The sequence below is a fragment of the Pan troglodytes genome, chromosome 9 (genome assembly GCF_028858775.2).
Source record: "Pan troglodytes isolate AG18354 chromosome 9, NHGRI_mPanTro3-v2.0_pri, whole genome shotgun sequence".
NCBI lineage: Eukaryota > Metazoa > Chordata > Mammalia > Primates > Hominidae > Pan > Pan troglodytes.
The window spans coordinates 58,443,654-58,515,742 of NC_072407.2; the positions used below are offsets into that span (position 1 = coordinate 58,443,654).

The 72,089-nt window shown below is 34.9% G+C and overlaps 4 protein-coding genes and 1 pseudogene across 4 annotated transcripts in view; 1 reads left to right on the forward strand and 4 right to left on the reverse strand.

Annotated features, from left to right (window-relative positions):
• Nucleotides 1-7,463: 7,463 nt before the first annotated feature.
• LOC466551 (olfactory receptor 8K3-like) lies at nucleotides 7,464-8,423 on the reverse strand. The gene has a single exon (XM_521950.1). It carries the CDS (start codon nucleotides 8,421-8,423, stop codon nucleotides 7,464-7,466), a length of 960 nt encoding a protein of 319 aa, XP_521950.1.
• Nucleotides 8,424-24,282: 15,859 nt separating this feature from the next.
• LOC100609566 (N-alpha-acetyltransferase 50-like) lies at nucleotides 24,283-24,786 on the reverse strand (annotated as a pseudogene).
• A 3,361-nt stretch (nucleotides 24,787-28,147) lies between these two features.
• On the reverse strand, nucleotides 28,148-34,384 carry LOC466552 (olfactory receptor 8J2). The gene is made up of 2 exons (XM_063783560.1): nucleotides 34,363-34,384; nucleotides 28,148-31,010 (listed from the first exon to the last, which is right to left on the reverse strand). Exon 2 carries the CDS (start codon nucleotides 31,001-31,003, stop codon nucleotides 30,038-30,040), a length of 966 nt encoding a protein of 321 aa, XP_063639630.1. The 5' UTR covers nucleotides 31,004-31,010; nucleotides 34,363-34,384; the 3' UTR covers nucleotides 28,148-30,037.
• A 16,055-nt stretch (nucleotides 34,385-50,439) lies between these two features.
• Nucleotides 50,440-53,403, reverse strand: OR5T2 (olfactory receptor family 5 subfamily T member 2). The gene is made up of 2 exons (XM_003317971.6): nucleotides 53,325-53,403; nucleotides 50,440-52,407 (listed from the first exon to the last, which is right to left on the reverse strand). Exon 2 carries the CDS (start codon nucleotides 52,326-52,328, stop codon nucleotides 51,249-51,251), a length of 1,080 nt encoding a protein of 359 aa, XP_003318019.5. The 5' UTR covers nucleotides 52,329-52,407; nucleotides 53,325-53,403; the 3' UTR covers nucleotides 50,440-51,248.
• Nucleotides 53,404-71,359: 17,956 nt separating this feature from the next.
• LOC740517 (olfactory receptor 5T3) overlaps nucleotides 71,360-72,089 on the forward strand; it is a 1,023-nt gene continuing 293 nt past the window's right edge. The window contains exon 1 of the mRNA XM_024347512.2: nucleotides 71,360-72,089. This exon is cut by the window's right edge and continues 293 nt beyond it. Coding sequence (XP_024203280.2) covers nucleotides 71,414-72,089 — 676 coding nt within the window. The 5' untranslated portion in view covers nucleotides 71,360-71,413.

Genomic DNA, 72,089 nt, shown 5'->3' on the forward strand with positions numbered 1-72,089 from the left:
GTGAAATATTGGAAGCTCAGGTCTGTCCAGCTGTATGTGGGCTACCTCCCCCAATATCAATGAAGATCAGATGGAGAATCTTTTCTTCTACTTTCACCTGGTAGTAATGAGGCCGTTTCCACCTTCGTGTGTCAGATTGTTCTCAGAGAGACAGTTAAAACAGAATAAAATAAGAAAATCTGGTGCCTCATAACATAGTACAAAAATGTCCAGGTTTCTGGTAAGTGAAAGAATTCAGACACATAGGTCCAGCATTTTACAATTACATTTATTTTAAAATGTCCATAATAAAATAATTCATAGAGACAGAATTGGTGGTTTCCTAGGTATGTGATGGGGGTTGTTGAGGGGAAGTTAGGACTAACTGGTAATGAGCACGAAGTTTCATTCTGGTTTATTGATATTGATCTAAAATTGATTGTTCTGATGGTTTCAAAGTGCGAAATATTAAAACCATTGACTTGTGCACTTTAAATGAGTAAATTATATGGCCTATAATTACATCTCAATAAACGGATAAAATAAAATTAGCAACATAAAAATAATCAATTTATCTATTATTAGATATGAAATCAAGAGACTAATTTATGTATAACCCACTCAGCAAGAGGCAGAACGCATTTTTTGTTCAATATGTAATAAATTTATTCATGGCTAGAAAATATCTAGAAATTAAATAACTTAAAAAATAAAACCTTGAAAGAATCTCTGTATGTTATTATTTGTAGGCAGATTACTTTGAAAATAAGTTCCTTGAATATATGTCAGCTGTGATGGATAAAGAGTAATTCCATGAAAAGGTGACCTTCTAAGTGCCAATATTTTCTGTGGCAGAAGAACAACAATATACATTTTGTCTACTCTGGGACTGGTTGATTTATATTGATGAGTGGTAATCTGATATTTTGAGCCACAAATTATATAAATAGATGGATAGATTTGTTTTTATATTTTGCTATTATTTTATGTATTATGCCATGTTTATTTGTTAGAATTTAAAAATAGCATACCAAATGTTTTAATTCTTATCATTAAGGCTCTTATAAAAATAACACTAACTTTAAACGCAGTGTAAACTTCTGCTCAAATATAACACAGTGGGGAATGAGAGAAATACTACATACCCTTGTGAGGGGTTTTCTTTTCCTTGCTCTAAAGTGTACCACTCACATGTACTGGAAATTTGCATGTAGCTCTTCCTGTTTCTTGATTTTTGAAAACTCCCTACCTCGTAGGATTCCAGTGGTTTACTCTTTGCCCAGGGAATCTAAGGATTTGTCAATTTGTCATTCCACCCACCCTTTCTACTCTGGTGGTACTTTTCTATAATTAAAAAAAATCATATGCAGATACAATTGGACAATTGGGAATATAAAGACTGTGGCAAATCATTAAGTATTTTAATGAATCACAAATCATTTCTTATTCTAAAGATAATAAAACTTAATTTTCATACCCAACTCCTCAATTAATTCTTTATTGTTTACACGAACTCTTTCAATGAGAAACTACATAGATTGATTAGTAACACTATTTTCTTCAGGTTGATAAATATTTCTGAGTTGTATGTTTTTCCTCTTGATCTCTCTAATCACTGTGGTGAGTAACTTTTGTATGTTTACATTAATCATAACAAAATCCAATATACTGTACATCTGTGAGGAAGGAGGTGTTCTTCCCGTCTTATTCTATGCGTATGTCACACCTTAGAATAAAACGGTGCCCATCCTTCAAAATTGCATGGAGTGTTTCTACTATTCTCCATTGTATCATTTAGAAATGCTTCTCCTATGCATTTAACAGATTGCTCAACAAATGATGGCTCAAGGCAGATGGTTTAAATTTTTTAAGTGACGTGAGGTTGGAGACTGATGACTGTCATTTTTTTTATTAGTTAAGTAGCTCAACAATTTCAGAGGCAGTATGTTTTTCATTGTCTTGTCCTTAAATTAACTTTCCGAAATTGATGAAACTCACATAAAATTGCTCAGGTCCACGAAGCAGAAGTTGATGTCGAATAAATACTTCCTCCACAGACTTCTCTTTTTCATGGAAGGGACATCTGTTTTTTACATTATTCTGAGCTGACTTCCTCCTGCATTAGCAATAGTCAATTGTTTTTGTTTTAATTTCTAAATTCTGATGTTCCTAAATCATCTTTTTTCAAATGTGGATGAACTTCCTAGGACAGAAATCATTGATTAAAATTGATACACCTTTGTTTATTTCTTTTTCAGCCTGTTCTTGATTACTTAATGCTAATTATTGCTCCTATCCCCTCCAAAATTTATTACTAATCCACACAAATTATACTCTGCAACCATTTCATGATGGTTTCTATTTGACAAAGTCAAGCATTGATAATCCACTGATTAGCTTATATTTCTGTGTGTTGATGTAGTGATTGATTATTGAATTAATATTCTATGCTTGAAGTGGTTATGATCTTTATTCATTTATCATATTTAAATATTTCATTGTCAAGTAAAATTACATAAAATCAAGATGTACAATGTGATGATTTGCTATACATATATATTGTGCACTGATTACACAGTCAAATTAATTAACATATCCATCACCACTCTTAGTTTCCTCTTTTCTTTTTTTAGTGTTTATGTGTATGTAGCAAAGATACTTAAAATGTGCTTTCTTATCAAATTCAAGTAAACAATACAGTATTATTAATTATAGAAATCATAGAGCCCCAGAACATGTACATCTTATAACTGATCTCTCTGCTATTTCTCTTCTTTCAATCTGACACCTGCCAAAGTGGAGCTTTGCTCTATGTTGTCTCAGGATGACAGCAACAAAGTCAAAAATGACATTAAGGGACAATATAGGGTGGTTGTTGAGAGCATGAAATCTGGATTTGATTACCTGGCTTTGAAACCTATTTCTACTACCTAATACATTGGTGAATTCTGACAATTTATTTACCCTTTCTAAACCTTTATTTTTATCATCTGAAAAATGGAACTTTTAGTAAAACTTAGCTCACAGAACTATTGTGATGGCTAAATTAAGACATAGAGAATGCCATTTGTTGTTGGTGTTCTATTTTCCCTTTTTTCTGTTCTTTTTATTGTGGACTTAAAAACTTTCTTTGTTTATTAGAGTTGCTATAACAAATTACCATAAAATGGGTGGTTCCTAAACAATAGAAATTTACTTAATGCAATTCTAGAGGCTGGGAAGTCCAAGATCAAGGTGCCAGTAGATTTGGTGTCTAGTAAGGTCTTCCTCTCTGGATCATAGATGGTGTCTTCTCCCTGTGTCTTCATATAGTGGAAGGAGGTAAGAAGTTCCCTGAGTCCTCTCTCACAAGGACACTAATCTCATTCATGAGAATCTACTCTCATGATCTCGTTTCTCCCAAAGGTCCTACCTTCTAATATCATCACCTTGGGGGTTAGGATTTCAACATATACATTTGGGAAGAATACAACATTCAGAACAACTCTTTTTGTTGTGGTGGTGGTGGTTGTTATTTTAGCATTTGTTTTAGGGCATAGATATTTTACTTGTAATAGTTTACTTTCAAGTGTAATTATACCCCTTCACATATAAAATAAGAACTTTACAGTATTTAACCACTCCTGCCATCTCCTTTGTAACAGCTTTGTTGTATATTTTTATTACTCTTAAACAAATAATTATCTTTCACATAGATTTAAATTATTGAAATCACTATGTAGTCACTTCTGGTGCTGTTCATTCTTTTGTCTAGAATCACATTTCAATCTGGTATTTTTTTCCCTTCTGATTGATGGGCTTCATTTATCATTTCTTTTAGTGCAAGTTTAATCATGAATGGTTCTTTCAGTGTTGATATGTCTGAAATAACTTTATTTCACATTCCTTTTCAAAATATGTATTCCCTGGGTAAAGAATCCTAGGTGACAGTTATTCTGTTTCAGTGTTTTGATGCTGTTGCTCTGCTGTATCTTGACTTGCAATGTTTTTGAGGAGAAGCTAAATGAACAATGATGTTACATGAAATAAAATGTTATTATTTTTCTTATTCCTCTGTATACAAAGTGTTTGTGTTTTGACTGCTTAAGGTTTTTATTTATCACTTGCTTTGTGAAATTGTGTTTGTTTTTATTTTGTTTTGTTTTGTTTTCTCTCCACTTTTGTTTGGGGTTCAGGGCTACATGTGCCGGTTTGTTACATGGGTAATTTGAGTATCACTGAAGTTTGGTATACAAGTGATCCCATCACCCAGGTAGTGAACATAGCACCCAATATGTAGCTTTTCAACCCTTGCACCTTGCTCTCTCTTCTCCTCTAGTGTACCCCAGTGCCCAGTGTCTATCATTCCCACCCATCTTTATGTCTATTTGAACACAATCTTTAGTTCTCACTTATAAGTGACAACATGTATTATTTGATTTCCTGTTCCTGTGTTAATATGCTTAGGATAATGGCCTTCAGCTGCATCCACATTACTGCAAAAGACATGATTTTCTTCTTTTTATGGCTATACAATATTCCACATATATATAGAATATTTCATATAGTATTCCCTATATATTGTATTAGCCATGTAGTATTCCACATTGTAATTCAAAGTGCTATATATATTTGTACATTCCATATATAGTCTGTATATATATATAGATATATATTTGTACATATATATAGCACATTGGATTACAATGTGTCTTCAGTTAGTTTTCTACATATTGTTTGTACCGGGGATTGTTTAATCTTCTTGAATCTGAGGGTTTTTAATTTTTAACAATTGGAAAACTTTCACCTATAATTTATTTAAATAATTTTAATGGCCCTCTTCTTTGAGGAGTTTAATTACATGTATATTTGGCTTCTTGAAGTTGTTCAGCTTATTGTTCTCTGTTTTTAAAAAAATATTTTGATTCTCTGTGTTTCATTTGGGATATTTTCTATTGGTATGTCTACAGGTTCACTTGTTTTTTTTCTTCTATGATGTCTAATCTGCTATGAATACAATCCCACGTAATTTTCATCTTTTACATTGTACATCTCTCTGTGGAAATTCAATATTTTGTAGTGTCCTCTGTTCCTACTTACCTTTTTGAAAATAAGACATGCACTTATAAAACTTGTAATGCCCTTGTTTGATAATTCTAACACCCATGTCAGTTCTTGGTTAGTTTCAATTGATTGGTTATTCTGTTCATTAAGGATCATGATTTCCTGATTCTTTGTATGCCTGACAATTATTCAATGTATCCCACATATTACCAATTGTGCCTTGGTGTTTGCTGGATAATTTTGTATTTTATGAATACTATTAAGCTTTGTTGTGGGATACAATTAGTTGAAAACAATTTAATCCTTTTAGATACTACTTTTATTATTTATCAGGTGAGTCCAGGTCAGTAATTGGTCTAAGGCTGGTTATTTTCTTATACTGGAATAAGATCTTGAATACTGTACATATAGCCTCAGGAATTATGAGTTTTTCTAGTCTGTATGTAATAAATTGTTACAATCCCTGCCTTTATTTGAGTGCTGGACACTCCTCTTTATTTTTAGGATGATTGTTTCTTCAATTATGTGTGGTTTCATTTTGCATATTCTCATCAGTCACCTCTTGAATAATTAAGAATTATTATTTGCAAAGATACAATGTCCATTGTGCAGATCTCTTATCTTTGGTACTCTGTCCTGCAAACCCTGGCTACCAGCAGACTCTCAACTGTCTTTTAAACTCAGGAATTCTGAGCTTCACTTGGGTTTGCCCTTCATGCAGTCCGGTCTGGTTAGTCTCATAAGACAGAAAAGGGAAGATACCACAGGATTCAACTGCTTTGTTTTCTGTCTCTCAGGGGGAACTCTCCTTAGTTGTCTGACATCTGTGTCATGAAAGCTACTGTTTCATGTATTTTGTCTTTCATTTTCTTTTTCTTATTTAAATGGGAAGTTAAAATCTCATCTCAATTACTCCATATTATTTGGTAGCAGAAGAGAATATTCAGGATATATTTAGGTGAGCTCTGTAAATATTTTTTCATTCTTTTCCTTTATCATTAATCTTCATCTTTAAGTCTCTTACCTCTAGATTGATACAAAGATTTTTTTTTAATTCAAAGTTCTGAACACTTCATATCCCCTAAATCTTCCCACCCCAGTCAATGCCTCTGTTCACTTCTGAGTGTATCATAATTAACCCTCCACAGGACTTTCAACTTTCCATTCGTAGTATTCTGCAACCTCTAACTTGTGCAGCAGTCATAGCTATCCATTACCCAAAGATAGATCAGAACACTTGTTAGCTAAAAATCCCACAGTGGCTTATTTATCAAGATAAAATGCAAGATTTATAAAAGCCTGTATAGTTTTACTTGGTTGAGTTCTACATTACAAATCTTCAACGTATCTTCTATTTCTTAATTTTATTTTATGGTCCAATCACGTTTTGACTGTTGCTTTTCAAAATAAAAGTCATATTATTTTTTAAAAACTGCTATGCTAATAGTTCTCTCACCCTGGAATAGCCTTCCCATAAATATTCACACAGTCTACTTACTCAGTTGTTCAGGTGTTTGTTTAAATATTATCTCGTCAGAGGAATCCCATGAAAGTCTCAATTAAAAAATTAATTACTGTCCTGGCTACTTGCTTTATTTAAAGTAATGGCAAAAACCACAGTTACTTTTGCACCAACCTAATATATTCATTTTACTCAATACTGTCAATCATACAAAATAACTCACTTGTCATTCCACTCATTTTCTATTGGCTTCATAAAGAGAGAAATGTTGGGCCAGGTGCAGTGGCTCACTCCTGTAATCCCAGCACTTTGGGAGGCCGAAGCGGGCAGATCACGAAGTCAGGAGATGGAGACCATCCTGGCCAACATGGTGAAACCCCGTCTCTACTAAAAATACAAAAATTAGCTGGGAGTGGTGGCACGTGCCTGTAATCTCAGCTACTTGGGAGGCTGAGGCAGGAGAATCGCTTGAACCCGGGAGGTGGAGGTTGCAGTGAGCCGAGATCGTGCCACTGCACTCCAGCCTGGCGATATAGCGAGACTCCGTCTCAAAAAATAAAAATAAAAAAATAAAAATAAACAAAGAGAAATGTTGGTTAACTTGACAATATATGTTTACTGATCATACGAATCTATTTATACATCTGCCTTTCAGTGTACTAGGCACTCCAAATAAAATACTGATAAAATATACAGTCCCTAGCTTTAATTTTAAAAAGTTAATGGGAAACAATTTCTATGTGAGAACACATAGGAAAGGCACCTAAGCTGAACTTAAAACTGAATATTGATTAATAGTTAAAGTATGAGTAAGAATTAGACATCTGTTAGTGATAGATTTTTATTTAAAGGTAATTAATAAAATCATCTATTTCTGTGCTTATCACACACTGATTCTTGCTCATCACATGGAGGCAACAATACAAATGTAAAGCAATATAGTTTGAGTATCTATTTGTTATTGCATAATTTATTGTTATCATAACCTACAATGAATTTTAAATAGATGATTTGCACATATTTTCCAGGTTCTACGTAGAGCATTTTTTATCTCTTTATTCCTCAAACTGTAGATCATTGGATTCAACGTAGGTATTATCAAAGTATAAAATAAAGAGGCCATTTTGTCAATATCAAGTGAATGACTGGAGTTGGGGTGAACATTCATAAAGAAGAGGGTGCCATAAAATACAGTTATCACTGTCAGGTGAGATCCACAGGTGGAGAAGGCCTTGTACCTGCCTTCTGCAGAATTCATCCTGAGGACGGCGACAAGGATCAGAATGTAAGACACAAGGACTATCAGAAGAGATGAAATCAAATTAAAAGCTGAAAAGATTAAAATTATCAATTTAATGTCTTCTGTGTCTGAACAGAGCAAAGATATCAATGGCAGACTATCACAGTAGAAATGCTTGATGATGTTATAGCCACAAAATGATGAGGTAAACATTTTTGTGACTGTCAGCAAAGTCAAAAAGACACTGTAGAGATAAGGTATTGCCACTAGAATTTGACATGCCCTTTGTGACATGATGATCATATAGAGCAGAGGGTTACAAATGGCCACATAGCAGTCATAGGCCATTGCTGACAGAATGAAAATTTCACTACTGATAAATATACTGAAGAAAGTGAGTTGGGTAGCACACCAATTATAAGAGATTATATGTTGATCTACAACAAAGTTTACTAGCATTTTGGGTCCCACTGCTGTTGAATAACCAAGATCAGTGAAAGCCAGATGCCTTAGGAAAAAGTACATGGGTGTTTGAAGCCTAGAATCTATCTTTGTGAGGATGATCAAGCCTAAGTTACCCACCACTGACAACATGTATACAATGAGGGAGAACCCAAATAATGGAGCCTGCAGCTCAGAGATGTCCGTGATTCCCATTAGAATGAATTCATTCACTACTGTCAGATTGTGTTTGTCCATTCAAGTCATTTAGGGAACCTATACTGGGAATAAATATAAAAATAATTATTAACTTCTAAGAAATATGACAAAAATATGTATATGTATATATACATGTGTATATATACAAGTGTATATGTGTGTGTATATATATACAGAAGTATATATATGTGTATATATGTATATATGTGTATAAACATACATATACATAAACATAAATATGGAGAAAATTATATGTACATAATTATTTTATATGTATATATAAAAACATAATTTCATATCTCCAACTTTAGTATTTTTCCATAAATCTTGAAGGTTGAGCAAATGAAACTTTCTTTTCTGTAAATTGATAATATCATCACACACAGTATACAATTATTTAATTGTCCCTTAAGAATATTTTAACACAGTGCATTAAAATAATGGGATATAAGCTAAGATCAAAAAAGTAACTGAAAAAAACAGTGTAAACACCACCAAATATGTTTACTTTCAATGGGGGGAAATTTGTTCAGAACGTGGTATTCATACCGTGCCAACAATTTGTCTCACATACTTGTTAGCTGCAAAACAAATGCCATAACTTTAAAACATTCTAACTACTAGAATCATAACCCAAGATTTAACTTAGCATCAGTAATAATGAACCAACTTGATAAGACAAACTATGGGTTGCACAGAATCTTAAGTATTTGTAACAAAGGTTTTTATCCTGAATATAAACAATACTTTAGATATTACTTCCTGCTTGTGGGTAACACAAGCAATAGAGAAACATGGCAATGACAGTGGAAATAATGTCAAGATATTTAAAGAAATAAAGGCTTGATATTAAAGAGAAATTAATGTCATTAAGAGAGACATTAACATTATTAATATGATTAACATTATGAAAACCTACTGAAGAAATCCTATGTGGATGCATAGACCCAGAAAGAGAGAGAGAAGGTAAGAAAGGATAAGAGAGAGAAAAAGAGAAAAACAGAATAAGAGAGAGAAAGAGAGGGAGAGATCACATTTTTTATTTGTTTTACCTGAATGGCCCAGGCAACAGATATTCACTATTCAGATTAAGTTAAATGTAGACCACTTAGAAAATTTGTAGAATCCATTTATTGTAATTATTATGTAAAAAATACACTTATTTTTATTTCTTCAATTATATATATATATATATCACTCCTTGTAATAAATACATTTGAGTTGACAATGTTGTATGACATAGATATTATTATTTATATAATACCTATCATAGATAGATATCACTTTTTGGTAGAGTAGGAAACTCTAAAACCGTATATCTCTATTAAAGCAACAAAATTAAGATAACAAAACTATCGGAATCTACATTTTTAAGATTATTAAAATCTAGATTTTGGTTGATATTGTTGTCATGTTTCAACTCGTCTGCCTACCAGGCCCATTCCTCAGCACTGTGGCAGCCATGAAGATGGTGACCCACATCATGGTGTGGCTGCCTGGTGACCGAGGGAGCAAAATAAGCCTTGCTCTGCAGGAATTGTAGTTGTGTTTTAACCCATCCAGTGGTTCCATGAAGGATCCACTCAGGGATTGGAGCTGGAGTAGTCTCCTGATAGGACTTTGTTGAAACTATTTAAAGGCAAATATCCTAACTGCAGTTGCATGGGGAAAGGAAATAACAGACAAGTCAAACAGCATATAGATCAAAAAGCCCAAAAAACAAGAGGCTAAGCAAGGAGATAAATGGGTGAATAAAAGCTTTGAAAAGCTTCAGAGAATTTGAGAGCTAAACATGTCTAGGTCTACAAAATTGCTCAGAAAAAATCTGATAAGACCCTAAGACTTCAACTCTGGCTGAACTTTAGGCTCCACTCATGTTTCAACTTCAAAAGCAGGAAGTGAAGGCTAAGGCAAGTTTTTAAATGGTTGGCTAAGAGTTTAAGGACTATCCCAAACAGAGTCAGTGTTAAAAAATATGAGAAATTTTTTTCTTTCTCTTTTTAAAAATTTTTGCTCTAGAAATTTAGTGATACCTCTGGAAAATCACTGGCAGGCAAATTGACAGAATAGACTTTACTAAACATACATAACAAAGAATTTTCTTTAAGAAAAAAATTAGAAAAGTAAATTTAGGAAAAAATAATTTCTAAAAACAATTTAGAAAAAAAAATCAAAACTATGGTCCACAACAACAAGGCAAACCCTGTAGAGGAAATAATACATGATTTCTGAAGAAACCTCATTAAAATACTCAAAAAGTTAAACTTTAAATGAAAAATAAATAGGTAAGCCAAGACACAAGAAAATATGTTTTATTCAGAAAAGGATTTAAAAAAATGGATAGAAACTATCTTGAGGAAGCCCAGAAACTGGAGTTACTAGACAAGGACTTTAACTGACTTATCAGCATAAGAATAATGAGAGTTCTGGAAGGAAAGAAGGGAAAGAGAAAGAAAGAACACTTGGAGAAATCATGACAAAAAATTCACAAATTTGATGAAAGATATGAATATATACATCCAAAGAAGCTTAATAAACCCAACAGAGGATAGATTCAAAGGGACTGACAGTGCAACATATTTCAATCAAAGGGTTGAAAGCACTTTGAATCTTAATGGTAGCAAGAAAGAGGTGGCTTATCATGTAAAAGGTATTCTTAATAATATTAATAGGTAACTGTTCATAAGAAACTATGAAAGCCTGAAGGTAGTGGGATATATACTAAAGTGCTAAGAAAAATAAATCTACTAACGATTGTATATCTGGCAAAACAATTCTTCAAAATTGAAGCTGAAATAAAGACACAAACAAAAGTTGAAGGAGTTTGTCACTAGCAAACATGCCCTGCAATCAACAATATAAAAAGTGTTTTAGGATGAAATAAAAGGACAAACCAGACACCAACTAGAAGCCATACAGAGAAATTAAAAAAAAAAAAAAACAGTAAAAGTAACTAAACAGATAAATAAACAGGTGGTATAAAATCTAGTGTTACTGATTTGGGAGTTCCTAACTCCTCATTATTTTGCCCTTTTATATGATTTAAATATAAATTCATAAGATAACAATTACAAATTTTTATTAATTTGTGCACAATTTATAAATATGCAATGTGTGAAATAGATAATTTGATAGTAGAGCTGCCTAAAAATTTTTAGGTACTATTGATCTTCAGTAGGCATTATTCAAATTAGGTTATTATAAATTTAGGAGTTCAAAAATTCAGAAGATAATATGAGAACAGAATCAAATAGTACAGTTTTGTGAGGTTGTATGTTTCCAGGGGGTTCGTTGCACAGTAGGGTGACTACAGTTAACAGTAAGATTTCACAAGGGATTTCAAAAGAAAGCATTGTTATCACAGAAGATGACAGCTCCATGTATGTTATTGCCCCTCCAGATGTTCTAGTGGGAAAAGACATGGTTGAAGACAGTGATATTGATGATCCTGACCTTGTGTGGGTCTAGGCTAATGTGTGTGTGTGTCTTCATTTTCGCATGAAAAGTAAAAAAAAAAAAATCAAACATGTTAAAAATAGGAAAAAAAGCATATAGACTCAGGATATTAAAAAAATTTTGTACAGCTATACAATGTGTGTTTAAAGCTAAGTTATTATAAAAGAGTCAAGAAGTTTAAAACATTTAAAAGGTTATAAAGTTAAAAACTTACAGTAAGCTAAGGTAATTATTAAGGAAATAAAAATAATTTTTACAAATTTAGTGTGGTCTAAGAATATAGTGTTTATAAAGTTTGCACTATTCTACAGTAATGTACTAGGCCTTCACATTCACTCACCTCTCACTCACTGACTCACCCAGAGCTACTTCCACTCCTGCAAGCTCCATTTTTTAGTAAGTGTACTGTACAGATATACTATTTTTAATATTTTATACCATATGTTTACTGTACCTTTTCTCTGTTTAGATACATTGAGATACAGAAATAATTACCATTGTGTTACAGTTGCCTACAGAATTCAGTACAGTTACATGGTGTACAGGTTTGTAGGAGCAAGAGGCTATACCACATAGCCTGTGTGTATTGTAGGCTATACAACCTGGGTTTATGTGAGTACAGTGTATGATATCTTGCAAAAAACAAATCATATAACGACACATTTCTCAGAATATATTACTATCATTAAGCCACCCATGACTGTATTTCAATTTCTAACCTGGCACCTTTATTCCTATGACTCTGTCTTAGAGCAGAGGTTTTCTCCAGGTGCCTATGCCGAGACCCTCTATGAGAAGAGGAAGGGGAAGTTTTAAGGATAATTTTCTCCACTATTCATTATTTTCCAGACCTCATCGTCACTCTTTTAATTTCCCCTCCCTGTATACACACACCTCAATGTCCATAAAACTGCCAGTGCCTATTTTTCTGGGACTCCCTCAGAAGTGAGACAATCTCCATGTCTTTACTGATCCACTGGATGCTAGACCAATGTGCCAATTCCATGAAAGAAAAGAATCAGGAGGAGTTGGTGCTTTCTCAGGTCTTAAAATCTTGCTTATGTCATTGCAGTAACTGATTAACTCTTTCATTTATGGCTTATTGCCTTAATTAGCTGCGCCAACACCTAGCAGTACAGTTCTCTTTCTCCAAACTCAGCTGAGTTCCTGACAGTTTTCTTAGTTATGACACCAGAAGCACAAGCAACAAAAGTAGAAAACATTGATAAATTGGACTTTATCAAAATTGTAAAAAGAAACAAGATTGTGTATATCAAAGGGCATTATCAAAGAATAAAAATACAACCTCTATAACTTTAAAAAATTATAATCATATATCTAGTAAGAGTATAGTATCTAGAATGGATTCTTACAATTCAACAACAAAAGATAAGCAAGTCAATTCAAAAATGCACAAAGGAAAAATATTCTGTATTCATGAACTGGAAGAATCAATATTGTTAAAGTGTTAATACTACCCAAAGTGATCTACAGAGTTAATATGATTTTTATCAAAATTGTGGTGTCACTTTTTATAGAAATAACCAAAAAATCCCAAAATTTATATGGAACTACATATAAAAAATCCTGCATAGCTCAGGCAATGTTGAGCAAAAGAATAAAGCTGAGAGCAACACACTGCTAAATTCTAAACTGTATTACAAAGCTTTGGTGATGAAAACAGCATGGTACTAACAAATAGACCAAATCAACCAATGGAACAGAGATTCTAGAGTTGAGTACCCAGTGGAAAAAAACAGTCTCTTCAACAAAGTGTGTTAGGAAAACTTAACATTCATATGCAGATGAATAAAATTGGACCCTTGTTTCACACTATATGCAAAATCCAGCTCAAAATGGATTAAAACTTAACTGTAAGACCCGAAACTATAAGAATCCTAGAAGAAAACATAGAGGAAATCTCTATGATATTGCTTTGTGCAGTGATTGCTTGGATAAGACCCTGGAAGCTCAGGCAATAAAAGCAAAAATATACAAGTGGGAATGCATGAAAATAAAAAGCTTCTGTATGTGAAAGGAAACAATTACCAGAGTCAAGAGACAAGCTACAGATGAAGAGAGAATATTTGTATCCATGCATCTGATAATGGGTTAATATCTAAAATAGATAAGAAACTCAAACTCAATAGCTATATATATATATATATATGTAGGCAAAGGATCTGAACAGACATTTCTCAAAAAAAGAAGAAAGAGTTACAAATGATCTGGAGGTATGTGAAAAAAGAATGTTCTAAATCATTAATTATTATGGAAATGCAAGTTAAAAATGAGATATCAGTCCACACCTGTCAGACTATTGTAAAAATGATGAAAGATAATAAGTGTTGGCAAAGATGTGGAGAAAAGAAAACCCTGTCACACTGTTGGTGGAAATGTACATTTGTACAGCCATTATAAAAAAACTGTAGGAAGGTTCCTCAAAAATAAATATAGAAGAGATAGAATTACCATATGACCTGGCAATCCCACTTCTGGATATATAGCCAAAGGATTTAAAATCTGGGTATATATCCAAAGGATTTGAAATCTCATGTTTATTGCAGCACAATTCACAATAGCCAAGATATGGAAACAACCTGTTTCCATCAACAGGTGAAAGGATAAAGAGAATGTGGTATGTATAAACAATGGGATCCTATGCAACCTTTAAAAAGAAGGAAATTCTGTCATTTCCAACAACATGAATGAATCTGGAGGATGTTATGCTAAGTAAATAAGCTAGACAAAGGAAGACAAAAACTGTTTGATGTATTTATATATGGAATCTAAAACAATAGAACTCAGAAGCAGAGAGTAGAATGGCAGTTACCAACCTGGGGAAGGAAAAAATGGGGAGATACTGGTGAAAGTGTACAAAGTTTCAATTAGAGAGGAGAAGTAAGTTTTGCTGAGATCTGGTGAATAGCATGGTGACTGTTGATAATACTGCATTGCATATTTCAAAATTGCTAAAACACTACATTTCAAATATTCTCACCACACAAAATAAAAAACATTTGAAGTGATGGGTACGTTAATTAGCTTGATTTAATTATTCAGCATTGGATACATAAATAATAATAAACTAACTTTGTACCCAATGAATATATACAACTTTAATATGTCAATTTATAATAAAATATATGAAACTGGGCAAAGAAATTGAACAGACATTTCTCATTGAAGATCTGAAGATATACAAATGGCCACCAAGCACATGAAAAGATGTTCAATACCATTTCTCATTAAGGAAATACAATCAAAATCTCCGTAAGGAGATACTCCTTGGTAACCACTAGGATGGCTGTAATAAAAAATAAATAAAAAGGAAAATTAAAAATACTGGCAAGAATGTGGAGAGATTTGTACTTTCATACATTGCCTTTGGGAATGTAAAATGACACACCTATTAAGAAAAGAGTTTGACAATCACTCATTAAGTTACACATAGAATTATCATTATGAAACATATGTAAGTTCACAGCAGCATTCACAATAGCCAAAGATTGAAATAACCCAACTGTCCATCTACTGATAAATAAACAATTGTGGTATATCCATTCAATGGAGTATTAATCAGTCATAAAAAGAATGAAGTATTGATACATTCTAAATATAGATAAGCCTTGAAACCATTATGATAAATAAAAACTGTCAGGAGTATTGTATAATTAAATTTACATAAAATTTCCAGAATATTAAAGCTCATCCACATAGGTAAAAAGCAGATTGTTTCCAGGGCTAGAAGGTAGGGCAGAAGGTATAGCAATTGCTTAATGGGTACAAGAGTTTCCTTTCAGAGTAACAAAAATATTTTTTAACTAGATAGTGGTAATGGTTATACAATATTTTGAATGCATTAAATGGCACTAACTTGTAAACTTTTAAATGTTGAATTTATATTATGTAAATTTATGTGACATTTATTTTACTCCAATAAAAAATGATTTCACATTAGGACTATTTTGCTTTCATTTACCTTTATGTTACTCATCTTGATAACAAACATGTTATTATTTAATTATAACTAAATTTTGATACATGCTGTTTTATGTAAATTGGATTTCAATTTATAAAAGATAATTGAGTAATGTTTATTGTGACTACATACTACTGTTCACTACTTCCTTGAGTAACGCATTTTTGAACAGCGAATTCATGTTTTTCATTTAATAAAAGAAAATTGCTTGGCCATTGTGAAATTACAGCAGCATCAGCATTCTTTGAATCACACTTACCCTGCAAATAAAAACATATATTTCTATGGGAACTTTACAATAGTAATAAGCAATCTAAAATTATCTCACATTAATGATGACTTATAAAACAATGGTTTTTTAAATATAATTTCCTACCCACTATAGACTAACATTCTTGGCTTATTCAGGAAAACTGAATTAATTTTCTGGAGGCAATGCTTTTTATGTATATACTAATGGATATGAAAAGTAGTAGTATGACCCATGTTTGGCTGCATAAGTGAGAGGTTGCAAATGTGTTCTTTTCTACATCTATGCTAGTAAATACTAGTTTCCCTATGTATGAGAAAACACATGAGCTATTTCTTTAACTTATCTTTAGAGTTCCATGTAAAGCACTAAACTCGTTTTACTTGATTTTATTTACATTTTCATGAGTTTATGTGACTATTGAAAATGACCTAGTTCTGGATATTTAAACATTTTTTTTCAAGAAAATTTCATTTTGTTAGACTCTCTAAACATATAAAAAATCACACTGGACATATCTTAGCCTTGGAGCTTCACTATGAAACTAGACCGGGTATAGAGATTAGAGAAGCTAGCTCATTCCCTGGCCCTGCCACCCTCCCCACTCCACAAATAACGACCTTCAACACTAAAATAGTTAACAGTAAATGTATTACGCAACGACAGACCAAGAAAATATGCATTTGTATACATTTGTTTAAACATCAAAGTGAATTTCGAGTGGGAAAAAATAGTTTTAGAAATAGCCAATAAATAAATAAGGAATGGAAAAGACACCTTAATTTTAAGCAAAATATATATTCCTGCTTTGTAATTTTTAAAGGACTATTCTTTGCTTGTACCTGTATTTGTGCAGGTTTTAATTTTAGTTCTTATCTCCACTAGATGTGCATTTGATCACGCAAGGGACAATTTTATGGCATTTCAAAGACTCTTCTAACCCTTATAGGTACAGGGGATGATCTGTTCTCTTGCAAATCGGATATTGTAATGTGATGGAGGCACTACGTAGTGAAATAGATGCTTTAGTATTTTGCTTCGGTCTTATCTCCAACTAAAATTAATGTTTTGCAAATGACATTGACTCCTTCAATAATACTGGTAAATTTGGGAAACACATGAACTATGCATGATGCCTCTGAAAGAGAAAATGCAAGAATCATAAAAATACTGACATAATTTCTTTAATTAAGAGGTAACTGGAAATCATCATGCAAATCTGTTACTTGAGGTTAAAGTTCTGAAACAAATCCAATTAACTACAAATCACAAGATCATATTTGACATCTTGGTTGGAAATCATCATAAAAATCTTAGGAACCAAAATGGGAGCTTGCTAACAACACTAACTTCTTTTTCAGAACTTGAGTTCTTGCTTTTTGTTTTTACTATTCAAAGAAATATCAGCTAACTACAGAGAAGTCATTATCTAGCTTTCACCAAAGATTATACTGAAGATGGCTGCAACATTGCACTAGCTCAGAAACTTCACTTAGGAGCAGATTGTTAAGGCTGTGGCTAAATCACCTAGATCAGTTGTTAGAAATTAAAGATAAAGGAATACAGGACCATGAAGAGTAACTGGAACTCTGAGGTGTAGTCACAGAAACAGGTGTAGTCTACTAACCTCTAATGAGGAATCTTTCTGTGCTTTCCATGTGTCCCTAAAGTAACCCAGTAAGAAAAATTTATGGGTTTCTTTCCTCCTTTGAGACTCTCCCTGAGGAGATGGAACACAATTTGTTAATTATGCCTAAAGCATTTGGAAGCTTCAAACAAAGCCAATGGGATATCTGCTAATAATAGAATATGCTTATATTTCCAAACAAGTAGAGTTATGTTAGTTACCTTTCCACCACTATTCTTGGTTATATTTTCTCTACTGCAACACAGAGATCTGGAATCAAAACTTGTATCTGTAGGACATAACTTTTTTTCTTGTAACTCTTAATATCTCTTTCCCAATATAGTGGATTTTTATGGCTTTGTAGCTAAGGATACAATAAAGTGCTTAAACACTGCCGATTGCATTACTTCAAAAATTTACATGAGAAAGTAATAAGTGTGTAGCTGTTTTTTCTGTATTTTGTGGTGTTTTAGATTTATTATTGAAGTAGAAAACACATATAAGCACATAAGCAAATGTACAAATCATAAATAAATTTTTACAAACTTAATTTCTAACTCAAGTTTTACAAACTTAACCTAAGTAACCAGAATCCAGATTAAACAGAAACAACAATAACAACAAAATAAAACATTGTCAGGACCCCATAAGAATCCTTCATTCTCTTTTCCTCCATGAACTTCCCCCAACACACTCAAAGAATGAACAGCTAGTATTCTGACTTCTAACAACATAACGTACAGCTATTTTTGTTACATTATATGAATAAAATCCTATGCATGTTATGTTTCCATTCCTGGGTTCTTTCATTCAATATATTGTGACGAGTAGTTCTACATTGCTCATTCTCATTTCCGTGCACAATTGAACATTTTATATATATATATATATATATATATATATATCTCACAAATTAGTTATTCATTATTCTAGAGGTTTTATGAATAGTGATGATATGAACATTCTATTGCATGTTTCAGTTAACATAAACATGTATTTCCATTTGGGTATATTTCTTAGACTGGAATTGCTATGTCATAATATACACATGTTTAGCATTAGTAAATACTTCCAAATGAGTTTACAGAGTAGTTATAGCAACGTGCACTCCAATGAGAAAGACATAATAGTCATGATTGTTCACTATCCTTGTCGAGACTTAGCCATTCTGTATGGTGTGGGTATCATTGTTGTTTCGAGTTTCATTATCCTATTCATGAATTCATTGAGAAGCTTTTCATATGTGCAATGGTCATTTACATATTTTCTTTTGAAAAGTGTTCATTCATGTCTTTTCTCCACTTTTACATTGATTTTCATATCAATTATGTATTGATTTGTAAGAATTATTTTCACATTTTGCATATGAGTCCTCTGTCAGATACACATGTATATTTGATAAAGCATGTGTAATAAAATGTTCTCTCCTATTATAAGGATTGCCCTTTTGACACTGTTAATTTTGATGAAAAGGACTTCTTAAAATTGATTAATCTTTAATTTTATATGATTATTGCTTTGTTTATTCTGTTTAAAATTTTGTACATACTCCAATATCACAAAGATGTCCCTCATGCTTTCTTCTAAAAGCTTTATTATTTGTATTTTATATTTAGATCTTTAAACCATTTGAAATTCATTTCAAATAAGGAATGAGGTAGATGCTCAGATTTTTTAATTCAAAATAGATATATAAATTGTCTAATGCCATTTATCAAAAAGATCATTCTTTTTTAGAAAACACTGATGCCTCTATCATGTCAGTTGATACTATATGTGTGAATAAGTTGATAGCATAGGTTTCTATAAGGCAGCCTTAAAACAAGGATGCCTCTTGGGATATTCAATACTTTTTGTCTTTTCTGTTAAGTTATGTTTTTTTGTATAAACACAAGTGTCTTTCTGGGTTGAGTACTCTGGTTTCTACAGTATTTACATTCTGTCTCTGAGGCATGTCTTTACAGGTGAATTTATTTTGGGTTCTCTCTACATGTCTAATTTAACATTTTGTTTGATCCGCACATATGGGCTAAAAATTTTGACAACACCCTTATCTTGGTTTCTTTTGAATTTATTATTTTATATATGTAAATGATTTGACTCATTTGTTTTGCTTGTTTCTGAAAGTTTTCTGAGAGTAAAAATATACACCCTAAATGCTGGACACGAGATGGCTCATTAAAAGTCACTAAGGCAACACCACCAACTAAAACACTGATCTAAACTCCTGACATTTTCTTTATTAAATTATTATTATTATTATTATTATTTAAGTTCTAGGGTACATGTGCACAACATGCAGGTTTGTTACATATGTATACATGTGCCATGTTCATGTGCTGCGCCCATTAACTCGTCATTTACATTAGGTATATCTCCTAATGCTATCCCTGCCCTCTCCCCCAACCCCACGAATGGCCCCACTGTGTGATGTTCCCCTTCCTGTGTCCAGGTGTTCTCACTGTTCAGTTCCCACCTATGAGTGAGAACATGCAGTGTTTGGTTTTCTCTCCTTGCGACGGTTTGCTCAGAATGATGGTTTCCAGCTTCATCCATGTCCCTATAAAGGACATGAACTCATCCTTTTTTATGGCTGCATAGAATTCCAAGGTGTATACGTGCCAAATTTTCTTCATCCAGTCTATCACTGATGGACATTTGGGCTGGTTCCAAGTCTTTGCTATTGTTAATAGTGCCGCAATAAACATACGTCTGCATGTGTCTGTATAGCAGCATGATTTATAATCCTTTCGGTATATACAGGATGGCTGGGTCAAACGGTATTTCTAGTTCTAGATCCTTGAGGGATCGCCACACTGTCTTCCACAATGGTTGAACTAGTTTACAGTCCCACCAACAGCATAAAAGTGTTCCTATTTGTCCACATCCTCTCCAGCACCTGTTGTTTCCTGACTTTTTAATGATCGCCATTCTAACTGGCATGAGATGGTATCTCATTGTGGTTTTGATTTGCATTTCTCTGATGATCAGTGATGATGAGCATTTTTTCATGCATCTGTTGGCTGCATAAATGTCTTCTTTTGAGAAGTGTCTGTTCATATCCTTCGCCCACTTTTTGATGGGGTTGTTTGATTTTTTTCTTCTAAATTTGTTTAAGTTCTTTGTAGATTCTGGATATTAGCCCTTTGTCAGATGAGTAGATTGTAAAAATTTTCTCCCATTCTGTAGGTTGCCAGTTCACTCTGATGGTAGTTTCTTTTGCTGTGCGGAAGCTCTTTAGTTTAATTAGATCCCATTTGTCTATTTTGGCTTTCGTTGTCATTGCTTTTGGTATTTTAGTCATGAAGTCCTTGCCCATGCCTATGTCCTGAAAACTCCTGACATTTTCTAACAGGATTTATAAGCTTCTCTTTTCTCTCAAGAGATTAATAAAAAAAAGTTATTTTCAAATATTGAGGCATGCCAGGTTTTCTAGGATTACAGCCAGCAATATAATATGGTCCATTCTTATATACATTGTTTAATTGATGGGAAAATTACATTGAGAAAAATTAAAAGTTCAAATGGTCATTAGTCAAACCCTTTTAAAAAAATATAGCCCTGAAACTAGAGAATTAACATGTAAATTTGTCAAGGTTCCCTATTTCTCTATTTTTCTTTTCTGCCTATTTTAAATCTGCTGACTTTTGTATTAGTGTTAAGCCAAAACTCAATTATTATGGCATTCCAGCCAAGACTATTTTTAAAAAAATAGATTTTAAAGAATTTTCAAATTAATGGCTTTACAAGCTACAACAGCTTCATGGTAACTTGGAAATATAAATGTAACTGTGTTTGACTAACAATTAGGGTAGTAGAATAGTTAGTTAAAGGATTAATGGTGTAAAAGAAAAAACTAAATAAAAGTTTATAAAAGTTTGGCTAACAGATCAAACAGGTCAAACTGTTAAGATCAGGGAAATAATATAAGATGTCTTTGTTAAATAAGATAAAAGTTCACATTGTCTGCAATCAGGGGCCAAAAGGAAAAAGAAAAACAAAAAAAGGAAAAAAATCCAGACTTACTAAAATGGTTTCCTGCTAATATTTGTCTAGTCAAGAAACACAAGACAGATTCAAGGCTACTCTTAAATTTGTTTTTCTTATACAACTTAGCCAGTCCTAGCAAAAATGTAAGTTTTAAATATTTAATCCTAAATTTACTTAAAATTAAAAAGAAAGAGAAAAAAGGAAAAAATAGTGTAAAAAAATTCCAATTGCTATGGAAAGTGCTGCTTTATACAAAAGTTTGGTCCACAGCCTTCATTAGATTGCCTATCAGGCAAATAAAATTTAGTTATGCGAGGAGGTGCCGATTTTATAAAAAATATAATTTGAATCCAACTGTTTTTTTATAAACCAGTGAGTTTCTATAGTTTACTGTCTCATGACCAAATACTAAAATAAAGACTATAAAATCACTGTGTATATATATGTGTTTAGGTACACTTATTGATATGTAAATATATTGTTGTATGTTGTACCTATATGGTAAAACCTAGTGCAGTTGGCCAGACATTCATTATGAAATTTTATTTAAATTGGCTTAAATAAATGAGCACTCATATAAAATTATACGACATAGTAATTAACCAAATGCCTTTTAGTTCATGTGACATAGGTATATCTTTAATAAATTAGCTGATTTTAAAATTATTGGTAAAGTAAGAAAAAAAATCTTCAGGATTGGCAACATACATTTCTGCCTGAATTTACTGGTCAGACACTTTTATACTTGTCTGGGCTAGATGGTTTAAAGTGTCAAGATTTGACACACAGGTTGTAAAACTATAAACCTAGCCTAAACCAGAATAATCTTTCTGTAACTCTTTGATACATAAGGGTAATTTTATATTGTCAGTTTAATGAAAACCACTGTATTTTTTGAATTATTGATAAAATACTCACATAATTAAAGTTCTTAAGTGAACACCTGAGAGTCACAGGCTATAATAATAATTGATAGGAAAATAATTTAAAAATATTCTAGTTTTGTTTAATATGTCAATTCTCATAGATAACACAGGTAAACTGTTGAAGTTAAATAAAATTTAAGTAAATGAGATAAATGCTTATAAATAAACTTTTCATGTAATTTAAAATTGTAAAGTTATGTTATGTTAAATTAAGTAATAAATATTCACTAAATAACTGGGTCATTTGCAAATTTTAGAAAATCAAACTGATTGTTAAACAAAATACTTTTATTCATGGTTTCTTAAATTATATAGAAATAGTAAATATACTAGAGTCTATCAGTACATACAAAAATTATGCTATAGGAAAACTTGTTTCAAAATATATAAAATGGCTTCCTTTCCATAAAATACTGATAAATGACAGATGGTTTAACACTGCTTGGTAGAAATTAGGTTGCTAAGAGTTAAAATTCTAATTAATATGTATATAATTCTGGGACAGAAACAGTGACTGATGCCTGTAATCCCAACACTTTGGGAGGCCACCTCCTGAGGTCAGGAATTAAAGACCAGCCTAGCCAACATGGAAAAACCCTGTCTTTACTAAAAATACAAAAATTAGCTGGGCGTGGTGGCACATGCCTGTGATCCCAGCTACTCAGGCGGCTGAGACAGGAGAATCACTTGAACCTGGTAGGCAGAGGCTGCTAAGAGCCGAGATTGCATCTCCGCCCTCCAGTCTGGGCAACAGAGCGAGACTCTGTCTCAAAAAATAAAAATAAAAATAAATAAAACAACAACAGTCAAAATCAATATAATTCTGTATAGAAAATGTATTAAAAACAAGATTTTTTGACAAAAAAATATTTACAAACCTAAAATATGTTCTTTTAAAAATAATATTGCATAACTCAGAGCTTTTTTAAAGATTATTTCAACAAATAGATTTAGGAAGAAAATTAAAACAAGACAAAAACTAGTAAATAGTTGAGAGAGATGTGACAAAAGTTATGGGTAAGAAAATGTATTTTTGGCAAAGAAGGTTAAAAAATTTTGTAGAAAAAAAATCTTGTGTGATAATTTTTGTACTAAAGTAAAATGCTTATTTTAAAAGGAGCAAGCATAGGACAAAATTAAAATTCCAAACATGTCAACAATGGTCTGAATAAATCATGAAAATAATTTTAAAGAGGAATTTATAAAATAAATTTTGTTTGTAATCAAGTTCTCTATAACTAAATGTATAAATATATTTATAAGTTATTCAGTATTAAATAAACTAATATAAAACTAAATCTTTGTCCCTTATGGTAAAACAATATGGTTTTATTGAAATGTTGGTTTGCTTTTAATAAAATTGCAAAAAGTTTTGATTTTTAATTTTGAAATCTGTTTCTGTAACAGTCATTTTCTAAACTGCAAACAGTATCTATTTCTGCCAAATTTCTTTCTGAGATCCAATTAATTTTCCTAATTTCTGGTTGGAAATGCTGTATTTTTTTATTTAAAATGAGAATGTTACTTCTATAGGTAGATTTCTCCTCTTAAAGTATTTTAGATTCATATTTTGGAAGTTCAATTTTTGCTATATCTCACTGCACGTGATTTTCAGGTTATGATTGCCTTCAGTTTTCCTTCTTTCTCCTTTTGAGAAGGTAATTTGTTCAGTTGTCTGTCTTTTCCACATCTGCATTCTGACCAGAAGGTAATTTGAGGTTTTTCTGCAGGACATGATCATCTGCAGGCTTTACGGTTTTATAGTAGTTCTTCTTGGGCTCCATAATCTCAAAGCCAAACTTTCTGTAGAAGTCAATTGCCGACTCATTGCTGATCTGGACATGCAGATAGATGTCAAAAGTGCCATCTTTTTCACATGTTTAAGACATGATTTAACATTGTAGTTCCTATTCCTAGCCTTTGGTAAGGTGCCAGATATCCAAGTGTCATGATGTAAAGTCTTTTCTGATTCTGTGAATGAGCCACACTAGAGTACAATGCACCTACAGGAACATCACTGAAATAGGCAAGTTTTGATCGTTCACCACCTCCATCACATCCTTGTGGAACTTACCATTGTAGCTGACTGAAAAGATAACCCGATTCCTTCTCTTCTACTGTTTAATATTGTGTGGTGTCCCATCTCCCAGCTCCATCCAGCTACCTTTCATCTTCCCCACCTGCTGAGGCTTTTGTTATCACCAATAGCAACTCAGTCATAGTTGCTGCCCTCAGCTCAAGACACTCAACCACACAAGATGGCCTCCTCACCCGGGCAGGGAGCTGAGCAGGTGACAGAGGCAGTGCGTCCCTAAGTCTCCTGAGGGAGATGAGAGTGTCTCGCACCACTGCGCTGGTGCCACTGCTTCTCCACACATGCAAATGGGGCTCTTGGCTCTAAAATGAAGAGTTTCTGATCTATAATTAACTTTGAAATTTTCCACTTGGGACCATATGTCAAGAACATATGTCTTGCTAAATGATTAGTTTTATTTAGTAAAGTATAAGGGGAAAACATTGTCAAATACTAAGTGATGCTAAATCTTCTTTCAGTTACATTCAGGGGCATGTTATCTATACTTGTTTCAAAATCTACATAAACTTATGAAAATCTAATATGTTATCAGTCATAATTTTGGTTGATAAGCTTAATCTTCTTTAAAGTTATATTTGTATGGATGTATTATTGATGTGAGCATTTTATGATTTTCAGTTGTGTCACTTTTTTTTTTTTTTTTTTTGAGACGGAGTCTCGCTCTGTCTCCCAGGCTGGAGTGCAATGGCACCATCTGGGCTCACTGCAAGCTCCGCCTCCCGGGTTCACGCAGTTCTCCTGCCTCAGCCTCCCGATTAGCTGGGACTACAGGCACCCGCCACCACGCCTGGCTAATTTTTTGTATTTTTAGTAGAGACGGGGTTTTACTGTGTTAGCCAGGATGGTCCTGATCTCCTGACCTCGTGATCCACCTGCCTCGGCCTTCCAAAGTGCTGGGATTACAGGCGTGAGCCACCGCGCCCGGCCAGTTGTGTCACATTTATAAAAGTCTGATAGCCCTGATGTGATTCAGCCAGTCATAATTCTGATTGATATTTTAAAATGTAATAGGTAATAATAATAAATAAATTTCCTTCTCAATTGAAAACTTTCATCAGATTTTTATCCATGACTATTCTAACTTTTTGTCATTCACAATTATTGCTTTAAATTCTTCTCTAAAAGTATTTACAATTAACTATAATCCAAAATTGCCTTTCATGGAAAAGACTTTAACAAGTATTCTTGAGCAGATTTATGACAACCTTAAAGGCAATGAAATAAATAAAAATGTCTAGAACTCTGGTTAAAAAAACTTATAGGTTCATAAAACTTATGGGTTCATAAAACTGCTAATCAAGATCAAGCAATATAAAAATAACTGATGAAAATAGTGTTTTTATTATTTTATTTAAAACGTTGTTTAAAACATTGATTCTTTACTTAAATGGTTTGTTTTCAAGATTTAAGAAAAATTTCTCTCATAAGCTATAATTTACACAAATTTGGTAAAGGATAATTTTGTGAAAAAATTGAAAGCATTTGATTTCTCTCCCAATTTAATTCCTTGAAAATTCAAAAACTATTCATAAGTATTCTAACTTTTTAATGACAATCTATATAATAACATAATTTCAATAAAAATCTGATTTATCTTTGCAGGAGGACACAATTAGAAATATTGGTCATATTACCATGGATTTGACTGAAAATATGTCATATTTGAAAATTTGCATAAAATACCAGATTTCAACAGCTCCCTGCCTTACAGGGAATTAAGTAAAAATTATCATTTCTTGACAGGCCTAGGAACCTTAAGATTGTAAGTATGTAAACAAAATCCAAGGTCTGCCTTGGTTTGGCTTTCTAGCTTAAGAAGTTTTTAAATCTGAGATTTTTAGGTGATCAAGGCAGAGAAAAAGTCATGTTTCTAAAGCAAAGGTATAATATATCCATTATTCGGTTATAGCACTTTGCATTGTTTTTAAGTTCTTGTTATTTACCTGTAGACTACACTAAATTTTCAAGTCTTCTAGATTCTCCCAATACAACTTTCTTCTATAGAATTACTGAAAACAAAAACTTTTTTGTTCCAAAAGCCCTATAAGCTGAAACTAGATAAATTTTAAGGAACAAGCCTCCTGCCTCATATACGGGCCACAGAAAATGTTTACCAAACCACCTGATATTGTAATCAGTTATAGTCAAACTACAAACCACGACAAAAAGTTGATGTCTTAATGCCGTAGGCAGCTTTTCCCACAATGTCAGAATAAAACTCTATAATGGGGCTCACTATTCTCAGGCCTACCTTTTTCATTCGGCAGCATAAATGGCATTTGATTTATTCAATTGGTTGTCTTTAAACCTAGGGTCAAAACTATTATACAAATTGGGACTTTCATACTACTGTTAATTTCACTTTGTGTTTTCCACTTTTAAACTTTGTGTGTTACTTGTTAAATTTTTCCAGAAATACAATTTCTAACAAAACAATGCTTACTCAGCACTTTGAGATGATGGCAAAAAGATTATGAAACAGACAGAACTGAACTTAATAATGAATTCCAGGTAGACTTAGCTTGTGAGTCTCTTCCTTCAAACCTCTCATGTTGCTCAAATATGGCTAATGGGGTTTTGTCATTAACTCACAGTCAGTAAGCACTCTCTCCAATTGAGATGGGATCAGGAAAGCAGAACAAGTCTATTTTTATTTTGGCACCAAGAAACATCAAAACTTAATGACAGTATGACTTACTAGTGGTGCTTTTGGAAGAATATTTTGATCAAAAGGGGGAAATGTGAAAGCTGTCAGAATCAAAATGGAGTTACTTCTGTTTAAAAAATTAAAAAACAACAAACACACATACACACAAACTGACAAAGCCTTAGAAGGCATGGAGAGAAGGTTCTCAGGCTTGTATGCCTGATAACAAAAATATCACAAATGACGGCAAAAATCACAACCTTGCACAAAGGCCATCACAACTTTAAAAATATATATACTTCTCCAAGGACATCTCTCCAGCAACTGCCTGTCCAACCTCAGACTAGTATCACTCTTATTACTGATTTTTGAAGCCAAAGATAATATTCCTCATTTTTTTCTCTATAAAACCCTTTGTCTTCCTTTTTCTCTCTGAATATGCACATAATTTACTATGGCACTTGCCTTCTCATTGCAATGCTGTAATCCTGAATAAATATTATTCTCTTTTAGAGAGCCTCTCTCTGTTATTTAGGTTGACATGCCCCATGGGGTGATTAACATATAGACCAGAGCTGACAATTTACTTGTTCTATCTTGCTTCTTTGAAAACTTGTCTGCTAGGTTGATTGAGTTAATTCATCACATATGAATAAAAGTGCCACAAGTGGTATATGAGTGTGTATGTTTATATGTGTATATACTTTTGCAACCTTAAAACCAACTGATTTTTATTTTTTATTCAAAGAAGGCCATGTGTATACTTTGTTTACATAAATTTTATAGTAAATAATGTAGAAAGGATATATAGCATGTCAACTTTTGTAAGACTATACCATTGAGCACTAATGAATAAGACAGGTACAGGAATCTATCTGAACATGTCACATTCCATGGAAAAGGGAATTTGCTGATGTGATTAAGAATCATGAGATGAGGAGGCTTTTATGGATTATCTGTGTGAGTCCAAGACAATCACAGGGGAGAGAGGGAAGAAGAGGGTGAAAGGCAGAGGAGACACAGCAGTGGAAGCAGAGGTCAGAGTGATGAGATTGCTGACTGGAAGGAGAACATAAGCCAAGTGCTGTAGGCAACCTCTAGAACCTGGAAAAAGCAAGAAAATAGATTGTCCCGGAGATTCCTGTAGGAATACAGACTGCCAACACCTTGGTTTTAACCTCATGAGATCCACTTTGACCTTCTGACCCCTAGAAATGTGGGATAATACATTTGGGTTGTTCCAAGCTACTATGTTTGTAGTGATTTCTTACAGTAGCAATAGAAAACGAATATAAGAGACAACATCATTATTTTTACAAAATACACATGTGTAAGCCAAACTAAAAGGTAGAAAACACTGGAGTACTTCTTATTGACCTTAACTAATTTAGTAATATGCATAACATTGGTATAAATGCAAGTGTGAGTTTAGCCCTGTTACTCCAATGCTATTCATCTAGCCAGACCCAAAAGAATTGTTTCTAATGGGAAGTATAGTTCTCTGGTTACAATTATATCAGTTGATGAAGCCAAATACACACATCATAAAGTAGAAAAAGATACACAAATAAACAGATAAGTAACATAAAGGCAAATGCCATAGAACTATTATTAATGTTGCCCTTGAGACCAGAAATATCCCTCATATAGTGTGATTTTTCCTGCCTTCAGTGATTCTGCTCCTTTAAGGCTAAAGTTAGAAGTTGAAATATTGATTTGAGTCACACAGTCCCCAGATTGAGTATGCTTCTAACCTTCCTGAAAATATTATAACTGTACTTTATTTCCAGACACTACCTTTATTTCACATATAAGTGCCACTCTCCCTCACTCCATCATGCATTAGTAGCCTTTTACATGCAAAGAGATGTAGTTCATAGTAACTATCAACTTAAAAAAAAACAGGAGGACATCTTTAAGAAAATATTATTTTTAAAAAATTTTGTCTGATAAAATTTCATTTCAAATTACACTGAATGAAAATGCTAAAAGTAGTTGTGTTTGGTATTATAGTTTCATAACAAAGGCAATTAACTTTACACAAATGTTTTATGATGAGATGGAAAAAAGTTGTGTGTCTTATTTGAGAGAACATCAACATTTAGCTTTGGGTGCACACACCAACTGAGAACAATGAAAAAAGAAAATCCCCTTTAAAAATTTGTTAGCCTGTTTTCCCTTAAGTCTTATTTCCATGTGTAGTTTTTCTGTGATAAAAAAATTTATTTTTAAATACAAGATAAAAATGGTTCCACAAAAGTTGAACTTGATGGATAAAATGCTACAAAACTAAAAATATAATTTTTAGTAGCTGAACAAAAGACATCTCTTGCAAGGAGGATGATCTGAGTTTTGACCACCTTCCAAGAAATGATGCCACATACCTCCACACGCACTATCAGGCATTCTTTTCCTTGTTTGGAAATTATTTTAAAAACCCTTTAGTGGCTTACATTTTATCTATAAGTTATCTATAAACTGTTATTATTTTCAAATTATTTTTATTAATTATAGATATTGTTTTCTTATTTGGGTATGTGAGGTTGACATAAGAACAATTAAACATTTCCCACTGAAATGAATGGAATTTCTAAAAATTTCTTGACACTTTTTTTTTAAAACACAGCAGTTTTCAGGAAAAAACAAAAAGCACTAAAGGAAGATAGTTTTAGCTTTACATTTACATTAGTTTGAGTGATCGGCATGGGTTATCTAGGAACCTCTTTAGTGCATCCTTCACGTTCTTGTTCCTGAGGCTGTAGATTAGAGGGCTCAGCACTGGTATCACCAGGGTGTAGAAGACCGAAGCCATTTTGTCAGTATCTAATGAATGATTACTCCTGGGTTGCAAATACATGAAAAGGAGAGTCCCATAGAACACAACCACAGCTGTCATGTGAGAAGCACAGGTGGAAAAGGCTTTTTGTCGTCCTTCTGAGGAACGTATCCTCAAAATGGTAATAACAATGTTGAAGTAGGATATCAGAACAACGATCATGGAGAAAAACAAGTTAATCCCTGAAAAGATAAAGACTGCTGTTTCTGGAATGTAGGTATCAGAACAGGACAATGCTAGCAAAGGGACATCATCACAGTAAAAATGGTTGATAATGTTGGAAGAACAGTATGACACAGAGAACACACAGGAAGAGACAGTCAGTGCTGTGATAAGACTCTGAAGGTATGTGAGGGACACCAGCAGACGACACACCTTTGGAGACACCACTACGGCGTAGAGCAGAGGGTTCCAAATAGCCACATAGCGGTCATAGGCCATTGCAGCCAGCATGAAAATCTCAGCCACAATGAAAACCAAGAATCCACCCAGTTGGGCTGCACATCCATAGTATGAAATGGTTTTCTTGGTAACCAGGAAGTTAACCAGCATTTTAGGGGCAACGACAGTAGAATTGCAAAGATTAATAATAGCCAAGTGTCGGAGGAAAAAGTACATGGGGGTTTGAAGTTGAGGGTCAACACTGGTGAGGGTGATGATGCCCAGGTTCCCCGCCACGGTCAGCAAATAGAGCACCAGGAAGACCAGGAAGAGGGGAATCTGGAGCTCCGGATCATCTGAGACTCCCACAAGAATGAACTCCGTCACCCATGTGAGATTTCCTGAAGCCATTTGTATTGTTGGCTTCATCTTTTACCTGAAAAAGTTGAAAGAAATCAATTGATGAAAACATTGATGTTTCTGTTAGATGCTAGGTTGTTAAATATTTCATTTGAAATCAGTTTATTTTGTTTTACAAACTCTTACAAGTTTCAGAACCTAATTGTTTTTCTCCCCATGTTTTCATAAACTTCAGAAATAAAAACTCACCAGACAATTAAGAGTCTTAAAACTGGCCGGGTGTGGTGGCTCACGCCTGTAATCCCAGCACTTTGGGAGGCCGAGGCGGGCGGATCACGAGGTCAGGAGATCGAGACCATCCTGGCTAACACGGTGAAACCCCGTCTCTACTAAAAAACACGAAAAATCAGCCGGGTGTGGTGGTGTGCGCCTGTAGTCCTAGCTACTTGGGAGGCTGAGGCAGGAGGATGCTGCGAACCTGGGAGGTGGAGCTTGCAGTGGTGCCACTGCACTCCAGCCTGGGCGACAGAGCGAGACTCCGTCTCAAAAAAAAAAAAAAAAAAAGAGTCTTAAAACTGTTTGGACAAGCAATTTATGTATTCACTATTGGATATAGTTTATATTGAGTGAATACATATTTATTTGTTTTGTAATATGTCTTAATATTATGCATTTATCAACTATATTAGCACATAATATTGGATGAATAGATATGCATTTGATATTAATGTATATTCACATGTATTATATGCATAGATTAGCATATGATATTGATTAATATATATACACTTACATGCACATGTAATTTATTACTTACAATTTTTATTTGTGTGTTTCTGTCTGTGTTTCCAGTGATAAGAGCGAGCAGCCTTAAGAAGTTGATGAGATGGGGTGACCACCAGTTATCTTTTTCCTAGCTTCCACTGGTGACTTATCCAGCCCCTAACTTGTCATTAATAATTCTTGGGAATTTCAACATTTCTATGGGAAACACTTTCAGTATTCTGGATTTTGCTTTATCAATTTCTACCGCATAATGTTGCTTCAGCTGTGCAGAAGTAGGCCTACACTTCAATATTTTTCCCTCTGAGTGTAATTCTGAAAGTCAGAATCCTTTTTACTCAATCACATTTCGTTACTTCTGCTAGATAAGCCAGTCCTGTCCTATCATTGTGACTTCTCTTACTCAGACTCTTCTCTACTATTTTGTTCCAGAAGCCCTACTCTCCCTTCCCTTTCTAGCTTATACTTTTTCATTTTAAATTGTTATTGTTTTATTTTTTAATGCTTGTTACTTACAACTTTTATTTGTTAAAGTTAGATTACTTTGATTTATTATACTTGTATAGAAAGACGAGTGGGGAAGGCTGTTAATATTTATTTAAAAAGTAACATGTATTGAAAGTTATCCTAGGAATTTTGAAATAGTTATCTCATTCTGCAGGAGCACCCTAAAATATAGGTAGATGGTAATTATTTTCATGTCTAATAAGAAAATTGAGTCTCATTGAAGTAAAATTACTCAAAAAGACTGTGTAAGACATTGTTCCAAACTGCATGGTTTTATGATTTTGTTTCTGTGATTGATTGTGTTAGCCTACCAATTAATACTCAAAATTACTTGAAAATACTATGTAGACATTGATCTAAACTTCATGGTTTTATTTTGTTTTTGTGATTTTGTTTATGTAATTGGTTTGTTTTAGTCTACCAATTAATACCTAGGTGATTTCTACCAAGCATTATATTCTTGTATTATCCACATTAAATGAGATAATGCACATAAATGATTTGTTTTTATAGAGCCTGGTACCAAGTGAATGCAAAATGGATGTTACCTTCAGTTTTTGTTATTAGCATGCTTTGAATGATTTTCAATGTGAGTTCTTAATTCCAGTAATTCATTCCACCTTACTGAGTGCTTTTACAGTTAATACAGAAATAGCAAATGAATTATACTACTGCATATTTTTTAAAAAACTGGGACACACAATATCTAGCTCCTTTTTTAACAAACAAAACATGCTGTCTTGCAATCAGATTACCTCTTAAATCTTCAATGTTTCTTTGTTATGATACATTATTAAATACATCAAATATGAGTCTGAGAAACTGATCTGATTGTGTGTAGCGCCTATCCTCTATCTTTTGTTTCTTGCCGCTGCGCTAAAAAGAACTTCATGTCTTATAAGCAGGCAAGCTTATGATTTAAAACATTGTGCTAAAAATTACTTTGATCAAAATATTTCCTGTTTGGCTGCCACACACAAAGCAACTCAGTGCATTGTTCATTCTGACATTTATATTCCATAGACACCCTTAATTTAACAACAAAAAAGAACATCATGAGCAATAGCAATTATTTACTGACTACTCTTGAATTTGTGCAATTAGCTCGGGGAAGGAAGAGAATTTGCAAATATTTAATATCTTTACCCATTATTAATTTCTCCTCCTCTGAAGCATGGCTGAGGGCAGAGCTGGAGTTGATTATTATTTCAGCAAGTATATGCCATTGACATAAAGTTTCCTTAGAACAGACCCAGTTTTCTCCTGTTGAGTTTTCTTTTTTTTTAGAATATTTTTTGTTAGAATTTTCCTGTTAAGAGCTATTATAATTTTTCACAAAAGTTTTTTTAAAATTAGTTTTTGAAAAGAAATATTTTATAGGTCTACCAATACCATGAATCTCAATATAAAATAAATAAAAATATACCTGATGTTAATAATTTTAATGTCAATTTCACTGTAAAAATTGTCACCCTTTGGATGAGGTGTTATGTTGCAAATTAACTCTTAAATAGCTTCTGAGAAGAATTCAAGACTATATTTCATTAATGTCTAATTGTGGAATTTGTGTTAATCTTGTTGAGACATGGGTCTGGTTTGAGACAAGAACTGAATCTCAACCTGAGTATTTGGCATCCATCAGGGAGATTGACTATTAGTACCAGGGAATCTTTTCATCCTAGGATTTTTCACCCCAGGGAATGCAAGAATAAAAGCTCATTTTCATCAGTGTCAAGTATTTTTGAAAGCCCTTTTTTGAAACATCAAATCATATGCATCGGAGACACATAAGATACTTCCCTTTTGGTGTAGAATTCTCTCTAGACATCTCAGTTATAAGGCAGAAAAAAAATCAGTGTTCACATTAAGGTGGAATATACTAACTGTAATGACTATTCATTATTTGGTATAAATGTTCAAGCTGTCTAGTCTATCAATAGAGATGCTGGATACTATTGTTATGTTGTATCACTGTCACTTCCAATAAGCAATCAGTGGGCAGATACTTGAGTTATTTGGAAAAGAAGACAAATTAGATATCATTTCAATCCTGAGTCTGATTTAAATTGGTAAATCCTCAAAGATACTTGATTTTTACATGAAACTTAGAAAGAAGTAAAATATTTGGTGTAACCTACCTGTGTAGAGAGATCTGGCCAGGCCCAGACCCAAAGTTCCTGCCCGAAGCATGCTAGAGTTTTTCAAGGGTCTGAAGTCTCTGAAGACCTGCACACTGAATGTTTGTTTCTAGGTCCCAGTCCCCAAGCTTGACAACAAGATTTTCCAAATAAAAATCAGATTCCCTGGGGAAAGAAAGACAAACAGCATTCATTAGCCAAGATTCCACTCAAAATTTTACCCAAAGAGTGAAAATGTGGAGATTGCCTAGGGACTCACTTAGATAATACTATTAAATAAAAAAAGAATGCAATTACTCCTATATAAAATGAGAATTGATACTGCTGGCCCTGGGTTGAAAAAATCAATAGATAGCAAGCACAGGATTCTGGCTCCAGTGGTCAATTTTAATGTGAATATTGTGAAGAGAACTAAATGTAACCCCCATATTCTGCATCAAGAGCAACTCCTGATACATAAGTCATAAAAACCAGGTGATGTAAAACATAAATTCAACATGTGAGTGGTTATAAAAAGTGAATATCAACTTTTAATTAACTTCTTAATGTGACCAGAAGGGGTATTAATTAAAATTATTGTTGTACTTATCATATATATGGTCTTATTTCTAAGGATTACTTAAAATTATTTGGTTGGAAAATATGTTTTTTATATGATGAGCCTGTGATATTCCCTCAAAGCATATAGAAACATCATAAGTAAATACTGATAGCATTTCTTTTTTTTTAACTTACGTGGAATTTTCTAGTCTGTAAGCATTGTAGATGCAAAAGGTATGTCTGCTGTTACATTCTAGACACTGTATTTCCATCACTCAAATTAAACAATACTTTTATATTATATGCTTTATTATTTAAAATAATGGATCATTAGATACAACCTAAATTTTCACTTAACCAGCTTCTCCCATTTCCATTTCCTCCATTCTATTCAGAATTAACCACTTTTGATTATCACAACCTTTTTTTATTATTATACTTTAACTTCTGGGGTATGTGTGCAGAATGTGTAGGTTTGTTACATAGGTATACATGTGCCATGGTGGTTTGCTGCACCCATGAACCTGTCATCTACATTAGGTATTTCTCTTAATGCTATCCCTCCCCTAGACCCCCAGACCCTGAAAGATCCTGGTGTGTGATGCCATCCCCCCACCGCCCAACAACGTGTCCATGTGTCTTTATTGTTCAACTCCCACTTATGAGTGAGAACAGGTAGTGTTTGGTTTTCTGTTCTTGTGTTAGTTTGCTGAGAATCATGGTTTCCAATTTCATTCATGTCCCTGCAAAGGACATGAACTCATTCTTTTTTATAGCTGTATAGTATTCCATGGTGTATATGTACCACATTTTCTTTATCCAGTCTATTATTGATGGCCATTTCAGTTGGTTGCAAATTTTTGCTATTGTAAATAGTGCTGCAATAAACACACATGGGCATGTCTCTTTATAGTAGAATGATTTTTAATTCTTAGGGTATATACCCAGTAATGGGATTGCTGGGTCAAATGGTATTTCTAGTTCTAGATGCTTGAGCAATCACCACACTGTCTTCCACAATGGTTGAGCTAATTTACACTTCCACCAATAGTGTAAAAGCATTCCTATTTCTCCACATCCTCTCCAACATGTTGTTTCCTGACTTTTTAATGATCGCCATTCTAACCAGCATGAGATGGCTATCTCATTGTGGTTTGGATTTGCATTTCCCTAATGAGCAGTGATGATGAGCATTTTTTCATGTTCATTGGCTGCATAAATGTCTTCTTTAGCGAAGTGTCTGTTCATATCCTTTGCTGATTTTTGATGTTTTTTTTCTTGTAAATTTGTTTAGGTTCTTTGCAAATTCTGGATATTAGCCCTTTGTCAAAGATCAGATGGTTGTAGATGTGTGGAGTTATTTCTGAGGCCTCTGTTCTGTTTCACTGGTCTATATATCTGTTTTTGTGCCAGTACCATGCTGTTTTGGTTACCGTAGCTTTGTAGTATAGTTTGAAGTCAGGTAGCATGATGCCTCCAGCTTTGTTCATTTTGCTTAGGATTGTCTTGGCTATGCGGGCTCTTCTTTGGTTCCGTATGAAATTTAAAGTAGTCTTTTCCAACTCTGTGAAGAAAGTCAATGGTACCTTGATGGGAACAGCACTGATTCTATAAATTATTTTGGGTAGTATGACCATTTAAATGATACTGATTCTTCCTATCCATTAGCATGGAATGTTTTTCCATTTGTTTGTGTTGTATCATATTTCCTTGAGCAGTGGTTTGTAGTTCTCTTTGAAGAGGTCCTTCACCTTGCTTGTATGTTGTATTCCAAGGTATTTTATTCCCTTAATAGCAATTGTGAATGGGAGTTCACTCATGATTTGGCTCTCTGTTTGTCTGTTTTTGGTGTATAGAAATACTTGTGATTTTTGCACATCAATTTTATGTCCTCAGACTTTGCTGAAGTTGCTTATCAGCTTAAGGAGATTTTGGGCTGAGATGATGGGGTTTTCTAAAAATATACAATCATGTAATCTGCCAACAGAGATAATTTGACCTCCTCTCTTCCTATGTGAATACAATTTATTTCTTTCTCTTGCCTGATTGCCCTGGCCAGAATTTCCAATACTTTGTTGAATAGGGTTGGTGAGAGAGGGAATCCTTGTCTTCTGCCAGTTTTCAAAGGGAATGCTTCCAGGTTCTGCCAATTCAGTATGATATTGGCTGTGGGTTTGTCATAAATAGCTCTTATTATTTTGAGATACATTCCATCAATAACTAGTTTATTGAGAGTCTTTAGCATGAAGGACTGTTGAATTTTGTTGAAGGCCTTTTCTGCATCTATTGAGATAATCATGTGGTTTTTGTCATTGGTTCTGTTTATATGATGGATAATGTTTATTGATTTGTGTATGTTGAGCCAGCCTTGCATCCCAGGGATGAAGCCTACTTGATTGTGGTGTATATGCTTTTTGATGTGCTGCTGGATTCAGTTTGCCAATATTTATTGAGGATTTTCACATTGATGTTCATCAGGGATATTGGCCTAAAATTTTCTTTTGTGTTGTGTCTCTGCCAGGTTTATCAGGATTATGTTGGCCTCGTAAAATGAGTTAGGGAGAATTCCCTCTTTTTCTATTGATTGGAATAGTTTCAGAAGGAATGGTACCAGCTCCTTTTTGTACCTCTGGTAGAATTTGTCTGTGAATCCGTCTGGTCCTGGATTTATTTTGGGGGTTGGTAGACTATTAATTACTGCCTTAATTTCAGAACTTGTTATTGTTCTATTCAGGGATTCAACTTCTTCCTGATTTAGTCTTGGGAGGGTGTATGTGTCCAGGAATTTGTCCGTTTCTTCTAGATTTTCTAGTTTATTTGCATAGAGGTGTTTATAGTATTCTCTGATGGTAGTTTGTATTTCTGTGGGATCAGTGGTGATATCCCCTTTATCATTTTTTATTGCATCTATTTGATTCTTCTCTCATTTCTTCTTTATTAGTCTGGCTAGTGAGCTATCTATTTTGTTGATCTTTTCAAAAAACAAGCTCCTGGATTCATTGATTTTTTGAAGGGTTTTTCATGTCTCTATCTCCTTCAGTTCTGCTCTGATCTTAGTTATTTCTTGTCTTCTGCTAGCTTTTGAATGTGTTTGCTCTTGCTTCTCTAATTATTTTAATTGTGATGTTAGGGTGTTGATTTTAGATCTTTCCTGCTTTCTCTTGTGGGCATTTAGTGCTACAAATTTCCCTCTACACACTGCTTTAAATGTGCCCCAGAGATTCTGGTATGTTGTGTCTTTGTCCTAATTGGTTTCAAAGAACATCTTAGATTCCCACACAATAATAGTGGGAGACTTTAACACCTCACTGTCAATATTAGACAGATCAAGGAGACAGAAAATTAACAAGGATTTCCGGGACTTGAACTCAGCTCTGGACCAAGATGACCTAATAGACATCTACAGAACTCTCCACCCCAAATCAACAGAATATACATTCTTCTCAGCACCACATCACACTTATTCTAAAATTAACCACATAATTGTAAGTAAAACAAATTCTAAAGAATGGAAATCATAACAAACAGTCTCTCAGACCACAGTGCAATCAAATTAGAACTCAGGATTAACATATTCATTCAAAACCACACAACTACATGGAAACTGAACAACCTGCTCCTGAGAAACTACTGGGTAAATAACGAAATTAAGGCAGAAATAAAGACTATCACAACCTTTTATTCTCTTTTCAAGAGAGATTTATCATCTTAAAAATTGTAAGTGTGTGGGTGGAGCCAAGATGGCCGAATAAGAACAGCTCCAGTCTACAGCTCCCAGCACCAGCAACGCAGAAAATGGGTGATTTCTGCATTTCCAACTGAGGTACCGGGTTCATCTCACTGGAGAGTGTGGGAAAGTGGGTGCAGGATAGTGGGTGCAGCACATCGAGCGTGAGCTGAAGCAGGGCGAGGCATCACCTCACCTGGGAAGCACAAGGGATCAGGGAATTCCCTTTCCTAGTCAAAGAAAAGGGTGACAGATGGCACCTGGAAAATCGGGTCACTCCCACCCTAATACTGCACTTTTCTAACAGTCTTAGCAAATGGCACACCAGGAGATTATATCTTGTGCCTGGCTCGGAGGGTCCTGTGCCCAAGGACCCTTGCTCATTGCTAGCACAGCAGTCTGAGGTCAAACTGCAAGGCAGCAGCGAGGCTGGGGGAGGGGCACCCAATATTGCCGAGGCTTGAGTAGGTAAACAAAACAGCCGGGAAGCTTGAATTGGGTAGAGCCCGCTGCAGCTCAGGGAGGCCTGCCTGCCTCTGTAGACTCCACCTCTGGGGGCAGGGCATAGACAAACAAAAGGCAGCAGAATCCTCTGCAGACTTAAATTTCCCTGTCTGACAGCTTTGAAGAGAGTAGTGCTTCTCCCAGCACGCAGCTGGAGATCTGAAAACGGACAGACTGCCTCGTCAAGTGGGTCCCTGACCCCCGAGTAGACTAACTGGGAGGCACCCCCCAGTAGGGGCAGACTAACACCTCCCACGACTGGGTACTCCTCTGAGACAAAACTTCCAGAGGAACGATAAGGCAGCAACATTTGCTGTTCACCAATATCCACTGTTCTGCAGCCTCCAGTGCTGATACCCAGGCAAACAGGGTCTGGAGTAGACCTCCAGCAAACTCCAACAGATCTGCATCTGAGGGTCCTGATGGTTAGAAGGAAAACTAACAAACAGAAAGGACATCCACACCAAAACCCCATCTGTACATCACCATCACCAAAGACCAAAGGTAGATAAAACCACAAAGATGGGGGTAACAACAGAGGAGAAAAACGAAACTGTAAAAATCAGAGTGCCTCTCCTACTCCAAAGGAACGCAACTCCTCACCAGCAACGGAACAAAGATGGACAGAGAATGACTTTGATGAGTTGAGAGAAGAAGGCTTCAGACGATCAAACTACTCTGAGCTAAAGGAGGAAGTTTGAACCCTTGGCAAAAAAGTTAAAAACCTTGAAAAAAAGTTAGATGAATGGCTAACTAGAATAACTAATGCAGAGAAGTCCTTAAAGGACCTGATGGAGCTGCAAACCAAGGCATGAGAACTACATGCTGAATGCACAAGCCTCAGTAGCGGATTCAATCAACTGGAAGGAAGGGTATCAGTGATGGAAGACGAAATGAATGAAATGAAGTGAGAAGAGAAGTTTAGAGAAAAAAGAATGAAAAGAAATGAACAAAGCCTCTAAGAAATATGGGACTATGTGAAAAGACCAAAGCTCCGTCTGGTGTACCTGAAAGTGACGGGGGGAATGGAACCAAGTTGGAAAACTCTCTGCAGGATATTATCCAGGAGAACTTCCCCAACCTAGCAAGGCAGGCAAACATTCAAATTCAGGAAATACAGAGAATGCCACAAAGATACTCCTCGAGAAGAGCAACTCCAAGACACATAATTGTCACATTCACCAAAGTTGAAATGAAGGAAAAAATGTTAAAGGCAGCCAGAGAGAAAGGTTCGGCTACCCACAAAGGGAAGCCCATCAGACTAACAACTGATCTCTCAGCAGAAACTCTAGAAGCCAGAAGAGAGTGGGGGCCAATATTCAACATTCTTAAAGAAAAGAATTTTCAACTCAGAATTTCATATCCAACCAAACTAAGTTTCATAAGTGAAGAAGAAATTAAAATCCTTTACAGACAAGCAAATGCTGAGAGATTTTGTCACCATCAGGCCTGCCCTAAAAGAGCTCCTGAAGGAAGCACTAAACATGGAAAGGAACAACCAGTACCAGCCACTGCAAAAACATGCCAAATTGGAAAGACCATCAAGGCTAGGAAGAAACTGCATCAACTAACGAGCAAAATAACTAGCTAACATCATAATGACAGGGTCAAATTCACACATAACAATATTAACCTTAAATGTAAATGGGCTAAATGCTCCAATTAAAAGACACAGACTGGCAAATTGGATAAAGAGTCAAGACCAATCACTGTGCTGTATTTAGGAAACCCATCTCAAGTGCAGAGACACACATAGGCTCAAAATAAAGGGATGGAGGAAGATCTACCAAGCAAATAGAAAACAAAAAGAGGTAGGGGCTGCAATCCTAGTCTCTGATAAAACAGACTTTAAACCAACAAAGATCAAAAGAGACAAAGAAGGCCATTACATAATGGTAAAGGGATCAATTCAACAAGAAGAGCTAACTATCCTAAATATATATGCACCCAATACAGGAGCACCCAGATTCATAAAGCAAGTCCTTAGAGACCTAGAAAGAGACTTAGACTCCCACACAATAATAATGGGAGACTTTAACACCCCACTGTCAACATTAGACAGATCAACGAGACGGAAAGTTAACAAGGATATCCAGGAATTGAACTCAGCTCTGCACCAAGCAGACCTAATAGACATCTACAGAACTCTCCACCCCAAATCAACAGAATAGACATTCTTCTCAGCACCATACCACACCTATTCCAAAATTGACCACATAGTTGGAAGTAAAGCACTCCTCAGCAAATGTAAAAGAACAGAAATTATAACAAACTTTCTCTCAGACCACAGTGCAATCAAACTAGAACTCGGGATTAAGAAACTCACTCAAAACTTCCCAACTACATGGAAACTGAACAACCTGCTCCTGAATGACTACTGGGTACATAACGAAATGAAGGCAGAAATAAAGATGTTCTTTGAAACCAACGGGAACAAAGACACAACATGCCAGAATCTCTGGGACACATTGAAAGCAGTGTGTAGAGAGAAATTTATAGCACTAAATTCCCACAAGAGAAAGCAGAAAAGATCTAAAATTGACACCCTAACATCACAATTAAAAGAACTAGAGAAGCAAGAGCAAACACATTCAAAAGCTAGCAGAAGGCAAGAAATAACTAAGATCAGAGCAGAACTGAAGGAAATAAACCCTTTAAAAAACTCTTCAAAAAATCAATGAATCCAGGAGCTTGTTTTTTGAAAAGATCAACAAAATTGATAGACCGCTAGCAAGACTAATAAAGAAGAGAGAAGAAGCAAATAGATGCAATAAAAAATGATAAAGGGGATATCACCACTGATCCCACAGAAATACAAACTACCATCAGAGAATACTATAAACACCTCTATGCAAATAAACTAGAAAATCTAGAAGAAATGGATAACTTCCTCAACACATACAACCTCCCAAGACTAAACCAGGAAGAAGCTGAATCTCTGAATAGACCAATAACAGGACCTGAAATTGTGGCAATAATCAATAGCTTACCCACCAAAAAAAGTCCAGGACCAGATGGATTCACAGCCGAATTCTACCAGAGGTACAAGGAGGAGCTGGTACCATTCCTCCTGAAACTATTCCAATCAATAGAAAAAGAGGGAATCCTCCCTAACTCATTTTATGAGGCCAGCATCATCCTGATACCAAAGCCTGGCAGAGACACAACAAAAACAGAGAATTTTAGACCTATATCCCTGATGAACATCAATGCAAAAATCCTCAAAAAAATACTGGCAAACCGAATCCAGCAGCACATCAAAAAGCTTATCCACCATGATCAAGTGGGCTTCATCCCTGGGATGCAAGGCTGGTTCAACATACACAAATCAATAAATGTGATCCAGCATGTAAACAGAACGAATGACAAAAACCATATGATTATCTCAATAGATGCAGAAAAGGCCTTTGACAAAACTCAACAACACTTCATGCTAAAAACTCTCAATAAATTAGGTAATGATGGGACATATCTCAAAATAATAAGAGCTATCTATGACAAACCCATAGCCAATATCATACTGAATGGGCAAAAACTGGAAGCATTCCCTTTGAAAACAGGCACAAGACAGGGATGTCCTCTCTCACCACTCCTATTCAACATAGTGTTGCAAGTTCTGGCCAGGGAAATCAGGCAGGAGAAGGAAATAAAGGGTATTCAATTAGGAAAAGAGGAAGTCAAATTGTCCCTGTTTGCAGATGACATGATTGTATATCTAGAAAACCCCATCATCTCAGCCCAAAATCTCCTTAAGCTGATAGGCAACTTCAGCAAAGTCTCAGGATACAAAATCAATGTGCAAAAATCACAAGCATTCTTGCACATCAAAAACAGACAAACAGAGAGCCAAATCATGAGTGAACTCCCATTCGCAATTGCTTCAAGAGAATAAAATACCTAGGAATCCAACTTACAAGGGATGTGAAGGACCTCTTCAAGGAAAACTACAAACAACTGCTCAATGAAATAAAAGAGGATACAAACAAATGGAAAAACATTCCATGCTCATGGGTAAGAAGAATCAATATCGTGAAAATGGCCATACTGCCCAAGGTAATTTATAGATTCAATGCCATCCCCATCAAGCTACCAATGACTTTCTTCAAAGAATTGGAAAAAACTACTTTAAAGTTCATATGGAACCAAAAAAAGAGCCCGCGTTGCCAAGTCAATCCGAAGCCAAAAGAACAAAGCTGGAGGCATCATGCTACCTGACTTCAAACTATACTACAAGGCTACAGTAACCAAAACAGCATGGTATTGCTACCAAAACAGCATGGTACTGGTAACACAACAGATATATAGACCAATGGAACAGAACAGAGCCCTCAGAAATAATGCCGCATATCTACAACCGTCTGATCTTTGAGAAACCTGACAAAAACAAGTAATGGGGAAAGGATTCCCTATTTAATAAATGGTGCTGGGAAAACTGGCTAGCTATATGTAGAAAGCTGAAACTGGGGATCCCTTCCTTACACCTTATACAAAAATTAATTCAAGATGGATTAAAGACTTAAAACTTAGACCTAAAACCATAAAAACCCTAGAAGAAAACCTAGGCAATACCATTCAGGACATAGGCATGGGCAAGAACTTCATGTCTAAAACACCAAAAGCAATGGCAACAAAAGCCAAAATTGACAAATGGGATCTAATTAAACTAAAGAGCTTCTGCACAGGAAAAGAAACTACCATCAGAGTGAACAGGCACCCTACAGAATGGGAGAAAATTTTGCAATCTACTCATCTGACAAAGGGCTAGTATCCAGAATCTACAATGAACTCAAACAAATTTACAAGAAAAAAACAAACAACCCCATCAAAAAGTGGGCAAAGGATACAAATAGACACTTCTCAAAAGAAGACATTTATGCAGCCAAAAGACACATGAAAAAAGGCTCATCATCACTGGCTATCAGAGAAATGCAAATCAAAACCACAATGAGATACCATCTCACACCAGTTAGAATGGCGATCATTAAAAAGTCAGGAAACAACAGGTGCTAGAGAGGATGTGGAGAAATAGGAACACTTTTACACTGTTGGTGGGACTGTAAACTAGTTCAACCATTATGGAAGTCAGTGTGGCAATTCCTCAGGGATCTAGAACTAGAAATACCATTTGACCCAGCCATCCCATTACTGGGCATATACCCAAAGGATTATAAATCATGTTGCTATAAAGATACATGCACACATATGTTTATTGCGGCACTATTCACAATAGCAAAGACTTGGAACCAACCCAAATGTCCAACAATGATAGACTGGATTAAGAAAATGTGGCACATATACACCATGGAATACTATGCAGCCATAAAAAATGATGAGTTCCTGTCCTTTGTAGGGTCATGGATGAAGCTGGAAACCATCATTCTCAGCAAACTATCACAAGGACAAAAAACCAAACACCGCATGTTCTCACTCATAGGTGGGAATTGAACAATGAGAACACATGGACACAGGAAGGGGAACATCACACACCGGGGCCTGTTGTGGGGTGGGGGGAGGGGGGAGGGATAGCATTAGGAGATATACCTAATGTTAAATGACGAGTTAATGGGTGCAGCACACCAACATGGCTCGTGTATACATATGTAACTAACCTGTACATTGTGCACATGTACCCTAAAACTTAAAGTATAATAATAAAAAAATGGTAAGTGTATATGGCAGTAGTCTTACCTATACGGGCAACAACAACAAAAAATAGATAAATACAGAACCTCTCTAGAACTTAATCCACTGGCATGACTGAAATGCTATACCTGTTTTATAGTAACTCTCCATTTATTCCTGCTTCCTAGCCCCAGCACCTGGAAACCCCCATTCTCCTCTGTGTGTTTATGCATCTGATTATTTTGCATACCTTATATAAGTGACATCACAGAGTATCGGTCCTTCTGTGATGGACTTATTTTACTTAACACAATGTCTTCAAGGTTGATAAATTCTGTCTAGTTTTTAAAATAAATCAATTTACTATTATATTTTTGGTAAATAAACGTTATGTATCATTTCTACTTATGTAGTTTTAAATTTATGTGAGGGAATTTATGATGTCTACATCATTTTTGATTGACTTATTTTTTCTTCAAAGAATATGATTTTGTTATTTACATATCTTGATTGTTATAGATTTGTTAATGCATTTAAACTAGATTAAAAAATTGGTTGTGTTGAGTCTTCTATATTACATGAAATAATGTAATTCACATCTTTTTAGTCCTCATTTTTCTCTCATACAATATTCTATCAAGTCTGTACACTTGGATGACGCTTGGAAATTGTTAGGCCACATAGTGTCAATATTTTCAAAACTGTTAGATACAACAAAAATTTTTTGGTATTTCTATTTTTAATATATGTTAGTACTTACATTTGCAAATATTTAATGTTCATACAGCCAGGACAAATTTGGGGATATTTTTCCACTCACGCCTCTAGCAGTTTTAATAATTCCAGGAAGCTCCTATTTTGGTAAATAAAGGAAGCAATAAAATATCATTAAAATTTTACTTTGAACAATAATTAAAAATACATTTAGTCTACCAGACAACTGAATAGCCAAACAAAAAGTAATAAAGAAGAACCACTACATCTAATTATACACAAAAATTAACTTCAAATCAACACCCTAAACATAAAAGTAAAATGATAAAACTCTTAGAAGACAACATAGGTGTAAATCTTCACCACCTTCTTTGTGTTTGGCAATAGATTCCTAAACATGCTACCCCAGCTACAAGCAACAACAGCAGAAAATTTATAAATCAAACTTCATCAAAATTAAGAATATTTCTTCATCAAAGGACATTATCAAGGCAGTGAAAAGAAAACCTAAAAAATGGAAGAAAAAATTTCCAAATAATACATTTGATAGGTATTAGATAACTAGAATACTTAAAAAACTCCCACAACTCAACAATAAGGAGTCAAATAACCTTAGGAGTCTACTTAAAAATGACAAAAATACTTGAATAAAATTTTCTCCAGAGAGATAAACAAATGACCAATAAAAACATGAAAGTTACTCAACATTAGTTATTAGAGAATTGTAGATGAGAATCACAATGAAATACCACTTCATATCAATCAGAATGGAAGACAAAATAGCAAACGTTGGTGAGGATGTGGATAAACTTATACCCTCATGCTTTGCTGTTGGGAATGTAAATGTAAAATCATTCAGGTACTAAGCTACTATGCAAAGCAGTTTGGCAGTTCCTCAAAAAGTTAAACATAGAATTACCATATGACTACAATTCCACTACAAGTTATATACCCAAGTAATCAAACAAAGTCATGTAGAGGCAGCTCTACTCACAATAGCCAAGTGGTTAAGAAAAAAAAGTCAAAATTTCCATCAACAGATAAATGGATACACAGATTGTGATATATGCATACAGTGGGATATTATCCACCTCCATAAAATAAATATAGCTTTTGAATAAAATAGAATAAACTTAACTAAGGAGGCGGAAGGTGTGTAGACTGAAAACTACAAAACATTTGTGAAATAAATTCAAGAAGATAACAAATGGTAAGTCATCCTAGGTTCACGAATTGGAGAACTTAATATTGTTAAAATGCCTATTCTATCCAAAGTGCTTTGCAGGTTCAATGAAATCCCCAAAACCCCAAAGACATGGTTTACAGTAACAGAAAAAAGAAAGCCCTAAATTTTATATGGAACCACAAAACACCCTGAGTAGTCAAAATAATCTAGAAGACGAAGAACGAAACTGGAGGTTCCATATTTTCTAATTTCAAAATATATTACAAATCTGCAGTAATTAAAACTGCACAGGACAAAACATAGTGTTTCACACCTATAGTGCCAGCAATTTGGAAGGCTGAGGAAAGTGGATTGCTTGAGGCCAGAAGTTCAAAACCAGTCTTGGCAACATAATTAGATCTCATCTTTACAAAAAATAAAATAACATAAAAATTACCTGGGCATGGTGATATGCACCTCTAGTCCCAGCTTTTTGGGAGGCTGAGGCAGGAGGATCTCTTAAATCCAGAACGTTGAGTCTGCAGTGAACCACAATCAGGCCACTGCACCAGTGCACTCCAGCCTGGGTGACACATTGAGACTCTGCCTCAAAAAAATAACAAAACAAAACTGTATGGTACTTACATATAGACTGACATATAGACCACTGGAAGATAGAGAGAGATCAAAAGAACAAATCCACATATATATGGTCCACATCTTCGACAGGGCTCCTAACACAGAGTAAAGGAGAGTCTCTTCAACAAACGGTTCTGGGAAAACTGGATATCCACATGCAAAAGAATAAAATTGGGACCTTATCTTAAATTATACTCAAAAGTCAGCTCAAAATGGATTAAACATAAGACCTGAAACTTCAAAACTCCTAGGAGAGAAGATAGAGAAAATTTTTATTACATTAGCCTTGGGAATGATTGCTTGAAGATGATACCAAAAGTACAGACAGCAAAATAAAAACAAAATTGACAAGTTGGAATTTATCAAACTAAAAAACTTCTGCATAGTTAAGGAAACAATCAACACAGTGTATATACAGTATACAAAATGGGAGAAAATATTTGCAAACCATATATCTGATAAGGGTTTAACTTCTAAAATATATTAGTAACTCCTACAACTCTATATCGACAAACAAACAAACAAAAAATCCTAATGACCCAATTGAAAACAGGCTAAAGACATGAATTGGCATTCCTTCAAAGAAGAGATACAAATGACCAACAGATATATGAAAAGATATTCAAGATCACCACTCAGGAGGAAAATGCAAATCAACACAACAATGAAATATCACCTTATATCTGTGAGGATGTGTGAGGATGATAATTATTAAAAAGAAAATAAAAGACAGCAATTACTGAAAAAAATATGAAGAAGTTAGGATCCTTGAAATTTTTCAATGAAAAGCAAAATGGTGCAGACACTATGGAAACTGCTCAGAAAATATAGAACTACCATATCATCCAATAATCTCTCCAAATTTGGGGTATTTATCCAAAAGAGTTTATATTACGATGTCAAAAAGATATTAGAACACCCATGTTCATGCAGCATTATTCAAAATAGCCAAGAGGTGGAAACAATCTCAGAGTCCATTGATGGATGAATGGGTAAAGGAAATGTGGCATATACATGCAATGGCATATTATTCAGCCTTAAAATATGGGCATCTTGCAATATAGGAGAACATGGATTAACCTGGAGGACATTATACTAAATGAAACAAACCAGTTACAAAATAATAAATACTGCATGATTCCATTTATAGGAAGAATCTATAAAATACTCAAACTTATAGAACCAGAAAGTAGAATGGCAGTTTCAAGGGACTAGGAGCTGGGAGAAATGGGGAGTTTTTAATCAACAGGTATAAAGTCTCAATATGCAAGATAAATAAGTTCTAAGGATCTACTTCCAACATTGTGCCTATAATTAAAAGTAATGTAAACTTACAAATGTTAGAGGGTATATTTCATGTAAAGCACAATAAAACACAATTTAAAAAATAAAAGAGGCCGGGTGCGGTGGCTCAAGCCTGTAAACCCAGCACTTCGGGGAGCCGAGGCGGGCAGATCACAAGGTCAGGAGATCGAGACTATCCTGGCTAACACGGTGAAACTCCGTCTCTACTAAAAATACAAAAAATTAGCCGGGCATGGTGGTGGTGGGCGCCTGTACTCCCAGCTACTCGGGAGGCTGAGGCAGGAGAATGGCGTGAACTCGGGAGACGGAGCTTGCAGTGAGCCGAGATCGTGCCACTGCACTCCAGCCTGGGCGACAGAGCAAGACTCCGTCTCAAAAAATAAATAAATAAATAAATAAAATAAAAAAATAGAAAAAAAATAAAATAAAATAAAATAAATGAAAAAACAACCCATGCTACAACAGACATGGAATGTTTTCAAATAATGTTTGAAAACATTATGCTAAGTGAAAGCAGAACAGGAAGCAAAGGTCACTTTTCTATGGTTCCTTTATAAGAAATATCCAGAATAGGAAAATACAGACATGGAGCACAGATTTTGGGGGGATGGAGTAAGTGAGAACTGGGGAGAAACTACTTATTGTGTACTTCTTACTGATGGACGTGTTCTGGAGCTAGACAGAGGTGGTGATTGAACAATATTGTGAATGTAGTAATTGCCACTGAATTATTCCCATAAATAGTTAATTTTATCACATGGGAATTTTACCTTAATATATTATTTTTAAATGAGTTTAGATATAATTTTACATGTTGTGTGCCTTTTTAAATTAAGTCCCAACTTTTATTTTGCCCATGTAACTGATGTGTATTCTTGATAACAAATTGTGTCTGATACATGAAAAGAAATTGCTTATTTTATGAAAGCTTTTAGTTTATAAAGTTTCAAATTTAGTGTACTCACCTTAGTTTGTATTTGCTAGCAAATTACCCAAAAGTGTTTGAGTGTTTTCTATCATTTCACATTTACATTTTCTAGATTATTATTAAAGTATATCCATTGTCCATAAGAGGTTTCACCTTTTATGAATTTTATCCATGTATATTTTATGCATTGTGCTATAAATTTTATTATGAATTAACTCAACAAATGAATGATTGTATCTATTTTCCCAAGTCTGTAGTTCGGTTTTTTATTATATTTTTGGTACTTTTTGTCATGCAGACTTTACAATTTTTAAAGAATGAAAACAATCTTTCTGATTTTAAGTGGTGTTTAAATATCTCTTCTATTCTAAATCATACATACACACAAGCACACACACGCCACACATATGCACACAGGGGCTGTCCTCATTTGCATGATTTTGCACACACATATGATGAATATCAATGACCATAACTTAATTTTGACTTTTGAAGTAAGGAATCACATAGTATCAGAGGACAGAGCCTCCAAACAGGAGAAAATAAATGCAGATGTATTATGTAGAAATATTCTGTGGGAGGAGATGCTCTATATTTATACTTTTGAAGTGTGATTTAGATGTATTAATCATATTTTAGCAAAATATTCATTATATGGAGATGAAAGAAAACAATACACATTTTTAAGTAAAGGTTACAAACATAAATGCCTGTGAATGTGCATTTTTGTGTATATCAATGACTATCAGCATGTATGTACATGTATACGTGAACATATGTATATGTATACATACATAAAGAAAATAGATGACACAGATTTTTCTACATGTAAGAACAGCATAGGTACAGGGTCACTTACGATCTTTATTTTAAAACGTCCAAGAAAAAAAACAGGATTACACTAATAAATTAAACATTCTTATTATCGTCTAGGGAAAACTCTTGCTAACCAGGTTTTTCCTCTACTGTCATACCACAACAATCATCAACACAGAAGACTTCTGTGATCAAATGGGTAGGGATTTCTTCCTCCCACACCACGTGGTAATCACCAACTGGGTATCCTCTAATTCAGTTGCAACACTATCTACCCAGAGATAGTGTCAGATCCCATAGGTTGAGGGTTCAGTCCCCAAAACTGCCCCCTGACAACACCAGTCACAAATTCGGGTCTCTGAAACTTTGACCAACCTGCTTCAAGTTGGATCTCCCATGACCCCCTCTTTGGGTTTCATTAAATTACTGAAGCAGCTCACAAAACTCAGGGAAACATATTACTGGCTTATTGAAAAGGATATTGCAAAGGACACTGGTGAAGATATGTGTAGGGCAAAGTATAAGGAAAGGGGTGCAGAGCTTCCATGCCCTCCTTGACCATGCCACCCTCTAGGAACTTCCATTTGTTCTGCTCCCCAGAAGCTCACTGAACCCTATCTTCCTAGGTTCTATGGAAGCTTCAAGGCATCAGCATTCCCTCCCCGAAGGTATATGGGAGAGTCTTAAGATTCACAATCAGTAAGGCAAACATTGGAACCCAGCCTTGGTGCAAGTGAAAGGAGGGCAGGAGAAGGTAAAAGGCCTGCCCCTGAGGCATAACACCCAACATTATAACAAAAGACTGTAACAAAGGCTATGGGAATTATGAGCCAGGAACCCTGGATGAAAACCAACATATATCATAACACCACAATGACACATTCTTGGTATTGAGGTGCAGAGTATCACCCTCACCTTTTTTAAATTTATTTTTTAGTATGAAAATATACTTTATTGATAACCTGATTTTTCCCAAACATTTTTTTCATTGAGTCTTTTACATCTTTGTTCCTCAAACTGTAGATGACGGGATTCAGCAAGGGAATCACAATGGTGTAAAATATTGACACTATCATGTCATGGTCCGAAGCATAGCTGGAACTTGGTCTCACATACATGAAGAGGATTGTCCCATAATAAATTGACACTCCAGTTAGGTGAGCTCCACATGTGGAGAAGACTTTTCTCCTCCCTTCAGCAGAATACATCTTCAGAATGGCCAACAGAATCAAACCACAGGAGATCAGAACAATCAGGATAGTGACCAGCTCAATAGAGCCCACAAAGTAGAAGAGTAGAAGCTGGTTTGTGTGAGTGTCAGAACAAGAAATAGCAAGGAGAGGAGGGATATCACAAAAGACACGCCTAATTTCATTGGATCCACAGAAGGATAGGCTAAATGTAGCCACTGTATGTATAGTAGCATGTAAAATGCCAGCAACATAGGAAGCATTGATGAGTGGCAGGTAGACTCTGGGTGACATGCTCACTGAATACAGGAGAGGGTTGTAGATGGCTACATAGCGATCATAAGCCATTGCAGCCAAGAGAAAGCATTCTGTGGTTCCAAAACTACAAGCAAGAAACACCTGTGCTACACATCCAAGGAATGAAAAGACTTTATTCTTTGACGTAAAATCTACTAACATATTTGGGGTAATAACTGAGGAATAGCAGGCATCCACAGAAGACAACATACTCAGAAAATAGTACATGGGTTTGTGGAGCTGGGAATCCCTAATGACCAGTAAAATCAGTCCCAAATTTCCCATGAGAGTGAAGAGGTTGATTGCTAGAAACAGGAAGAAGAAGATGATCTGCAGTTCAAGATTGTCTGTGAAGCCCTTCAGTACAAATAAGGTAACTTCAGTGACATTCTTCATGTTGAAATCTAGAACAAACTTGAAGATATGCATAAAGTTACAGTTCATATTATGACAAAAAGAATGAACAATACCATGACTCAAGGGGATGTTAACTGTGCTCTTGTATATACTGTACGACATATATTCAGCAGTGCGTAATTCTCTAGTAGTGAATCAGAAGACAGTGACAAACTGGTCAGCCGTGTGTTCATGCCACTCACTGCAGAATCAAATGGAAGAAATGGACGTTCATTAGTTGGCTGGACTTATTCTGTTTCTAAAATCATCAGGTCTACTGGTTAATTTACCACTGAATTGTATTAAGCTGTTTATATATTAAATAATATTAAAACACACAAAAATGAGTGGCTTAAACAATCTTTTGGCATCCAAATACACAAGAGACTGTATCAGGGGACAGAACATTGGAATACAATACCAGAATTTTAGAACTTGTAGCAATTGTGCAAAATGATTTGCTATATCTACTTGTCTATAGAATGAGAACATTAATAGTTTGTTCACAAGATTGGAGTAAATATTGAAGGAAAATTGCATTAATAAAATAGAATATGTAAAATAATTTTGATTATAGAATATGCTGAATTAGGTTGGTTCTACAGAGTATTCTATCAAGATTAAATCCAATGAACAATTATGATTTTTTTCATCTGCTCATTCAAATGTCTCTGAATTATTCTTTGGAGAATGAAGAAGTTTTGTGAATTACTTGATCATTTTGTGCCAAAAATAAACATGCAAATTACCATGATTCCATTTTCTACATTACAATTGTCTTAATTTTGCTTTGTGCAAATAAGATACTTCAACCAAATTTCTTGTGAGACAGGCATTTCTACTAGATGCCAAAATAATTTATATTGGGTAAAAATTAAGTTAATATTAGCACATAGTCAAAGATTCAGAGTTATAAAGAGAAAATCACTATGATTCTTGAAGATTTAATAATATATAATCAACTTTTTAAATTAATGCAAATCTATTTTTATGAATCAAATTTTAATGGAAGGGAGAAAACTTCAAATATCGTGAATGTAATAATGAAACACTAAGTTTGCTAAATAACAGGCATTTATTTAGCACTTGCTGCAAGAACAGACATTTCTTGTACATTACCTTATTTCACCTTTATAGCAACTTTCATAGCTAATAATTTCCAGAGCCAAGATTCAATCCCAGGTTTCTCTCATTGTACATGAAATTTTTGCATTTTTTCATGGCCTCATAAATGGCTTCATTCTGCAACTGGAACACTCTTCCTCTTACCCCTCTGCTGACCTCAGGGAAATAAAGGTAAAGCAAAACATGATTCTTGATGTATTTGTATTTTTTAAGCCATTAAATCTAGAGAAACATAAAATAAGTAGCAATCTGAAGTGACTTCTAGATTATAAAGCCAGAAAATAAATTTAAAATAAGTATTGATTGTTTTCCTTATTACTTCAAAATACAAGACCCCAGATAAATGAATAAGTCAAATGTTTTTTTGCCCTTTGTTGATATTTATTGGTAAATTCATGACCTTTGAACTATCTTTATCTATAAGAAAAATAAAAGCATATACTCTATTAGGAGCACTCTTATTTATCTCTATAAGTACAAATACAATATTTTCTATTTTTTATTGTTTTCTAGTAAGTGTTGGATTTTAATTCTTAGGCATAACTCTAAATAAATCATATTTTGATGAATACACTTGATTCACATATGTAATAGTCCAGAACTGAAGTGTTTAGTTCTTGGTGTTTAGTAGCTAAAAAGTTTAGTAAAAAAAAAACATAGTTATTCTTGATATTGTAGATTCTAGCTGCCGAAATATTCTTCAAATTATCTGAAATTTTCTCTTACCTGTGGAACAGCAAATGCAGATTTAGGTATTCTATGAGTATGGCCAACTTAGATTGTTTATATCTTTGTAATCGACTGTTGATGAAATCCAAGGAGATGTCCCAAGGGGAATATGCCCCAATTATCTTCTGTTTCAAAATAGCACCATGATGATTTACTTAATAATAAAAAGTAAATGATTCCGGAATAAGGCACTGCATGCTCCTACTTATTGAATCAATAGAGTTCTTTGGCTTCTGTTTAAAATGTGTCAGATTTGAATTTCCCTGATGACTACTGATGTTGAACATCTTTTCATACATCTGAAGGCCATTTGTATGTCTTCTTTGGAAAAAAAATGTATTCAAGTCCTTTGCCAGTTTTAAAATAAGATTATTGTTATTGTGGCTATTGAATTTATATATTTTGATATTAATCCCCTATTAGATATATCATTTACAAATATTTTTTGCTTGGCTGATGGTTTTCTTCATTGTGCGGAAGATTTTGACTTGGACGTAGCCCTACTTGTCTAATTTTGGTTTTGTTACTTGGCTTTTTATGTCATTGCTTGTATTTTTATGTTAGATCCAACAAGTTACTGCCAAGCTGAAGGTCCTAAAGTTTTTCCTTATGTTTTCTTCTAGAAATTGTAGTTTCAGGTTTTATGTTTAAATTTTTAATCCATTTTGGGTTGGTTATTTTATATGGTATAAGACAAGGGTCCAATTTAATTCCCCATTGTGTATTCTTGGCACACTTGTGAAAGATCATTTGACTATATACATGTGGGATTGTTTCCAGGCTCCCTATTCTGTTCCGTTGGTCTATATATCTGTCCTTATTCCAGTCCCATGCTATTTAATTACTGTAGTTTTGTAATATCATTGAAATAAAAAAGTATAATACCTCTAGCTTTGTTTTTCTTTCTCAAGATTCCTTTGGCTATTTGAAGTCTTTTGTAATTGCACATAATTTTTACGATGTTTTTTCTATTTCTGTAAAACCCAGCACTAGGATTTTGCAGGAAATGCGTTAAATCTGAAGACCCCTTTGGGTAATATGGAGATTTTAATTATTGCAGATCAAAACCACAATGAGATATCATCACACACCTGTTATGGCCATTATTTAAAAAAAAAAAAAGTATTGATAGGAATGTGGAGAAATTGGAACCCTGGTGTACTGTTGACAAGAATGTAAAACAGTGCAGCCATGATTGAAAATAATATGGAAGTTCCTTGAAACATTAAAAACAGTATTACTATACAATCCTGAAATTCTGAAACCACCTTCGCAAAATTATGACAGTAAGAGAAATCTGCCATGACTGACTTCTTCTTGCTTCTATCATAACAGGCTGTCTGTCTTTGCTCATCTCTGGGCATGGACCAAATAACTTTGGGAGAAATTTAGTTTATAGTTTAAATGATAATAGTCCTTTGCAAAAACTAAACCACCTTTGTAAAACTAATCAAAGGCACCAAGTTAAGAGGATGAGAGGAGTCTGTGTTCTGCTAAGATATAGGCCTAGTAAAATGATTACCAGCCATTTTTTCCTGGAAGTCACAAGATTTGCAGCTTCCCCAATTATTCCTGCAGATAACATAGCTATTGTAGAACCTAAGATTGGCATTTTGAGATTCTTTTCAAATATTTGTATATCTGATAGCTGGATGGCTCCACCTGGACCTCTGACTCAAACAGTCATGTGGCCCCCATCCAGAAACACACTCAACACATGAGGATCATTTTCCACATCCCTATGATTCATCCTAAACTGATCAGCAACACCCATACCCTAGCCCTCTGCCCATCAAACTATCTTTGAAAAGCACCTAACTTTCAAGCCTTCAAGGAGATTGAATTGAGTAATAACTCCCTCTCCCACATGGTGTGGCAAGCCTCATCTCTTTTGCTTATTCTCATGCATTTTCATCCTCATAGCTTAGCTCCAGCTTATGAATGAGATGACATGATATTTATTTTTCCATTCTTTTCTTTACTGCAATGCCGTGGTCTCAGTAAATTGATTTTGTCTGTGGAGCAGTCAGCAAAAAATCCATTTGGCAGTTACAATTCGATATCTGGGTATTTATCCAAAATACTTGAAATCAGGATTTTGAAGATATATGTAGTCCATGTTTAATGCAGTATTATTCACAATGGCCAAAATGTGGAAGCAACCTAAATGTGCATTAATAGATTAATGGCAAATGAATAAGAGGTATATACACAGCTTTAAAAAGAGTAGACCCTGTCATATGTGTTATCATGGTAGAACCTGGAGGACTTTACTGACAAACACTGTGTGATTCCACTTACGTGCGATATCTATAATACTCTCAGTGATTAGAGAGTAGAATGGTGGGCTGCCAGGGGCTGAGGAGAGGGGTAATGGGAGTTTATATTCAATGGATACTAAATTGCCATCATGTATGACATAAGAATTCTAGAGATCTATTGTACAACATTGTGCCTATAGTTAATACTGCATCACACACATAAATTTTGTTGAGAAGGTAGTTCTCATGTTAAATTTCTTATCATAAAATTTTTGAAAAAACAAAAACACAGAAAATGATGCTTTAGAAAAAAATATGATTCAAGACTAGGTAAGAGCTCTTAAATCCTAAAGTTTAAGCTTCAATCATAGTGGTGACCATGGGTTAGAACTTAATTTCTCTGAGGTTCAGTTTCCTCATCCTGAAAATATATGCAATTTTGTCTTATTTTTATTTTATTTTTTGGTTTTGAAGGCTTTCCATTTTCATAAATTTTATTTTTATTTCAACAGTTTATGGAATACAGGTGGTTTTTGGTTACATGGGTAAATTCTTTAGCGGTGATTCCTGAGATTTTGGTGCACCAGTCATCCAAGCAGTGTACACTGTACCCAATATATAGTCTTCTGTCCATCACCCCTCTCTCACCCTCCACCTTGAGTCCTCAAAGTCCATTATATCGTTTTTATGCCTTTTCATCCTCTTAGCTTAGCTCCCACTTATAAGTGAGAACATACAATATTTGGTTTTCCATTCTTGAGTTACTTCACCTAGAATAACATCTCCAGCTCCATCCAGGTTGCTGCAAAAGACATTATTTCATTCCTTTTTAAGGCTGAGTAGTATTCCATGGTGTGTATATACCACATTTGCTTTTTCTACTCGTTGGTTGATGAGCACATAGATTGGTTCAATATCTTTGCAATTGCAGTTTGTGCTGCTATACGTGTGAATGTGTGCTGCTATACATGTGAATGTGTCTTTTTCATATGACTTATTTTCCTTTGGGTAGATACCCAGTAGTGGAACTGCTGGATCAAATGGTAGTTCTATATTTTGTTCTTTAAGAAATCTCCATACTGTTTTCCATAGTGGTTGTACTAGTTTACATTCCCACCAGCAGTGTAAAAGTGTTCCCTTTTCACCACATCCATACCAACATCTATTGGTTTTGACTTTTTAATTATGCCCATTTTTGCAGGAGTAAAGTGGTATCTCATTGTAGTTTTAATTTGTATTTCCCAGATAATTAGCAATGTTGAGCATTTATTCATGTGTTTGTTGGCTGTTTGTATATCTTCATTTTAGAATTGTCTATTTTTGTTCTTTGCCCATTTTTGATGGGATTATTTGTTTTTCTCTTAATGATTTGTTTGAATTCCCTTTAGGTGCTGAATATTAGTCCTTTGCCAGATGCATAGTTTGTGAATATCTTCTCCCAGTCTGTAGGTTGTCTGTTTACTCCACTGATCATTTCTTTTGCTGTGCAGAAGATTTTACTTTAAGTAAGTTCCATTTATTTATTTTTGTTTTTGTTACATTTGTTTTTTGAGTCTTAGCTGTGAATTATTTTCCTAAGCCAATGTCTAAAAGAGTTTTTATGGTGTTCTAGAATTTTTATAGTTTTAGGTTTTAGATTTAAGTCTTTTAACAGTCTTGAATTGATTTTTTTATAAGGTGAGAGATGAGGATACAGTTTCATTCTTCTACATTGGCTTGCCAGGTTTCCCAGCACCATTAATTGAAAAGGATATCCTTTCCCCATTTTATGTTTTTGTTTGCTTTGTTCAGGATAAGTTGGATGTTAGTATTTGGCTTTATTCATGGGTTCTCTATTTTATTCCATTGGTCTACATGCCTATTTTTATACAAGTACCATGCTCCATGCTGTTTTGGCAACAATAGCCTTATAAGATAGTTTGAAGTCAGGTAATGTGATGCCTCCAGATTTGTTCTTTTTGTTCAGTATTGTTTTGGCTATGTGGGCTCTTTTTTGTTCTCATATGAATTTTAGGATTTTTTTTTTCTAGTTCTGTGAAGAATGATGATGTTAGTTTATTGGGAATTGCATGGAATCTGTAGATTGCTTTGGGCAGTATGGTCATTTTCACAGTATTGATCGTACCCATCCATGAGCATGAGATGTGTAAGCTATTTTGTATTGCAGTCAGCCAGTAAAAAGGATAAACTATAATAATGTAAAAGTACAATATATTTCTGTTAGAATATAGCAAATGGATTTAAAATTATCCAAACTCATTATACTGACACTCTTTTCAAATTATAAAGTGATTATTCACAATAGCAAAGACATAGAATCAATCTAAATGTCCACCAGTGGTAGACTAGATGAAGAAAATGTGGTACGTATACACCACGGAACACTATGCAACTATTAAAAAAAGGAGAGAGATTATGTCCTTTGCAAGAACATAGATGGAATTGGAGGCCATTATCCCTAGCAAACTAACACAGGAACAGAAAACCATATACCACATGTTCTCACTTGTAAGTGGGAGAAAAATGATGATGACACATGGACACATAGAGGAGAACAACAGTCACTGGGCTCATCAGAGCATGGGGGGTTAAGGAGGGAGAGGATCAGGGAAAAACAAATGAAAACTAGGCTTAATACCTGGGTAATGAAATAATCCGTACAACCAACCTGCAAGACACAAGTTTACCTATATAACAAACCTGCACATGTACCCCTAAATTTAAAAAGAAAGTTAAGAAAGTTATAAAGTGTTGTGTTGGAAGTAAAAAAAGTATAAATTTTAAACGTATTGAAAAGATTATTATCCAAAGTGGCAAGAGAAATATAAAAGCATAAGTAAAAAGCCATTAACATGCAGAGGAAACATAAAATATTTAAAACTATACAGCTTCATAAGTCAAGAGGTTTTATAATTCCAGAATACTGATTTCTTTCTCAGATGAAATGATAATATAGATATACCTGTATCTGTATCTTTATGTATATGTATATACAATACAGCACTCCCTCCCTTATCCATGGTTTTAATTTCTACAGTTTCAGCTAACCACAGTCAACCACAATCTGAAAATATTAAACAAAAACTTTCAGAAAATAATCATAAGTGATAGATTGTGGCAATTCTGAGTAGTGCGATGAAATCTGTGCCATTAGTCACTTGGTAGCCATCTTGGTTATCAGATTCACTGTTCCAGTATCATGGTGCTTATGTTTAAGAAACCCTTATTTTACTTAATAATGGCCCTAAAGTACAAGAATAGTAATGATGGAATATTGTTACAATTAGTTTATTTTATTACTACTTATTTTGGTTAATCTCTTACAGTGCCTAATTAGTAACTTTTACTTTATAGTAGGTAGGCATGTATAGGAAAATCAGTATATACACGCATACTTTAGAGCTATTACAGATTCAGTTCCAGATCACGGTAATAAAGTCAATATCACCATAAAGTGAGTCACACACATTGTTTTGGTTTCCCAGTGAGTAAAAAAGTTATTTTTACACTATACTTCTGTCTATTAAATATGAAGTAGCATTACATCTTTAAAGAGACAATGTACATACCTTGATGAAAAACTATGTTACTGAATAATGCAAGTCAGCAAGATGGCTGACTAGAGACTCTTGGTACTCATCACTCCCACAAGAAAGAACCAAGGCAAATAGTAAGCAACTAAGATTTGACTGGTGTGTCAAAGAGAGAGTGCTGAAATACAGCAGGGGTATAAAGATGTACCTGTAGTGATTAGAAACCAGGAAGACAGCACTGAGGCACCAAACCTCTGCAGCCCTTTCTCTTCCACAGGGATTGGATCATCCCAGAGACAGGAGGGACTTCTGTGTGGTCATTTGTTTTTGAAGACATGGTCTTTCTCTTTTGCCTAGGCTGGAGTGCAGTGGTGTGATCATGGTTCACAGCAACCTCAAACTCTGGGGCTCAAGTAATCTTCCCACTTCGGTCTCCCCAGTAGCAGGGACTAGAGACATGAACCACAATGCCTGGCTTTTTTTTTTTTTTTAACATTTTATGTAGAGATAGAGTCTCCTTATGTTCCTCAGGCTGGTCTGGAACTCCTGGGCTCAAGCAATTCTCCTACCTCAGCTTCCCAAAGTGCTGGGTATATACCAAGTGCTGGGCATTATATACCATGCCCAAGCCCAACCAAGTTGGAAGTCTTGGAGGTAATCAGAAGATCTCCAACAGCCCCTGTTGCCACTGTAAACACCTATGGGCCTTACTACAGGGAAGTTTTAGTCTTCCCAAGCCCCAAATCCACTTTGGAGATCTATGGGGAATTCACACAGCTGTATTGCCCCAGATTAGGAGAACGAGATGTGCGCCACACCATAACTCCAACCCATGCCTTGTGAGCCAACCCCAAACCCAGTTTGGACATCTACTGAGAATTCACACAGCTGTATTGTCCCAGATTAGGAGAAGAAGATATGCACCACACCATACTCCCAACCCATGCCCTGTGAGCCAACCTGCTGCAACACAACACCATTTTGAGATCAAAGCCTACTCTGGAATGAAGCCTTCTCTGAGGTGCAGTAGTCACTGCACCTCTCCAGCTCTGAAGTTCCATCTTCATTATGTCAAACCCACACGGAGTTTGGGTCCAGGATTGACTCTGTGACTCTAGTCCTATATAGCAAGAAAACCAACCCCCATCACTGTACTTACAGCTAGAGAAAAATGTGCTAGTCCCAGCCAGGGCAAATCCACTCTTGAGCCAGCCAAACTGTTCACATGCCATTCCCCAAGCTGGAGAGGCCCCTGAAACCCCCAAACAGTTAATATATCCCTGGGCCAGTGGAATAGCTACCAGCACCCCTGCTCAGGACCTGAGAAACAGCCATGCAGCACTCCTGCCCCCCACATACATGCCCTTGCTTGGCCAAAGGCCCTGCACCCCCAATAAGGCCCTGGAAAACTGTCTTATAGTCTGCCCCTGTGGGGTATGCCCCCCAGTCCAGCCAAGCAACTGTGCTGCCCTAACACAGGCCTGTGAAACACTTCTGTGCCCAGATTTATGGCACACCATAAAGTGAACAGATATTTGTATTATGGATATTCCAGAAGATGAACAGAAGGAAAAAGGTGAAGAAAACATAGCTAATAAGATAATAGCAGACAAATTCCCAAGTCTTGGATGTGAGATGAATATGCAGGTCCAGGAAGGTCAAATAACCCTGAATAGATTCTATTCAAATAGGTCTTTTCTGAGGCACATTTTAGTGTCAAATTAATTGTCAAAAATTAAAAACAAAGAAAGAATTTTGACAGCATCAGGAGAAAATCCTCAAGTCACATGAAAGAAAACCCCCATTAGACTAACAGGGGATTACTCAAGCAGAAACCTTACAGACCAGGAAATATGGGATGGTATCTTCAAAGTACTAAAAGAAAAAAAAAAGCTATCACTCCAAGAATATTATCCACAGCAAAGCTAGTCTTCAGAAATGATGGATAAATAAAACCTTCCACAAACAAGCAAAAACTAAAGGAATTTATCGGCATTAGACCAGCTTTAAAAACAATGCTCTGCCAGGCACGGTGGCTCACGCCTGTAATCCCAGCACTTTGGGAGGTCCAGGCGGGCAGATCACGAGGTCAAGAGATCAAGACCATCTGGCCAACATGGTGAAACCCCGTCTCTACTAAATATACAAAAATTAGCTGGGCATGGTGGTGCATGCCTGTAGTCCCAGCTACTCGGGAGGCTGAGGCAGGAGAATCGCTTGAACCTGGGAGGCAGAGGTTGCAGTGAGCCCAGATTGCGCCACTGCACTCCAGCCTGGCAACAGAGCCAGACTCCAAAAAAAAAAAAAAATGCCCAAGAAAGTCTTACATATGGAAATGAAAAGAAGATTGCCACCATCATGACAACATGCGATATTACAAAACTTACTGGTAGAGCCAATACACAAAGAAAGAGAAAATAATCAAATCAAATCACTACACAACCACCCAACCACAAAAATAAGCAATAAGATTGAAAGTGAGGAATAAAGGATATACATAACAAATAGAAAACAATCAGTAAAATCCCTGATGACTCACAAGGTGGTGGTTGCTGAAAGTTGGGGAGGCTGTGGCAATTACTTAAAATGAGAAATCAATAAAGTTTGCCACATTGGTTGACTCTTCGTTTCACAAAATATTTATCTGTATCATGCAAAATGTGGTCTGACAGCATTTTATTCATAGTAGAGCTTCTTTCAAAATTGGAACCAATCAGCCGGGCATGGTGGCTCACGCCTGTAATCCCAGCACTTTGGGAGGCTGAAGTGAGTGCATCATGAGATCAGGAGATCGGGACCATTCTGGCTAACACGGTGAAAACCGTCTCTACTAAAAACACAAAAAATTAGACGGGCATGGTGGTGGGTGCCTGTAGTCCCAGCTACTTGGGAGGCTGAGGCAGGGGAATGGCATGAACCTGGGAGGTGGAGCTTGCAGTGAGCTGAGATTGCACCACTGCACCCCAGCCTGGGTGACAGAGCGAGACACAGTCTCAAAAAAAAAAAAAAAAAGTTGTAACACCAATCCTCTTAAACCCTGCCACTGCTTTATTACTTACTAATATGCTTTGGTTGTGTCCCCACCCAAATCTCATCTTGAATTGTGCCACCCATAATCCCCACACGTCATGGGAGGGACATGGTGGGAGGTAATTGAATCATGGGGATGGGTTTTTCCCTTGCTGTTCTGGTAATAGTGAATAAGTCTCATGAAATCTGATGGTTTTATAAAGGGCAGTTCCCCTGCACACTCTCTTGCCTGCAGTCATATAAGATGTGGCTTTGCTCCTCCTTCAACTTCCACTACAATTGTGAGGCCTCCGCAACAAGTCCATTGAACCTCGTTTTTTTATTAATTACCCAGTCTCAGGTATTTCTTCATAGCGGTATAAAAATGGGCTAATACACTAACTTCATTTAATATTCTAAATTATTTGTCATTCTAATGATGTTAACAGCATCCTCACCAGCAGTAGATGTCATCTTGGAAAATTCTTTATTTGCTTGTCCATAAGAAGCAATTCCTCATCTGTTCAAGGTTGGTCACGAAATTGCAGCAATTCAGTCACCCTCAGGCTCTACTTCCAGTTTTAGTTCTCTGCCTTTTTCCAGCATATCTGCAGTTACTTCCTCCACTAGAGTTGTGAACCCCTCAAAGTCATTCACGAGGATTAGGATCAACTTCTTCCAAACTCCAATTAATATTTATAATTCGACCTCCTCCCATGAATCAAAAATATTCTTAATAGCATCTAGAATGTTGAATATTTTCCAGAAGGCTTTCAATTTATTGTACCAAGATCCATCAAAGGAATCACTATCTAAGGTAGCTATAACATTACAAAATGTATTTCTTAAAAAATAAGACTTAAGGCCAGGAGCATGGCGGACGCCTGTAATCCTAGCACTTTGGGAGTCTGAGTCAGGTGGATCACAAGGTCAGGAGTTCAAGACCAGCCTGGCCAATATGATGAAACCCCATCTCTACCAAAAATACAGAAATTAGCCGGGCATGGTGGTGCATGCCTGTAATCCCAGCTACTTGGGAGGCTGAGGCAGGAGAATTGCTTGAACCCAGAAGGCGGAGGTTGCAGTGGGCCAAGATTGTGCCATTGCACTCCAGCCTGAGAGACACAGCGTGACTCCATCCCAAAATAAATGAATAAGTAAGTAAGACTTGAAGGCCAGGTGCAGTGGCTAACACTTGTAATCCCAGCACTTTGGGAGGCCTAAGTCGGGGGATCACCTGAGGTTGGGAGTTTGAGACCAAACTGGTGAACAGGGTGAAACCTCATCTCTACTAAAAATAAAAAATAAAAAAAAAATTAACAGGAAATGGTGTCCGGTGCCTGTAATCCCAGCTACTCAGGAGGCTGAGGAAGAAGAATCACCTGAACCCAGGAGGTGGAGGTTGCAGTAAGCCAAGAGAGCATGTCACTTCACTCCTGCCTGGGCAACAGAGCGAGACTGTCTCAAAAAATAAATAAATAAATAAAAAATAAGACTTGAAATTTGAAATCACTCCTTGGTCCATGGGCTGTAAAATGGATGTCGTATTAGCAGTCATGAAAGCAACATTAATCTCCTTGTACATCTCCATCAGAACTTTAGGTGACAAGATGCATTGTCAATGAGTAGTAGTATTTTGAAAGGAATCATTTTACCTGAGTAGTAGGTCTCAACAGTGGACTTAAAATATTTAGTAAACCATGCTGTCAACAGATATTCTATCATCCAGGCTTTGTTATTCTACTTATAGAGCACAGGCAGAGTACACCGTATCTGTACACTTATTAAGGGCCCTGGGATATTTGGAATGGTAAATGATCACTGGCTTCACCTTAAAGTCACCAGCTACATTAGCCCCTAACAAAACCATCACTCTGTTCTTTCAACGAAGCTCTAAAGCCAGGCATTAACTCCTCTTGTATAGCCATGAAAGTCCCAGATGGCATCTTCTTTCATTAGAATGTTGTTTTGTCTACACTAAAAATCTGTTGTTTAATATAGCCACCTTCATCAATGATCTTAGCTAGATCTTCTGTATAATATATTGCAGCTTCTACATTAAAACTTGCTGGTTCACCTTGCACTTTTTTTTTTTTTTTTTTTTTTTTTTTTTGACAGACTCTCACTCTGTTGTCAGGCTGGAGTGCAATGGTGAGATCTTGGCTCACTGCAGCTCCCACCTGCTGGGTTCAAGGGATTCATTCTCCTGCATCAGCCTCACAAGTAGCTGGGACTACAGGCGTGTGCCACCACACCCAGCTAATTTTTGTATTTTTAGTAGAGATGGGGTTTCACCATGTTGGCCAGGGTGGTCTGGATGTCTTGACCTCATGATCTGCCTGCCTCAGCCTCCCAAAGTGCTGGGATTACAGGTGTGAGCCACCACGCCTGGCCCACCTTGCACTCTTTATGGTGGTAACTTCTGCCCTTAAACCTCATGAACCCTCATCAACCCTTTCTGATTGAAACCTCATCAACCCTGCTAGCTTTCAACTTTTCTTCTGCAGCTTCCCTACCCTCTCAGTTTTCACAGAGTTGAAGACAGTTAGGACCTTGTTCTGGATTAGGCTTTGGTTTAAGCTAATGTTGCAGCTGGTTTCATCTTCTATCCAGACAACTAATATTTCCTCCATATCAGTAGTTAGGCTATTTCACTTTATCATTTATATGTTCACTGGAGTAGCACTTTTAATATTCTTCAAGAACTTTTCCTTTGTATTCACCACTTGACTAATTACTTATCACAAGAAGCCTAGCTGTTGGCCCATCTTGGTTTTTGACATGCCTTCCTAACTAAGCTCAATTATTTCTAGTTTGATTTAAAATTAAACACATGTGACTCTTACTTTCACTTGAACACTTGGCCGTTATTGTAGCATTATTAATTGGCTTAATTGCAATATTGTTGTGGCTCAGGAAACAGTGAGGCCCAAAGTCAGGGAGAGAAGCTGAGGAACAGCAGGTCTGTGGAGCAGTCAGAAAACACACAACATTTATCAATTAAGCTTGCCATCCTATATGGGCACAGTTCATGGTGCCCCAAAACAACTAAAATAGTAATCGAAGGTTACTGATCACAAATTACCATACATAAATAAAGTTTTAACTATCACGAGAATTATCAAAATGTGACATGGAGACACAAAGTAGGTATACATTGTTGGAAAAATGGTGCCAATAAACCTTCAATTGCCAAAAAAGAATAAAACCCCACAATATCTGCAAAGATCAATAAAACAAATGAAATAAGCTATGCTTGTATAAGGCTTGTATCTGAAGTTTTTTTTGTTTTGTTTTGTTTTTTTTTTTGAGACAGAGTCTCGCTCTTTCACTCAGGCCAGACTGCAGTGGCTCTATCTCGGCTCACTGCAAGCTCCGCCTCCAGGGTTCACGCCATTCTCCTGCCTCAGCCTCCTGAGTAGCTGGGACTACAGGCGCCAGCCAGCGCACCCGGCTAATTTATTATATTTTTAGTAGAGACGGGGTTTCACCGTGTTAGCCAAGATGGTCTCGATCTCCTGACCTCATGATCCACCCGCCTCGGCCTCCCAAAGTGCTGAGATTACAGGCGTGAGCCACCGCGCCCGGCCTGGTACTATCTATCTGAAGTTTTAGGCATCCATTGGAGGTCTTGGAATACATCCCCCATGGATCAAGGGGTACTACTATATCATATGTTTATATATATGTGTATTTATGTATATACACAGCCCTACACATATGAGGTATGTATATACATAAATGTGTGCATATACATATATACACACATATATATGTATGTGTGTAGAGATATATATATACACATACATAGTTACATACACATAAATATATACAAAACACACATACACATGCCTAGAATCTACATAGAGAAATTTAGTAGAAAAAGGAGGTATAACAAAGTTATTACATTTCTTTAATTCTCCAGATGTTCTTGAAGAGCAACTGGATTAGAAACTGTAGATCTAGTGAATGGTTTATTTTTTAGGTAAGCATATTGAGTCCGGAATAGGGAAATAATTTTCATAATTATTCATGCATTTATATATTTAAAAATTATTTTTGGCCTATTTTGGGGAGAAACAGAAAACTTCTATCAGGGACTGTAAACACCATGAAGACAAGCAAAGACACAGAAAGGGATGAAATATGACATTGTTGCAAGCTTTGGCTATATTTTAGAGAGGGTCTAGACTGTAACTTTATAATGTGGGGATATCAGAAACAATATCTGATGAAGTGATGTAAAATGACACTGAGAATTATTTTCAGCGACCCACTTTTAAAGATGAGCAGACAACAAAGATTGCCTTTATTATGTCAGAAATCAATTGACCATATATATGTGAATCTGGTTCTCAACACTTTACTCCATTTTATTAATTGAAGTGTATTTTTTTACCCAATATTTCACTATCTTGGTTATTTTAGCTTTGTGGTAAGTCCTAAACTCAGTCCCATTCACAGATTGTGTAAACATTCCAAATTTATTCTTCGTTTTCAAAACTGTTTCGACTCCGTTTTTTTTAATTTTGCATATAAATTGTGGAACCAATTTCTCAATTTGTACAAAAAATTCTTACTTAATTTTAACTAGAATTGCATCGAATCTATAAATCAGTTTGGGATTTTAATTAATAGATAGTTCACAGTTAGGCTGCCTTCCAGTATCAACTTTCTTTTCTTTATATTTTACATTCAGATTTCAGAAACCAATATTTCCTATCTACCAATATACAATCTCTGGGTATGGAACCTAGCTAGACATTTATGTATTTTCCATAATTTCCCCAAGACTTACTTATGTACATAGCTGGGTAGTAGCTTATACATTAGTATGTAGAATCCCCAAGACAAGACTAAATTCAACGCAAAAAGTTTGACCTTTATCTCTGCCAGAGGTCTTATATTCTAAGGTCCTATTATATAGAACATTATTATCTGTACACTATTCCATCTCTCCTGTCAATATTTCCTATTCATGTATTCATCTTTATCTCTTCTCAAGGGATAGAACACTCAAGGTGTCTAAATCTGCTTCTCATACAACTTAGAATTATAGCACTTTAAAGTCAAAAAAGTAAACTTTATTAAAGATTGTAAATCCTGTCATGAGTTGCGCTTCCATATTATTTTATTACATGTCTCCAGGATTTCCAGAGAATGTGCATGGTATATTCCCAGAAAAAGGAAACTGGAAATCAGAGAATTTCTCATCTTACTGGCATCAGAGCTGGGACTATGTCTTGTATCATTAGGATTCTTTTCCACTGGGGGATCACTTTTTTTTTTTTTTTTTTAGCCAGAAGCCAAAGTTCTTTCAGGTAATCATTTTCATCATGTAGTTCATTACTCCAGAAACATTCACTTGTTTACTATTTTAAAAGTATTCTTGATACATTTCTGTCCCAGAAAAGAATTAGTGTGTGTTTTCAATGGGCCATCCCTGAGGACTTGAAGAGCTTGAGAAGCCGGTATAAGAATCCACATGTATAATATTTATCATGTATCTAATTGAGCGAGCAGCTTATTTCCACACGTAGGAGGAAAACCTCTTTATTACATATAACACATTATAGAAGCTATATTATATTTGAAAATATATGCTTTAATATTTAAATATAAAAGGATTCTATTAATCTCAAAAATTGTACCACAAATTAAATCATATGCCTTCTAGGATATATACCACAGAAAATATAAAGGACTTCCTACATATTTTCGTGAATAGAGCCATAAATTAGAAATTTGTTTTAATTTTTTTCTGATGAATAGTCAAAATAGGGGCAGCAGGATTAAGGGACAATGTTTCATATTTAGAAAAATTATTAGATACAGAGAAAATTAACTTTCAACTAGCTTTTGGGTATATTTCATTTTGGGTTCAATTTATTTTATTTTCTGATACAGGAATACCAGAAAATTTAAGTTTATTGTAAAAGTTAGGTAATTGACTAAGAAGCAAGTTTAGTTATTATTTTAAATTTTCATATTCTATTTAAGCTTAATATCTTTAAATAATTTAATAACACAAAAATTCTATTTTACATAGTTTCTAGGACATAACATTTCTAAAACTATGGCAGGTTACATCAGGGTTGCACTGTGGTTCTATTAAAATATTGATTTTGTAAATTCCTGTTTATATTATTATATAAATAAAAATTTTAAGTCATATGTTATATGTATGCATTATTCACATGTAATTAAAAAATTATTTATTAAAATTGATCTTAATGCATCTCATAAAAAAGAACTGTGCAATCACCTCATGTTTATGCAGTTGAACGAGGTATATGTGAAAGTTTCATCCAATCTTACTTATCCTTTGGTTTGGAAGGAGAAGTAATTTTTCCAAGCTTATGCTGCTAAACATGACATTTAAACATAGAGTTTTAGAGTCCAAATATAATTCCCAGTATTCTACAGTTGTCTTATTTCAGATATCTTAGGAAAATAAAGTCTGGAATTGTAATGTAGCTGACCTTTCTCCTCTATGTGGTGGTAAACATGTATTTTGTAATGGACTCCTTTGGTAGATTATTAGCACATTTTTCAAAATTCACTGGCATTTTTTTTTGAACCGTGCTTCTTCTTATCTGGCTAATTCCTGTTTGTTCCTGACTCTTGTCAGTAAACGTTTGTATATATCCCATTGATTCTTCTAACACAGAAAGAAAGAGAGAGAAAGAGAGAGAGAGGAGAAAATATAGGAGAAAGAGAGGATAGGAATTTGTATAAGAGAATTGTATTTTTTTATGACTCAAAAATACATTAATTCATATTTAAAATATTTATTGATAACTTTATAAGCTATTTTATTCACATAACACAAACAAAATTACTTAATATATTTGTGTATGTGTGTGTTGTCATGAGTAATATGTAAGTAGTCTGGATTTACACAGAAAGTGGAATTTAACTGAATTATATCTTTTGCTGTAGAATTTTCTAAGAATCAAATGAGAATTTTTGTTTTGTTCTGTAGTCCCTCATTTATGAGGGTATTTATTTTGTATATTAAAAAAAATCTTCCACATGGATCTGTTAGGACATTTCTATAATAATATATATAAACACTTGGCCTTTTTTTTTCTTTCTAAAAGTGGTTTTAGTCTTATTTGTTCATTCTCTTCTTAATGTGTGGTCATCTTAACATGACAAAATTTTGGTATGTCTCACATCATGAATATAAATCATTTGTAAGTCACTGAATTCAGAATGGACCTGCATATGACAGAGTTGTCACCCCTTTTAAAACTTTCATAATCTATGACATGATAAAAGAAAAACAAAGTCACCTTGCTTAAATCTCCCCTCTAATTTTACCTCTAAATTTAGTGTATGTAGTACTAAACCGTTTCAATAACAGGTTTTCAGTCTAGATACAGAAGTCCCTGTAACCTTGTTACCTTTTTTCTTTTAATTATTTATTTATTTTTGGTCGTGTAATTGTCTTTCTTCATACTTGTCAATGTGAAACAGAATGATACCATCAGCAAAGAAGTCCAGAGGACAAACACTACTTTCTTGCAAATATAGTAATGTTATTTTTTAGCCAGATATTCTATAATTTTTATTAGTTATTATTGGTGATTTTTATTTCATAGTAATTTTAGAAACTCTAAAAGCAACTATAATATATTAAAAGAATGGCCATGATTTATTTTTAACAGAAATATAAAATAAAATAAAATAAAATACATCCAAGGACTTTGCAAAAATAACAAACATATGAATTATTAGTAAGATATATCTCACATTGTTATTAAGTTGAAATTTAAAAACAGTTATGATAAATAAGGTACAGAGGCCAAAATTTGCCAACTAGGTGATATATATTTCAGGAAGAAAAAATCCTGAAAATAAAACACATTGTAATGTTTGTAAAGGTACGTCTATCTCCAGAATACGGTCTGCTCTTCTATGTAATGGAACAAGATAATTGCCAGAACAGAGGACACGAAATGGTTTTATTTAAAAAGGCTGCTGCATGCGACAAGTTGAAATGTATGTCTGACTTATCCCCATTTTCTAGTCATTTGGAAGCCTTTTAAATTAAATAGTTTTGATATTTTTAAAAATTTAAATTCAACTGTGCTGTGAGTGTGGTTTCTCTTATTTTAAAATTGTGAACATTTACAAAAGACATTTCATGTACTTCATCACAAATCTAAAACTGTACTCAAGTGTGTGCTTTCCACTATAACATATTTAGTTTTAAACATTTCTACATTCAGTAATCTTTGTGAGCTTTAGGACATAATATGAGAGCAAGCAGTAAAAAATTCAAATGAAAATTAACTGGAAAATAAAATCACTTTAATTAGCAGGGTTTTTTAAAAACATGATAAATTTAGCCAAGAAATTAATTACATATTTTTTCCTTTTACTTATACAGTGAAATTCATCTATTTGGCTCCAATTACTTCATCATTGTCTATTCCATTACTATCAGGGAAATTATTATGCCCCAAGAAAAAAACAAGGATACAATTGAATGGACTCCATTTTCACAGGCTATAACCTTTATAACCTGTAAGTAAAAACTGAAATGGACAAGTTGTCATCAGGTTTGGATATATACAGGAATCCACTGAAGAACAAGACTGAAGTCACCATGTTTATATTGACAGGCTTCACAGATGATTTTGAGCTGCAAGTCTTCCTATTTTTACTATTTCTTGCAATCTATCTCTTTACCTTGATAGGCAATTTAGGGCTGGTTGTGTTGGTCATTGAGGATTCCTGGCTCCACAACCCCATGTACTATTTTCTTAGTGTTTTATCATTCTTGGATGCTTGCTATTCTACAGTTGTCACTCCAAAAATGTTGGTCAATTTCCTGGCAAAAAATAAATCCATTTCATTTATCGGATGTGCAACACAGATGTTTCTTTTTGTTACTTTTGGAACTACAGAATGTTTTCTCTTGGCTGCAATGGCTTATGATCGCTATGTAGCCATCTACAACCCTCTCCTGTATTCAGTGAGCATGTCACCCAGAGTCTATGTGCCACTCATTACTGCTTCCTACGTTGCTGGCATTTTACATGCTACTATACATACAGTGGCTACATTTAGCCTGTCCTTCTGTGGATCCAATGAAATTAGGCATGCCTTTTGTGATATGCCTCCTCTCCTTGCTATTTCTTTTTCTGACACTCACATAAACCAGCTTCTACTCTTCTACTTTGTGGGTTCTATTGAGATAGTCACTATCCTGATTG

What these genes read in the sequence shown, in the direction of transcription:
- LOC466551 (XM_521950.1), bottom strand. Translation starts at nt 8,423, where the DNA reads ATGGACAAACACAATCTGACAGTAGTGAATGAATTCATTCTAATGGGA.
- LOC466552 (XM_063783560.1), bottom strand. Translation starts at nt 31,003, where the DNA reads ATGAAGCCAACAATACAAATGGCTTCAGGAAATCTCACATGGGTGACG.
- OR5T2 (XM_003317971.6), bottom strand. Translation starts at nt 52,328, where the DNA reads ATGTCGTACAGTATATACAAGAGCACAGTTAACATCCCCTTGAGTCAT.